The 59,335-nt window shown below is 53.6% G+C and overlaps 1 protein-coding gene across 4 annotated transcripts; it reads right to left on the bottom strand.

Annotated features, from left to right (window-relative positions):
• Positions 1 to 1,672: 1,672 nt before the first annotated feature.
• On the bottom strand, positions 1,673 to 48,135 carry DGKZ (diacylglycerol kinase zeta). 4 transcript variants are annotated; one of them, XM_053980464.1, is made up of 32 exons: positions 47,909 to 48,135; positions 26,776 to 26,884; positions 25,982 to 26,077; positions 25,105 to 25,182; positions 24,724 to 24,780; positions 22,537 to 22,605; positions 22,041 to 22,112; positions 21,616 to 21,732; positions 21,453 to 21,524; positions 21,114 to 21,209; positions 20,760 to 20,842; positions 20,512 to 20,572; positions 19,995 to 20,108; positions 19,463 to 19,603; positions 18,864 to 18,942; positions 18,524 to 18,579; positions 17,422 to 17,484; positions 17,102 to 17,175; positions 16,879 to 16,990; positions 16,365 to 16,564; positions 15,968 to 16,068; positions 15,764 to 15,843; positions 14,633 to 14,677; positions 14,298 to 14,367; positions 9,956 to 9,996; positions 9,181 to 9,371; positions 8,671 to 8,702; positions 7,878 to 7,918; positions 7,389 to 7,509; positions 6,822 to 6,858; positions 6,442 to 6,541; positions 1,673 to 4,085 (listed from the first exon to the last, which is right to left on the bottom strand). In XM_053980464.1, exons 1-32 carry the CDS (start codon positions 48,100 to 48,102, stop codon positions 3,969 to 3,971), a joined length of 2,919 nt encoding a protein of 972 aa, XP_053836439.1. In that variant the 5' UTR covers positions 48,103 to 48,135; the 3' UTR covers positions 1,673 to 3,968. The 4 variants fall into 4 exon arrangements, with proteins under 4 accessions (XP_053836439.1, XP_053836438.1, XP_053836440.1 ...); XM_053980463.1 differs by lacking the exon at positions 47,909 to 48,135 and adding an exon at positions 27,693 to 28,646; XM_053980465.1 differs by lacking the exon at positions 14,633 to 14,677.
• Positions 48,136 to 59,335: the final 11,200 nt, after the last annotated feature.

Genomic DNA, 59,335 nt, shown 5'->3' with positions numbered 1-59,335 from the left:
GATTGCAGAAAGAGGCCTCATACTGAGGAAAGGAGGAAAAAAGAGGGAGCATGACCAACCCAGGTGCATTTCCCTGCAATTGGTTAATTTGAGCTTTTTACCTCTAAAAATGTCACAAGCTAATTCACGGCATGTGAGCTCTGCGTTTTCCATCTCTGGTCAAAGCCTGATCCTTGGGGAACTGGTAGTGAATATTGCTGCAGTGTCAGTGCAGGGACACAGCCATGCATGGGAGATGAATGACCTTATCCTTGTTGAGGTGTGTGCCAGGTAATCATTAACAGAGCCAACTGCTGTCACCTCAGCTCAGCAATGCAGCTGGGCTTGCATTGCTTTCTCCAGCCTGCACACATGCACCTGGTGTCTACACCCCAGGTGTGCTTCTATCCCACAGAAGGGCAGACAGACCTCGGAACCTCCAGCACCTGATTGAAAAGGAGAAAGAGGGGATGGAGAGAAAAGAGAGGAGAGAAAGGCAGGACACTGCCCCAAAGGTACACTGCCCCTCTTCCAACACTCCTTATCAGAGTGATCACATAGCAGGACTGCTTTTCTTCCCCACTGTCTATTTGACACTGGGGCAGCTGGAAGACTCCAATTGCCATGGTTACTGACAGCCTCCCTGCTGAGATGTGGGCCAAGCGCCAGCATGCCAGGGTCTGGGCACTGAATCAGAGTGGCCCCCTCCTCCCAGTTGCACGTACAGCTGGTCCCTGGGGAGGCCAGGACAATTTGGTGTGCCTTACACCTGCTACAGATCCTCACTGTTAGCTCTGGGCAGGAGCTGAAGTTTGAAGACCATGAAAGGGAGGCACAGTGGGGGTGGAAGGGACAAAGCAGCCAGGGAAGGAGGCTGTTTCTCTGGGCAGAGAAGGGCTGGCAGGAGCACTAGGCAGGCTGCCAAACTGCTCCTAGAAATACGAGTCTGAATATAGCTCCTCATCACCAGCATGCCATCGGCCACTGCAATCACCTCCTTTTTCAAAGAAAACTCCAACAGGATAGAAGTGTGTTGGCCACAGTCATCCTTATGAGTCTGAGGCTGGAAGCAGAAGTGTCCCTAATCCTCTGCTTTTGTAATGAGAGAGTGGTCCTTCCACCAGGGTGGCAGAGATAATGCCTGCTCAGTGCTCAGCACTGGAGGCAGAAGCCCAAGACTCCCTGCTGGAGCTGGAAATTAAAAGGAAGAGCCCCTGGCAGGCTTATCTCCCACAGAGCAGCATGGCTGGGGACAGCTCACCACAAAAAAAGGCTAATAAATGTTTTGAAACTGGAGGCTGGATGCTGCTCTAGTATCCACTGTCAGCTGTGGCAGCTGCTGGGGCTGCTGCCTTTGCCCCAAGGAGGAATAGCAGGCTGCTGACTCATGCTTCCAAGGCCTTCTGGATCACTTGGGAAGGCAGTGCACTTTCTCCCTTTCCCACATTACACTGAGCATTATGATGCAGAATGGAGAAGGTCCCTCAGGACAAAGACCCTGTATCTAGCAACAGTCTCAGAAGGATGCTGTGCTAGGAAGTGAACAAGGACATTAGCCAGCAGGGAACTCCCAAAAATACCCCCAAGTTTGGACAGGAGCAGAGGCCTTGGGATCCAACCTTGTTTGTGCCATGCAGGGCATCCATTGTGCGGTGCCCACTGCAATCTTGCGGATGCAGCAGGAGACAGGAACTAAAACACAAATTTCTTTATTTCAATGGCAAGAAACAACAACATCCAAACAGTCAAAGTTGAAAAGCAATGGGAACACAGGCTTGTGCTAGGCCCTGGGCCGGCTGGAGCCAGCACCCTCACATAGTTACAAAAATACAATCCTACAACAGTGTCTAAGAAACACAGACCCAGGTATTGCACAGAACCCCTGCCCTCAGGGGGCAGGGTAACCAACACCTCCTCCTTCTTCACCAAAATATAAGCAGGCTCGGAATTGCACAGCAACTCAGCTCACAGGTGCACAGAGGGGCCAGGCGGGGGGAGGGACAGTGTGTCTCTCAACTACCTGTACAAAAACTATAAGGGAGAAAGGGGAAAGCTGAGGCTTTAAATGCCTCTGGGCCAAGTTGGGCATCCCATATGGGGCAGCAGTGGTATGGACCTCTGAGAAGATGACAGTGCCTTGTCTGTCAGTGGCCCGCCAGCAGTGCTGATGAGAACTCCAGGCACTTCCAGAGCTTCCTAGATGTCAATGCATTAGTACACTATCATTATTATTTGCCAATACTGACACTGGTCCCTGGGCACCCTGTACTGCCCTGCGCCTCTGTTCCCTAGTACAGCATCCCCCATCCTTCAAGGAAACCCTGCCCCTGGGCAAAAAGACTGAAGGGTATTCTTGTTCCCTACAGTATCCTCATACCCTTTTCTTGGTAGTAGGAAGGATTCAAACGGTGCCACCCAGCACTACCCAGTGGGCACAGCTGCATGTGAGTGCAGAGGGACTGCACAGACCACACAAGGCAGCAGTAGTATCCTCTCCTAGAGCCAAGAGGTGAACAGCAACCCCTTCACAACCACTGCCCACCCAAAAGTGCCAAGCAGGTCTGCTAGGCTCAGAGCCATCAGCTTTCCTCCTCTGTGGGCACCTCCTGGTCTCAGAGACTCAGTTCTGCAAAAACCTGGCTTGATGCTCTGCAGCAGGCCTGGCTTGATGTCTTGGCATCAAGTGCTCACAGCATCAACAGGGGAGATGGATTGTGGTGCCTCACGCCCCATGGCAGGCAGATGGTGAAATTCCATCGCACTGCAGGCATGACTCAGGGCTAGGAGCCCTGATGGTTCCTGGGAATCCAAATCCCTCTTTCTACTAAAGCTGGAGAGGGTGAGTTCATGGTCTGGCCCAAGTGGGTTGTGTCTCAGCTGGGTGAGCTTCCTGCAAAGCCCCATGCCCAGTCTGGGGAATAGCAGGAGTCAGCCTAAGAGGATGCATGTTGCCAGGTTGGGGGGCAGGAGGGGATCCCTGAGAGCAGCACTGACCCCAGCACTGCCTGTCCAGCCCCATGCAAAGTCTAGCATTGGAGGGGAAACTGAAGCAAGGAGGGCAGCTGAATCTAAGTCAGCATTTGGGAAATATAACAGGTGTCACTGCTGACACTGCACCAGTTGAGTGCAGCTCTCCACCATCCTGCAGTGGGCTCACAAAGAGACGCTCAGCAGAGTGGATGTGCAAACTGTTCCACCCAGCCCTGTGGAGAACAGCGTGGTGGGAGGGTTTGGTAGCCTTCCTCCATGGCATCCCAGCCCTGAGTCAGACTGCTGATTGAGCACTAAAGGCCTATCAGGAGAGCACCTGCTGCCCTACTTCCAGCTGCACCAGACCCAGATGCTCTGAGGAAAGGCTAGATGCACAAGTGACTTCCCTTCTGCTGCAGAAGGCTCTGGGTAGGGCAACACAGAGACCTGGTGCAGCCCCAGGAGGGAGAAGAAGGCAGGGCCAGTAAGTTGTGGTGCTTCCTTTGGAACAGTCTGTGACTCATAGCCTCTGTACTCTGTCCATGCAGCCTGTGCCTCCCACAGCTGTGCCAGACAGGAGGAGGAACAGGATACAAACTTAGCCAAGCACCTAAAAGAGGGGCACTGTCAGCAGAGAGAGGGGCTGAGCAATGATATCCCACAAGGATTATAGGTAGGAGCCTGTGGAGGGGGCACTGACATTGCTCCCATGAACAAGGGTGACTGGGGGCTTCATCCTGACCTGCTCCAGCATGGTTGGGGATAGAGCCCACCTAGGGCAGGGAACATGGTGAATGAGAGGTGGAGGGGTGGACACACAAAGAATCAGGCTTCAAGTCTGAAATATCCACTGTCCTCATAAACAGAGTTCCAGCCCAGCCTGGGGCAGAGCTCTTCTGTATCCATCTCCAGGGACCAGGCTGGCATCTGGGGAGGGTTGGGCCAGATACAGCTCTGCCAGTTGGCATTGTACTCTTCTCATCCTGCATGAGCTGGCTCAGGCTAAGGCACGCCAAGCACTACACAGCTGTCTCCTGGTCCTCCCGCTGGATCATCTGGTAGTGCTGTCGGTTCTCGAGGTAGGCAGCTAAGTCGGGGTCATTGGCTTTCTCAGCACGGTGCTTTGGGGTGTCTCCCTGCGCAGGGGAAGCAAGAAGTCAAGAGCGCCGAACGCTGTCCAAATGCTACTTTGGCACCCAAAGGTGCCCCCATTTCCCCATGTGGCTGGGTCCAGCAGAGCCTGCAGCCAAATCCCAAGTCAGGTGGAAGCCAAGTGCCCATTTGCTCACTATGGGATCAAACTGTGCTCCTGAGAAGCCTGACTACTGCACACCTGGGAGCTGTCCCCTGAACAGCCATCAGCTCCAGGCATGGGCTAGGACATGACTGACCCTGGGCAACACAAGTCACCCAAGAAGAGACAAAGGCTGGTCCCCCTGACCTGCTCTTCCCCTGTGCTGGGGAGGCAGGCGGGAAAGGGTGAGGAATGAGGGGTATGTCTGGGGAATGCCCAAGCATACCAACCCCCCTTCCCTCTCACAGCCTGGCTAGCACTCCAGCTCTCGGAGGAGGATCACATTTCACCAGCTTATTGCAGCCATCTGGATTGTGTCCACTAATGAACTCCCGCACTCCATAAAAAGCAAATCTGTTAACAGCTCCCAGCTCTGTCTCCTCTCCCCTTTCCCTCCCCCTGCTCCTTGCTCCACCTCTCCCAAGTGCTCAGGCTCTGCTGTGCCACTGAGAAAGGCCACAGAAACCTGGCTCTGCCGTTGCCATTGAAAACCAGCCCTGGAAGGGATACCCATTCTGCCCGGCTCATCCCCTGGTGCACAGCAGGGCACAGGCAGCTGCAGCAGTGTGCCGGGGCCTCCAGAGCAGCCCACAGCTATATTTCTCCATCAGGAACAATGGTCAGACATGCATATCCACTGGGCCTGGATGTGGCTGTGCACAAAAGCCCATCTGTGTGTGGCTGCAGAGAGGTATCATGCAGCAAGAAATCTCCTTGGGATGTGCACCCCATGACTGGGCACCTTCGTGGTCCTGCACAAAACGCCCAGCAGCCACACCATCAGAGGACGGGGACCACTCTGTGCTTTGGTGCTGGCTCTCCCTGATGGCCTCCTCCCCACATCCCCTGAATGCAATCACTCATTTAACAGAGGAGGAATTAAGCTTCTTTCCTGTTCCCTTGCAGAAGCCCCTCTACATCACTGACTGACTGCAGCCTGAAACCGGAGCTGCCAGGGCCTCCCTGCCCGGCTGGCTGAGGCACTCCAACTGATAAGGCTCAGCCTCCCTCACCACTGCAGGGAGCGGGATCAGTCTGATCCAAACCCATGCTACAGATCTGCCGCTGGGGTTTCTAAGGAGGTGGATCCTGCCTGTGCAGGCAGGCTGTGACCCGGAGCCCCTGAGAGGTCAATGCAGCAGCACAGCGGGGTCCCCAGGCAGCCACAAACCCGACATTCGACATGCTTTTGCACAGGCACGTGCAAACCCATTCCCTGGGGCAGCCGCATGCCTGAGCAAAGCTCCCTTTTGTGCTGGCAGGCTGGGGGCTGTCCCTCTCCTTCAGGCAAATGAGGAGGCTGGGGACAGAGAGGGGCCATGCCTCTGCCTCTGCCAGCTGAGTCTCCATTCAGGCCAGCCCCACTCTGGGCACTGTGCAAGGCCTAAGCCTTAGACAGGATCAAGGAAGAGAGATGGGGAGCCAGAGATTATCTGTACTGCATTCTCCTGGCAACTGCCTAATAGGAATGCACATTGTTTAAACTGAACCCCAAGCTCCACCATCACCAGCACCCCTCAACTGGACTCCTAACGGGTGTCCCAGACCCACAGATTGCATCTTCTTTACTTGTTCTACATCACCTCTGCTACAGCCCATCACTACAAGCCTCCACCAGAGATATCTGACCACATCCTCTCTGCCATATGCCAACCCTGGGAACCTCCTGTACCAAAATATAGCCCCAAGCCCTCCCCTTTTTCATCTCTTCTGCCAGGGCTGGCACAATTCCCTGACACTAAGGCACAGCTCAATTAACTCAGCATGTGAGAGGAAGTGCTGCCACTGCTTGCTCCTGCTCCCCCAGGCCAGCTTCACCCGACAAGAGGAGCTCCCAGATCCCCCATCATGACTGCCAGTGGGGGAGAGCGGGGGAGTCCTGCAGCTGGGAGGGAGCTTTCAGGGAGAATGTCCTTGCTCTGACCCCTGAGAGTGGGAAGGGGGAGACAGGGATGAGACATTCCAGCCCCTTGCTTCTAATTTAATAAAACAACAGGGAGAGAAGCACCAGGAGAAGAGGGATTTAACCCCTCTGTAGCTGGGCTCTACTGGGCAAGCATGGTTACTCCATGTCAGCTCCTCTCTGACTGGCAAACACCTCACCCAAGGCACCCCTGCTCTGTTCTCCTGCTGGTTCTGCTCCTTGCCAGCCCTCTGGTCACCCCAGAAAGTCCCACTGCCACCATTCCCACTGTCACCTGCAGGTCTGTCTTCATGAGCGAGGCCCCAGCCTCCACGATGTAGTGGCAGATAGTGCGCTGGCGTAAGGCTGCAGCCTGGTGCAAGCTGGTTTCACCGCTGAGGAGGAGAAAGCAGGAGATGTGAGATGTCCCCCTGAACAGGGACAATCAGCACATGCAGGTGGCAGCAAGGGACAGCAATTCAGCGGCAGTAGGAGCTGATTGTAAGTTGTGTGTTTGTCCAGGCAGAGGAGGGGGTGCTACTCAGGGGCAGTCTGTCCAAAATTGACTGGGAATCATGGCTGGCAATTAAAACAAAGGCAGCTGAAGTGCCCCTATAACTGGTCACTTCACAGAGGGTCTGGCCAATAGGTAATGCAAGTCAGGCAGTGACTTACTTCTCCTCCTCTGTGGCATCAAGGATTTCTGATGGAGCTGTGGAAAGAAAGAGTGCAGGTGAGTGAGACACGACTCTGGGGCAGAGACAGACCTGCCTACTCCCTGGTCACAGTCTGCATCATTCCATAGGGGCTGCTATTTTCATGCTGCCTGCAAAAATCCCAGCTCCAGAAAACTCAGGTCAGTAATGGCATCTGAGTCCAGATGATCCCAGGAAAGAAGAACTGGTTGTGGACTCACTACAGAGAAATATCTAAATAAAAATAAAGCTGTCTGTATTTCAGTGGGAACTGCCAAAAACAACAGGTCAGATGCCCTGAAGGCAGAAGCAAGACACTGAGAAATGTTTCCCAGAGACATACTGATCCCTGCCAGGATGCAGCAATAGCCATGAGGACACCCCAGTACTGGCAGACAGATGCCAGGAAAAGCCCATACACAAAGGATGACATAGCAAACCCAGAGGGAAGGGATTTAAGCTCAGGAGCACTCCCTCTGAGCAGAGGGTTAATTTTTTTTGGCTGCCAGGCTCCTTTGCTAAGAGTGGCACTCTGACTCCAGCTCACCATTCTCAATGATGTATTTGACGATGTCCTTGCTTCCTGATTTGACAGCATGGTGGAGGACGGTCTGGCCCGAGGAATCTCGCACCATCAGGTCTCTTCCAGCTCGGTGCAGCTCTTGGAACTACAGGATTGTCAGAATGCTCAGGATGAGTTGCATTTTCCAGCTTTAAGCCCCAGCATTATGTGCTTGGAGTGTCTGACAGGTTGTGTGGATACTTGGTGCTGGTGAGGAGCTTTGTCCAGCTCAGCCATGTTACCAAGTCCCTTCCCTTCCCCTCCCTTCCCTTCGTGTATCCCAGGAGATGAACCAGGGTTCCTTGCCAGAAGCCTGCCTGGGTTTCTAGCCACCACTCCTGAAGGAAGGCCCTTGACAGTGCTGCTCCAGAGCAATTGGGGAGCATGGCTGGCAGGGATTCCCTTAGCCCAGGGGCACACCAGCCCAGGAGCCAGCCTTGGCTGCTCATTGCAGCAGGCTGCTAGAGCACCTACCTTGCTGAAGTTGCCATTCTTGGCAGCTTCTATCAGGTCATCTGCAAAGAGAGACATGTCAGGGTCAGAAAAGTCAATCTGGAACACTGCTTATCTAATCCTGGAGACAAGAGCTGGGCACCAGAGGTGTGGAGCAGGAGCACAAGCTCCTCCAGGGATTAACCCCTTGGTCAGACTGCATTTACATGGCTTCTCCATCTTCAGTAATGCAAGGAACAAGCCAGGGAAAGGAAAGAGACACCATGTAGCTAGGGGTGCAGCCAGATCTCAGCCCTAGGGAGGTGCAGGGGGAATAGTCTCTGCCCTTGGGCAGGATAACTTGTGATGAAAATGGGGAGCAGGTCTCCTGAGCATCAGCCAGCAGCCAAGATGCCTCTCACCAATGACTCACTCACACCTCCAGGCTCCAATCAAGCTTCAGGAAACTCTTTCCATTTGTTCAGCTTGGTGAGGCCCCTGATCTAGAGCTCCCACCTCCCCAGGGAGAGGCAGAGACAGCCTCCCAACCCAGTCCACAACACTCAGCTCTGCAGGTGGGGGATTAACCCCTTGCCACATCATTTCCCGCATGTTGGAGCTGGGAAGGCGCCTGGCTGGGCCACTCCACAAATCATTGTCAGGTCTCTTGTGCTCACCTCTGGGTCACATGCCCGCAGGGCTCCATGTTTCAGAACACATGGAAGAACAGGGCTCCTCCCTGCTCACTAGGGAAAGGATAGGCAAAAAAACCCATGGCAGGAAAACATGAGTGCAACCTGAGAGGGGGTATGACCAGGGATAGGACTCCACTCACCTTTATGTGGGAGGCAGCGCTCAGGCTCAGCGCTGGAAGGGAAGAAGAGAAAGTGTAACTAACCCTGCCAGTCCTGGCCCTAATGGGCATGCCACCATTAGAGGGATGGAGAAACCTTCCTGTGGCACTCCTTCTTCCCTGATCTGGGCTCTTCCCCATCTCCACTCCCATTTCTACTGCTGTTCCTGGCACCATTGTTCATCCATACTCATCGCTGGCCTTAGTCTGGCTGAAAGACACCCTTGTTCTCTCCCCCATGGGCCAGGTGCTGGAGCTTGACCCCATGGCATCACCACCTGGTGATGCCCCATTACTTAGGGCAGCACTGGGAGAGGAACAGGGAAAACAGGGTGGCATCTCATCCCTTGGTCTTACTCAACACTGAATTCCTGCTTACTTCCAGGGAGCTCCCCTGTAATCTGGCCCAGGGATCAATGCTATGAAGCCAACCCTAGCTCTCCCATCACTGCCCATTCTTCCTGAGGCCCAGCACCCCCATTTCAGACTCACCTGGGGGCAGGAGAGGAGGGTGGAGAGGAGGAACAGGAAGGAAATGCAAAATGCTGTCCAGGGGATGTGGCAGATGAGTCCACGAGGTCAGGCATGGCAGGAGAAGTGCTTACAGTCTGAGTGACCACTAGCTCTGGGTCCAGCACATAGAGCTCATCCTGAGAGATCTCTGTCACATAGTTGAGGTGCTCCTGAAAGACACAAGTCAGGACATGCTTCCTCAGAAGCAAGACCTACTTCTGCAAAACTACATCCCCTCATATCCCAGTGGGTGGGTTTGTGGCCCACCCATTTGCACAGCAGAGCAACGGTGGCTTGAACAGTCCTGTGCCTTTGCATCGCCTTGGTCTTTTCAGGCTTCCTATCTCCTGCTGCCTTAGCAACCTTGTAAACCTTATCTCCACGTCCCCCTCCCCAGATCATTAGGGAAAGTATCTAATACTGGTGAAGATGATCCCAGCTGGCAGGTCCCCTGGCCAGTCTTCCTATGTTTGCTATTCCTTACCCACTGCACTGGAGAGCCCTGCAGGCAGCTTTCAACCCAAGGTTCTGTGCTACCACCCAGGCTTCTTCCCTTTTCTCTAGAAACCTGGAGGTGCTGAGCCTGGTCCTGGGCCAGGCTTGTCATGCCATCCCTTTGGGGGATGCCAAAGGCCAGGGCAGTGGTATGAGACCTGTGTGGCCTTAAGGCTATGCCTGCCTGTTGGTCTGCATGCAGGTGGGACACCCAAGCACCTTCCCAGGAGATGACGGTGCAGGATGAGGCTGCACTCACCTGTGCGCGGTCTATCCTGTAGAACCGATCGGCCGTGGTTGCTGTAAGACAGGAACAGAACGAGATGGGCTGATCCTTGGTGCAAGACAAGGAGATGGCCTCTTCCCAACATGAGTGACAGTGAGCTATCCAGCCACTTCATGGCTTGCACAGAGGGTACAGCAAAGCAAACAGCAGCCCCTGACCAGGAGCACACCACTTCCCTTCATGCATCTGCTGGTGTCTTCACCCTATAGTCAGCCCCTTAGGCCTACACACCACCATGTCCCCATGAAACATGCCTTTGCTTACTACCTCCTCCTCAATGACTCCTGGCAGGGAGCCACAGGTAAGGCAAGAACACAACTATCATGGCCTGTCTGGAGGCTTTCAGATGCTCCAGCATTATCCCAAGCAGATGAAGCTCAGGGCTATGCAGTGCACATCTCAGCATTCACTTATACCAGGTGAGGAACTACTGTGATTAACACGGTGCACCCTGTTGAACAGTGCTCAGAAATGGGGGCACTATAGGAGGCTGAGAGAAGAGAGGGCTAAGCCTCCTGCTGACTTGACTAAGGACCTTCATGAGGCCACTCAGAGCATGTCACTGCCAGGCACAACAGAGCATGCCACCGCCAGCTGTAGATCCAAATCCATGTCTCCTAGGATGGCAGGAGAGCTTCAAATCAGCCTCCAGCCTGTCTGAGTGCATCCCTCTTCCTTAGAGAAGAGATCACCACAGAGAGAGAGGAGCTCCAACAGAGCAAGTGGCTATACTGGAGCCAGACACACACAGCCACCACCCCCAGGGGAGCAGGGAGGGGTTACGGATTTAGGGCATCACCAAGGGAGACCAGGACAGGTAAGAGCACCGTGCCAGGACAGCTGGATTCCTATGCAGGGCAGCATTTCCCTAATATCCTGACAGGCTGCTGGTGCCAGTCCAGGAGAGGTTGCTACAGTGGGATCCTCGCAGACCCAAGGAAGTCTCTCTGCAAACAGAGTGGGGATGTGCTAGAGCAGGTGAGTGGAGTGAAGGAGCCATGTTTATCCTGGATATTTGCATCCAGGGAGCTACTGGTCAAGGCCTGTAATTCAGCTACCTGAATGAACCTGTGCTGTATTGAATGAGACTCTAGTCTCTTTCCTAACACATTTTCCTGAGCCCAGAACCTGCTGCTGGGAGACTGGCAGGAGAAGGGAAAGCGGCCCTGGTACAGCAATCCTGGTAGTGACACCTGGGAGCAGCAGCACCAGCAACACCATACACAGGGCTGGAACCTTGAAGGGAGAAGTTGCACCCTCTCTGCCTAGCACGAGGCTTCCCAGGCCCGCTTTGCAACCCATGGCTCTGCTCTGCTGTGGTCCACACGCTGCTTGCTGGGATATCAGAGAGATGAAATGCTACCAATGGGCATTTCACTCAGCCAGCTTCCAGGTACAGAGGGAGGTTCTTGGTCAGAGAAGGCAAAGGAAGAAGAGAAAGCTACTTTCAGGCAGCGGAGAAGCAGCAACTGGAGCCCAGCAGGGAGGCTGCTCTCCCATAACATTGCCATGCTCATGGTGAGCCCAAGCATGCTGGAGCAGGGGGGCCCCCTGCCTGCACAACACAGGAGAGCATCCCCAGCAGTCCCGCAGTGACAAACGCAGGCCACCAACTTGCCTTCAGCTCCAGGGGCAAGAGAACCACAGACACCCCTTGCTCCACTCCGGGTCAGACACACAGCCTGGGGGAAAGCACTGCTGTGCTCATCCCCAAAGACCCAAACATCCGTGAGTCCCAAGCCTCATGGTTCCCTGTTGCTTGTCACTGAATGTCTGTTCTCTCACCCCCCAAATTCATAGAATCACAGAATGATCGAAAAAAGTTGCTTAGGTTGGAAAAGACCCTTAAGGTCATTTGAGTCCAACCATTAAACCAACCCTGCCAAGTCCACCACTAAACCACATCCCTAAGTGCCACATCTACACATCTTTTAAGTATCTTTAGGGATGGGGACTCATCCACTTCCCTGGGCAGCCTGATCCAATGCTTGATCCCCCTTTCAGTGGGAAAAAAAGCCTCCCTGATGCAATTTGAGGTCATTCATTTCCCTTCATCCTCTTGCTTGTTACTTGGGAGAAGAGACACAATTTGACACAACCTTCTTCCAAGTAGTTGTAGAGAGTGATAAGGTCTCCCCTCAGCCTCCTTTTCTCCAGGCTAACCAACCCCAGCTTCCTCAGCTACACCTCCTAAGATTTGTGCTCCAGACCCTTCACCAGCTCCATTGCCCTTCTCTGCACATGCTCCAGTACCTCAATGTCTTTCTTGCAGTGAGGGGCCCAAAGCTGGATGCAGGATTCCTGGTGTGGCCTCACCAGGGCTGAGTACAGGGAGACAATCACTGCCCTGGTCCTGCTGGCTACACTTTTCTTGATCCAGGCCAGGAGGCCATTGGCCTTCTTGGCCACCTGGACACTGTCAGAGACTGAAATAGTTCATGACTCAAACAATGGCATAAAGTTTTACTCATTATAACTACATAAAAACTGTATGAAGAAGCTACAAGCAAAGAAGCCTCCCTGAAGATACCTGACCGGGACTTTGGACTGCAAGTCAAACTTCTGAAATTAAATAAAGGGAAACCCATTCTTCAATCACCTGATACAAGCAAGTAAACAAGGACAAGAATGTGAGCCAAACCCAGCAGTCATGCTAAGAATCATCTTTGGCTTGCTTTGGGGTGGGAGAGTCCGTAGCCCACAGACAAATTTGCTAGGAGCAGGTTTGCACAATTTCCCCCCCCCCAACTGAGGTGGAGGAAAAAAGTTTTGATGTGTTGTAACCTCTGCTTATGGGCTGTGAACCCATCCTCCCTTGCACAAACTGGCTATGGAACCCCCAACCCTGGGAAGGCCACATCCATAGGACATTCATGTGAGGGGCAGCTGAGGGGGTGCACTAATCCATCAAAGGCCTCCCGAGGTGCACCCGTAGTCATTCCTGAGGCCTCGCACCACAGGACTGCACGTAATGCCACAAATGTGGAAGAGACAATGGCAAACTCGCCCCCTACCCCAGGGAGGTGCTTGGATTTTCCTACCTGGCCTGAGCGTATATCAATCCATCAGATTCTATTCTTTTCGGGGGGACCTTCACCACCAAGAAGACCAGCTGAGGAGGATCAATGGAGTATCATTGGGATCTATGGAGTGGTGATACTTTCCTTATTCTGTCCCTGTTACTCTGTCTTTCCTTATTCTGTCCCTCCCACCTATTTTCTATTTGTTTCTCTCTCTCTCTCTCATATTTACTGTCAAATAAAACCCATACTATTGTCACTGACATATGGTCTCATTTGCACCTTAATTTGGGCAGGCGCGTTCCTAAGAACCTTAGTAATCGGATCCTGACAGACACACACACATTGAATCATGTTCAGCTGCTGTTGACAAGTACCTCCAGGTCCTTTTCTGCTGGGCAGCTTTCCAGCCCCTCTTCCTCCAGCCTGCAGCACTGCACGGGGTGGTTGTGACCCAAGGACAGGACATTTACTTTGTTCAACCTCATGCAATCAGCCTTGGCCCATGATCCAGCCTGTCCAGATCCCTCTGCAGAGCCTTCCTGCCCTCCAGCAGATCAACACTCCCACTCAACTTGTCTGCAAGTGACTGAGGTGTGCTTGATCTCATCCAGACTGAGAAGGACAATAAACAGGACCAGGCCCAGTACTGAGCCCTGGTGACCAGCTATCAGCTGGATGTAACTCCAGGCACCACCATTCTCTGGGCCCGGCCATCCAACTGGTTTTCTGTCCAGTGAACAGTGAACTCAGGTGAGCCATGAGCAGCCAGTTTCCTCAGAAGAATGCTGTGGGAAACAGTGTCAAACATTTTACTGAAGTGCTGGTGGACAACATCCACAGCTTTTCACTCATCCACTGAGCAGGTCACCTCAACACAGGAAGAGATCAGCTTGGTCTTCTTCCTTGCCTGTCCCCTCTGAAGAGTTTAGAGCCATCCATTGCAGCATCCCAGTTGTGTGACTTGTCCCACCATGTCTCTGTGATGGCAACTATGTCATAGTTTTCTTGCTCTGCCATATCTTTTGGCTCCTCCTGTTTGTAGCCCACACTGCATGCATTGGTCAATGCACTTCAGTTGGGCTACTGATTCCTTCACTTTTTTGGGCATAGGAGCTGTAATTCCTATGCCCTAATTCTCAGGTGCTTCTGTGGTTTCTAAGGCATTGACAACCCTTGGATCTTTGCAGCCATATGGATCTCCATCCCCTACCTTCACTGAGCTGGCAGACCAGAGGACCTTGCTAGCACATCATTAAACCCAGTCAACGCTCCTAGGGGAGGGTGATACTCACAGTCCAGAAAGCACCACTTGGGTGACAGCTTCTGGAATGACAGTGTCTTCGGCTTGGCTCCATCTCCCTCCTGCATAATAAAAGAGAGGATAAAGATGTAGCTTATGGCCTCTGCATCTCTCTTCAGAGCATTGCTCCTGCTTCGGGAGGTCCATGCAGACATAGAGGACCACAGCCACTTGGATGAAATTGAACACAGGCACAGCACACTGCAACAGGGAGCACCGTGGGACAGACTGGAGCTGACTGTAGAGCAGTGTCACAAGATGAGCCCATGAGACTGGCAGAGTGGACATGACAGATGGGCCCAGAGGACAGAGAGAGGCCATACACACCTGAAAGAGCAGGCGCTCTAAAGCAGAGGGCTGTGCAGGGAAATCCTGCAGAAAGGCAAGGTGTCTTGTTACAGCCTGTGTCTGGGCAGCCCCCCAGTCCCTCTCTCATCCCATTGGAGTTGCTTGATGTGCTGCCATATCTGGCTTTACACACTGTCTGGCCAAGGTACCTGGTCCTTGCCTGGCTTTAAGATCGGAGCACAGAGCTTGCCCAAGGAGTGAGAAGAGGTAAAGTATGAGGTGACCAGGAAACACCAGCCACACCGCATAGTTTTAAAGGTGCAGGAGATTGCAGGGGCATCCATCTACCACACTGACACAGCAGGAGAGCATTACCCTGTGAACCCAGGAGTTGCTAGCCTTGTGCCTGCCTGTGTGTCCTCACCAGTGCCTGGGCACAAAGTGGGCAGGGGACACACATACACAGCAGGCACAGCAAGAGGCAGATGCCAGTGTGGCAGCCCAGGCAAGCAGCTCTGCAACCCAGCTCTGAGGGACTCTACACATACACTGGATGGGATTCCCACAGGCACAAGAGCCAGCTAACAGCAGACTAAGAAAGGTCCCTTCAATCGTCTGTGCAACAATTAGATTGAGCAGTGCAGCACCAGGAGCCACACTATGGGCTTAGAAGGCATTGTTCACCAGGAGCAAGAGTAATACAGTCTGTGTACAGGTCACAGACACGTGCTAGTACATTGGCAAGGACACAAAATTAGTGCTTGCAAATGAAAAGACTGGGAGGGGTATAAACCTAATCCAGGCACCTGGAGAAGGCAGAGCTGTGACAGGAAACCCAGAGCCCGTGGATGGTTGAATGGTTATAGGGCCCCACAGGATGTGCGCTGGCTTTTTACACCACCCTGTAGTTTTTCAGCATCACTTTTTGGGCTTGGAGAACAGTCAGAAGAGTAATGCTGAAAAAGAAGCTGCCAGACAGCAGGAAGCAGCAACGCATCCAGTTTGGGACCCTGCCTCCAACACATGGTAAAGGCAAACCATGACCTCTTAGCATGACCCAAAGCAAGAGTGTGTGTGGTGGTGTGTGCAGGTCAAGGTGGCTTAGAAATCCTTTCCCTGAGTCCCTTCATCCTCAGTATTCAGCTATGATCACTTTTCATGCAGACTCACCTCCTGCAGTTTCTCAATCTGGGTCCGGCACAACTCCAGGTCACTGTCTCCTGGAACCACGATGATCCCCAGTGGCACAGCTGCAGGACAGGGCACAGGCTCAACTCAGGGAGCAGCCCATGCCGCATTCCCAACACCTCACACAGTTCAGCTACAGGCTTTGCCAGACTTGGGGACTGCAAGTCCCACCCCCTGGTCACTCACAGGCTTCCTTGAGCTTTTCCTTGTCATAGTTCAGTGCCTCATAGTCACGCATGCTGATTCGGCTCACCCGGATCCGCAGCCGCTCAGGCACTGGCTGCTGGCTGTTTGCAGGGGGCAAGAAAAAAGGAAGATATCAGAAAGTGACACCGTGCTTTCTCCTTATTCCCCTAATCCCTCCAAAACAGGCAAGAGTATTGTATAGACTGGGGTGGGGAGCTTGGCACCAGCAGCTTCTCCAGCATCAGGGTCTGGCCTTACTTCTGTGACCTGATCCCTTCCCAGACCTTATCCAAGAAAGGACTGAAATGCCTCTGTCAGTCACGGATCAGTCCCGTCCCTTTCCCTGCCAACCATCCTTCCTTGGAGAGGAGGTGGCAGATCAATCTGAGGAACCTACTCATTGAGCAGAGGCATGGAGTTGCGCCGCTTGGTCTTCTGCACCATGTTGGCTTGGTTGCGCAGAGAGATGTGGATGCAGGAAGCTGCCAGCTTGCAGGGCTCTCCATCTACCTGCATGGGGATGGCCTTCGATGTGGTGAGAACCACCTGCCGGCACTGACAGAGCCGCTCCCCATGGCCACCGACTTGCAAGGCAGCCTGTGAAAGGGTCCAGAGTGAGAGCAGAACATGGACTGAGATGTGGATGAGGGGAACATCCATTGTCATCTGAATGTTACAAGTGAACCAAGTTCTGAGGGTCTCGGGTTTGATTTCAGTGAGAAGGGACTCACAGAGACCAGGGCATGACAGCAGCACCTCACCTAAATCTTAGAGAGCAGACACTGTCATACAGGTCAGCACCACAACTCCTCCAGAGAGGACCTGTGGAGCTGTGGGCTGGCTGACACCTGGTCAATGGGACCATTCACTCGCCTGGTTGCTACCTACAACTGGCAACAGCACTGACTCACCAGCGACGTCATGGTGAAGCCAATAACTTCAATGCAGCCATCATCATGGCGCTGGGGCTCGAAGTCATGGTGCTCCCCAGGGTTGCCCCAGGGCATGGTGCCTGCACAGTACCTGTGAAAGGACAACAAGAAATGCCTGGACTGACACCCCAAACCCAGGCAGGGATCTACAGCACAGGTGTGAAAAGTCCAGCATATGAAGACAGGTCCTGGGGGTACTCACCTTGGGATGTTAAGGAAGACCAGGCACTGGGGCTTCAGGTCCTGAATCTTGGAGGTCAGGTCTGTCCCATCACACTAGAGACAACACAGGGGTATTCAGGCTGCTGTAAGGGGGAGCCTGGTCCATCCTACCCACTTAGGAAGAAATGGCCTCCCTCCTCTGCTCCCTACAGTGAATGTTCTCCAAGTCAGGGGAAACTGATGCTCCCAGGAAGCTCCCCATCCGCTCCCCAACCCTGAGATACTCAGTGTACCAAGGAACATTCCTCACACCTCCACAGCTCACCCCCTCCCTGGACCAGAGCACCCCAGCACACTCACAACCAGCCTGACGTGCTTCGCCAAGTCTTTGGAGCTCCCAGTGAGGAAGTCGGAGAAGGCCGTCTGCCAAGGTAAGAGACAGAGTTAGTGCCCAGGTGTTCACCAGAATGGGCAGCCAGGAAGTCTGCCACTGACCTGCAACTCAGCCTGCCATTGACCTGCCACAGACCTCAGCTGCTCAAACCTGATCCACCGTCAGAAGTCCTCTTCTCCTCCAAAACAACCTGATCCATTCCTCTTGCTATTTTGCCTACCAAAAACCTTGAAGCACCTTCAGTAACATGCTCTAGTATTCCCTTGCCAGCCCAGTCCTGAGAGCTGGCAAGATGAGTCTCCTCCAGTGAGAATCAAGTAACAAGAGACAAATTCAGTCTCAAGCTGTAATAAACTACCACAAAACAGCTGAAGTGACCCCATCTAGAGATTCCAGGAGGCACAGCATGTTAAACCCTTTGGGTTTAACTGTGCAGACAGCAAAAGAGACACAAGCAGGACAGATGTGAGATGGCACAGAGCAGCACTCAGGCTTTAGTACTGCTCAAATACCACTCACCAGACACATGGTTAGAACGTATATTGAGGATGGGAAGACAGAGGAACAAAGATGATACTGAGACACAAAGCCCTAGAGGTGAGACACAGGAGGCTGGTGTAATTAGCCAGGAAGCCGTAACTGGTCCAAGGTATATAATAAAAGACCAAAGTAGTGTGCAGACTATGGAAAAGCTTCCTTTTCCTCTGCAGGAGGGACAGTCTGTCTTCCCACAGCTCCAGGGAGGTTCTGCCTGGGTGACCACCCGTGAGCTTGAGATCAAGAACAATAGTGGCAGGAGATCAATACAGCAACTGTACTGCAGGCCACGGAGCAAGTTGTACTGCCAGCAGCACTCACAGCCAAAGGAGAGCTGTGACTCCCAGTGCTGCAGCATTTCTCCAGCAACTTTCCAGCTTAGGGCTGGGGGCTTAGCTTGGGTGCATGTGAAGGTCCATGTAGCTTAAATAGGTGAGTTTAGGGTGCAGACAGGAGGCAGGTCCATGACTGTGCTGCAGTTGATGTTAAGGGTACTATGACGGCAGGCTCAGAAATCCCCCACACACTCACCCCAGCATAGAACATTTTATTCCGAAACCGGCTGTTGAACTTCTCTGGGTTGGCCTCTAGGGAAAGGAGAAAAAAGTCCAGGTCACTGGCCTACACATGGAAATATTTCATTTGCCAGTTCTCCTCCGACACAGCTCTCCAGCCAGCCTCAGCTGGGTCTGCCCCCAGCTTTTTTCCTGTGCAGCACCCCTCTTCCCCCTCTGCAGCCTGGACTTGCTGCTCATGTTTCACCTCCAGCTCTGTCCTTGAAGCAATTTTCTTATTCACTTTCCTGAGGAACCCACAAACAAGAACAGGCCCATCCCACAGACCCCGACCAAGTCCTGCCACCGCCCTGTACCTCGGGATTCGTGGAACTCCAGCGTCACCCGTGCGTCAAAGCCAAGGCTGAAGTAGTTATTAAAGACATCCAAAGGGAGCTGAAATGGAAAGGAGGAATAAGAATGAGGCTGCCAGCATGTGCCCATGGCACAGATGAGGTCAGGTTACAGCAGAGCCACCACTGCGGTGCTCATGAGGCTGAGGGACCCTGCCTGTCTTTTCCCTAGGAAAATACAGAGGTCACCAGCCTGAGATGACGGATTAGTTCCTGGCTCCTAGGGGTAAGAGAAATGGTCCAAGAGGACACACTCTGCTCTCTGAGGTTTCTGCAATCAACCATGTTTCTGTTAAAGAAAACAGTCTCACAGAAGACTGGGCTTATACTTGTTGCAAGTTGTGGTTAAAAACCTTTGGTAGGCATTTAGTTATGAACTCTACATACACTCTTGCTATGAGTGCTGTGGCTCAGAGCCACGAACAGAATGGTGGAATTGGAGAAATGAGAGGGAAACACCAACCCAAGAATGTTAGCCCCAGGTGCTGGGACTGCCTAAGCCAGTGGCAGAAGAGAGAATGCAGACCTCTAGCACAGGGAACAGACATGGAGAGGTGTCTCACCTTGTCAGCAGCTGCCTCATCCTTTTCCTCAGGGCTTGTGTCAGGGTTTGGCTCCACATGGAGGTTCCAGCGATCGAGCTGCACTATGTTCCCGTCTTCTACGTGTGATAGGATCTTGGACAGAGGCTCATCTGTGTAACCCTGGTGAAGAGAAGGACTTCATGAGTCTCATGCCTGCCTCCCACAGAGATACCCCAGACAGCAGGCTTTGGTAAGGCATCTCAGAGTAAAAGATGTAGAAGAGATCAACTCTACTCAAATGCACAACAAAATGGGACTTGAAATTTAAAACAATACATCCTCCTTTAAAAAAATTTCCAAAATTTGAAAAGACAATTGCTTTTGTATAATTTAATGCAGAACTATTCAAATGTCAGAAGAACAGCAAGATCCCAATTGCACTTATTGTTGGTCTATATTTACAGGAAGCTGAAACACGAGCCCATGCAAATCTCCAACCATGTGTCTGAAACAAGGATTGAAGCACTCAGTCCTGCTTTGTCAGCAGTGGGTTCTTGTGCCCATCACTCACCCCACCCCAGTTCAGTGTTCTGGCCAAGTCATTCCCTGTCCCCAAAGGTAGGATAGCCACAGGAGGAGGTGGGTTGATGCGTAACTGGTCCAGAATGGAGAGTATCCAGCCCACCTGCTCAAGCAAGAGAGTGCAAAGAAACCATTAGTTATCTCAGGGACCAGCAGGTAGGCAGAGGTGACTTGGAGCACTAGCAATGGCAGAGGGGCAGAGATGGGGTATCCTTAGCCACAGCTGAGGCTATTCACAGTTTTTAATGCTCTAATCAGGTGCTGCAGGAGATACCAGTAACCCCAGTGAGGACACTGGTCCTCAAAAGGGCTACAAATCCAGACATGTTACAGACTAGCACTCCCTGGAACAGTGCATGAGGGGACCTGCAGCATCTATACTAACAGCTGTAGCATGGATGCAGAGTGCACAGTTTGCCCTGTTCTGGATTACAAGGAGGGCTGCTGTCTGCACTGGGAAGGTCTGGGCAAAGGGGCACTATCGGATGGAGGGGCTGGAGACTCACCGTGCCGTCTCCTCCGCACGCCAGGATCCGGAGATTGTGGACTTTGCGGTACAGCTCCAGCCTGCAGGGAACAGGGAAGTTGAGAAGGGGAGAGTTACTGAAGGTGTTACACAGCAGCTGCCTCACAGAGCCCTTGGCATTCACAAAGCCACGTCCATGTCTCCCTCTATGAGCTGGGGAGGAGCTCTCGGGAGGAATCCTGGGACACAGATGGGGGAGAGAAAGGTGCTGCTGCCATCAGTACTCACGCCTCCTTGGGTCCACCCTGGCTGAGGTCAAAAACTTGCCGTGGGTTGAGATACCACATGAAGGACTGGATGATCTTGGTTCCCTATGAGGAGAAGAAAGATTTCAGGTACTATCGAGTTCCCAGTGGACAGCAGAAGGAGGCATCTGGTCCTGCCTCAGGGACAGGCTAAGACAACACCATTCTGGAGGGAACACAGGCAAAGCCTGGCTGAGGTAGGAACTGCTGGGCAGCAAACTGGCATTGTGGTCTCTTGTGCAGCTGAAACATCACCAAAACTATGATCAGAGCTCAGCACTCGAATGGCAATACCCTCACAGAGATGTCTTCTTAGACACACCAGATAAGGCCATACCTGATTCCCACCACTCTTGGGGTTCACAAACACCAGCAAGGGCTTCATGAGAGGAGCTGGCATGGGCTTGATGACAAAGGGTTTCCACCTCCCTTCCTGAAAGAGATACCATAGATCCTTCAACAAAGCTAGGGAAATGCAAACTGCCATCTCCAGCTGAGCCCTAATGTCATGCAGGTCAGAAGCAGGAGGAAGAAAACACCCCAGCCACCCCAACTCAACCTCCTTAATGTCAGTACAGACCCAGAATAGCCCACTTTTATTCCCAGCCTTGCTCCTCACTATTCAGTCCCTCTGCCCTTCCAAGACAAGGTCATTCCCAGTCCCCTCATATCTTACCTCAGCCCCCTTTTTGCTGGACTTCCTCTTGAATGATGTCCTCTTCTTCTTCTTACTAGATTTCAGTGGATTCTAGAGAGAAAAGGAACAAACACGAAAACTCTGTGAGGAGCCACTGGGCAAGTGGGAACTGTGAAAGAGCCCCAAGAGTTAAGTGACTTACCTGGGGCCGCCGGACCCGCAGAATCCAGGTGGGAGGAATGACGACAGCAGCGTGAGCCCCTAGTGAGCAGGGCTCTTCAATGTGTTGCAGCATGAAACATGATACTTTGCTATGATACTGGCCAAGGAGAAGACAGAGAGAAAACTCAGCTGCTCAGTTTGCTGGGCACAGCCACCATCTCCTCCTCTCAGGTCCCCCATGCCAGTGCAGGGAGTGCTGGATAAAACCATGCAGGCATTTTGTAATGGGAAGGCAATGAAGAGAAAGTCTCTCAAAGAAGCTTGCATAGATCACAGCACAGCTTCTCCCAGCAGGGGGAGCTGTTAAGGGCAGGCTGCAGAGCAGCAGCTTGGGGAGTCCCAGCAGAAAGCAGAGGTCATTAGTGCAGAACCGACTGGTAAGGCATAAAGGGGGGCTCTGCTCACCGCTTGTTTGCACCAGGAACAGCTGATGGCTACAATCTCTTTACTGTGGAAGGCAAACTTCTGCTGAAAACCCTATGGAAGAAAGGATAAGAGGCTTAGGGAGTTCCCTGCAGTTTCTTACCATCTAACAGTAAGAGACATTAACAAAGAGCATGCCTGCAGGTGGAGCCCTCCAGATCCTGTCAGACAGTCCCAACCACAACAACAGCACCAGGGAGGCCACTGTGCTCTGTAGGGGTGTCCTTATTGCTCAAGGAAAGCATGTCAGGAAGACAATTTCTTTCAGGATTAGTTGGGCCCAGGGGAAGAACTACTCTATGTGAGAAGCACTTACAGTGCTTTTCTCAGTGCTTCACTGAGAAAAGCAGGGCACGTGTCTTGGTTTTGCTGCCAAACAGGAATGATGGGATGTCCCTAGTTCCCAGCCCTGTGCGTGTCTCTGGCTTGACCTTCGGTTTCCTTCAGGCTGAGAAAAATGCCCAAGATGCCCTCTCACCTTGCCACACTGCCGGCATTTCCCTTCCTGCCGCCTCCGGTGCACCCAGTGATGTCGGACAACAATGGGCTAAACGGAAAAGAAGAAAAGAAAATTGAAAGAAAAAAAAAAGGAAAAAAAAAAAAAAAAGAAGTGAAGGGCCCAGTGCATGCGGGAACACAGGAACAGGCAGAAGAAATGGACACAGGCCAGCCAACCTCTGCTCTTGCAGCAAAACCACTGCTCATAGGCACCAGCCCCCCACCCGCTGAGAGAAGGCAAAGCCAAAGAATCAGGGGGCAAGAGGCCAAATTAAGATGCTCCAAGAAAAGGGAATTAAAACCAGAAGAAATAGGAAGGAGGACAGGGAAACTGAAGACTGAGAATCACACAAAGCAGATCCAATGGAGAGTGGGCAAGCAGTAGCACATCTCTGTCCCTTAACATCTCTGCCCAGATGCCCCTAGTGCCAGGTGAAAAATGTGCTGGTGGAAGGCGTGAAATTCCCTGGAGAGACACAGTTTGTGCCCACAGGAAAAAGATGGAAGTGCTTGCAGCTAAGCAGTGAACCTTCTCACTTCACATTCCTCAAGAAGAGTGGCAGCCCCAAAGCCCTCCACACCCACTTCCCCCTGCTCTTTCCCCAGGCCAATCCTGAGCCTGCTTCAGTTCCAGCATGGGCAGCAAGGCTGCTCGCCAGCACCTCTGCTCTGCCTGCAGGCTCACAGTGGGTTCAGGGCTGGGACTTGCAGAAGTGATTGTGAGGGAGTCAGAAGTTTTGTAATGAAGTACAACTTGTCCTAAATCACATCCTATTCTTCCAGCCCTGGACTGGGAATGGCACTGCAGATAGAGTAGCAAAAAGAGAAATGGAGTGCGAGTTCACAGGCTGGCATGACAGGGCCCAACATCCTGCTCCTGACAGCTTTTGGGATCATGATGATGACAGGCAGAAACTGGCAGGAGGTTGGGGTCAGCTCCAGTGTTGCCTCCTCTGAGTGCAGCACACAGGAGGAGACAAAGAGTCTTGTTGGCTTTAGTGGGTATTAATCCAGTAGGAGCAGAAGGAGGGCTATGCCTTGAGCTCAGTTCTGGGTCCAAGCAGGCACATCTAGGGAAAGGGCTGACCCTGAAGGGGATCCCTGGCACCACAAAGACCAGAAGAGCACCTTTTGAGGGAAACAGGAAGGAAGAGGCCTTGGAGGAACTGAGAAGCATTAGAAAGACAGGACGAAGAAGCAGAATTTGTGAGAAAAAGAAAAAGCAAGAAAGGGGAGGGAGAAAAGATTTATAGAGGTTGGAGAGAAGAAAAATAGAGACAGACAATTGAGCAGAGGCAGCAAGCTATTAGCAGAGCCCAAAAGGTAAGTGAAGCACAAATAAGAGAGCTAGACTAAGAGCAATATGTGAAGGAGGCACAGAAAGAAAAACAGCAAGAAAGGAAGGTTTAAAGTAATGCTGAAAGCTTCCCTCTATGACGTCATGCTGGCATTTCAAAGCAGGCAGCCCTGTGTTTGAATATTCTTCCTCAGCTAGGTCTGCTGTGCCAGCACAAACAGAGTGTGCTGGGGGCAGCTCTGTTACCAAAATAGCCCATGACTGAGCCACCCACACCCACTCCAGAGCACTGCACAGGCTACACTGGCTCCACAGGCTGGAGGGTGAAGCACGAAGGCTGACAGCTGCTTCCATCAGTGCAGGTCAGCAGACAGGTTCCAGGCCACTGCTTACACCCAGTACATTACAACATGGGCTGAAGGGGTCTGATACCACTACTGTGGGCAACTTGCACTGCCACCTGTGGCACCTAGGTCAGGGCTGAGTGATAAAGCCAGAAATGAGCCTATACTGCTTCCTTCCAAATTGCAGGAGATTTGGGGACCTGCCACTGCCTCATCTATGTGCCTGAGGTCCCCAAAAAAGTTTCTCCCAAAAAACACTGTCTGTAGGTTTCTCCCATGCAGATTCAGAAAATGCAAACCACCGGATGCTCTGCACCTGCTGCCTGCAAACTCCTCACCCTTCACACCCAGTCTGTGCTGCTGCCTTGCAAAGCAACATCCCTTTTATGGCACCACTCCCTTGGAGCAGGAAGGAACATGATGTCTCCACTTGGATGGGCAATATGCTGGCAGCATCTGGTGTCTTTACCACCAAACTGGAAAGGGGAGATGCAAATGTGGGCAGCGTCCAAGGCACATCTCTCACCTCCCGTATGTTCCGGGATCCTGACTCCCTGAAGGAAGGCTTGCAGCGGAAATTTATCTGTAGGAAGAACACACGAGAGGAACGAGTAAAACCATTGTACCTAAAGGAAATCTACTGGAATTTACTGCACTACAGTAAGGTTCAGAACCTCTGGAGTTGTTTGGTACTTGCCACAAAACCCTCACATGTCTTGGTTACTGAACAAAATGGGGCCTGGGGTCCCAGTCATGTCACTAGATCCTCATTTTGGTACTGTCTCCTCAGAAGACCCCTCTCTGCAATTACACATCGCAGTTCCCCAATCTTCTTGTGTTTCACTGCCCAAGAAAAGGCTGCTACAGTTTTGCAAGCTGCAGGGAGAGCTTAACAGACTCTACTCACTTTCTCCAGCTGTTCGATGCAGGGTGTATGCACTACGATCTTGCAGGCTGCACACTTGCGCCTGGAGAGAGGTTTTTGCTGAAGGGTAAGAAAAGGGGAGAAAAAATATATATGTGAATGAAAATATGTAGTGTTCAGAGACTGGAAAGCTCAGCCTCCCATCATACCTCCTTCTTATGTACTGGGATACAGAACAAGCCCTGTTGTAAAGTAAGATACAACCTAGACTTCTTATCTAGTGAAGGGGTCTAACCATGTGCCTATAGCAGATGTTCTCAAGCCTGGGACTGAGCAGGGAGGTACTTTCCCTATTATCCTGTCCCGCAATCCTTGTCCTTTTCTGACACTGCCTGAGAGCACCATGGAAGCTGGTCTGGGAGGCACCTGCAGGGTGGCATCAGTGGCAGGCACCTTCAGGATGGCAGGGGCAGAGGGTGGCATCAGTGCTCCGTGTCCTGCACCACAAGCAGGACTGAGCCTGCAAACTGGGAGGGAGGACTGCAGGGGCAGGAGGCAACAGGCCTGGGTCTCCAGCTCACTTTTCTCCTCTATTAAAAAGTCTTGGATTCAGATTGTCCTTCCAAAGGTGTGGAATACCAACAGCCTCTCTCTGGAACCCTCCAGGCAAGTGGCAGCCCTACATCAGGTACCCATTGCAAACTGAGAACCAGCATTGGCAGAAACTGGGGGCTAGGCCCTCCAGTATGCAGAGGCAGGAGGGACACAGTCCCTGCCTCGGCAGCTCCCCACACCCCTGCATGTCCCCCAGCAGCAGCAGCAGCAGCAGTAGTGTGGTCTCTGCAGTCTCCCCACATGGTGACAGCACAGCCAGGTTTGTGGCCATTGCTGCTAAGGCAGGTGGCCCCAGGTGACTCACCAGAAGCTTTGCCATGCAGTTCTGGTCCCCAACATAGCAGAAGTCCCCAGAGACATTGGTCTCAAACCAGATGTGCTCCCCATAGACCGCAGCCTCCTGAAAGACACAAGACAACACAAGCTCTGAGAGAACCCCCAGAGAGGCACCTGAGCACCTAAAATGCTTTGTGCAAGAGACAAGATACTGGACAATGCTGCAGATGGGAGGTTGGAGCTAGGTGGAGGCCACGAGACAAGATGCACACAACAGCCAGGGACATCTGGAGAGAGGAAACCTCACAAAGCTGCTGCCATGGCCCACTCACCTGTTGTAAACAAGAGGGCCCCAGGAAACCAGCTCCAAGACCTACAAACCACTTGTAATGTCCTGCACAGGGGAGCTGTTTTCATCACCCCGAGAGGAGGCATCAGGGCAAACTCAGTGCAGGGGACACTCCTGAACCAGCTTCTGTTCATGCAGCTTAAAACCTGTGGGGCATTGCCTGTGAAGGAGCAGGGGCTTACTCCTGTTGCTTGGCCCCAGCCAACAGATCTTGGTTGTCAGAAGCAGAAAAGCTGGGAGTGGAGCAGTTATGCCATCCCTCCAGGAACCACCTGTGCCTCCACAGCCTCTCTCTTGCAGCATCAAGTAGTGCTGCCAGGAGCACAGATGCTGGCACCAGCTGGTGACAATGGGAGAGGCCATAAAATTGTCAAAGTCAGTCACCTGGGAAGCCTCAATCCAGGGAAGAGCCTGCTGCTTCTTGGCCAAGAGCCCATTCCATGCAATGCCCAGCAAAACACAGTACAACTTACGCTCCAATCCACAGTGCTGCGTATCTGCCTCTCCGAGTCGCTCCTCATAGCTAGTGCCGGGTTTGGCTGGGCTACCATGTGTTGGAGACTGGATTTGGCAATAGCTTTCCTGGAAGACAAAGGAGGGCTGGCTATTAAATATATGTGCAAAGCACAACCTGCTTCTAGGATGCAATATGAGGCTGGAGCAGAAAAGCCTCCTCAGGACCAAGGGGCTGGAAATGAGGTGAATTTCCATCCCAGCTGGCTGAGAAGTACCTGTTTCTGTGAGATAGTCCTGTGAGATGAAGAGGTACTGGCCGCATTGCTGACAGCTCAGCCAGACAGCCTGTACCCAACAAAAGGCACAGCCTGGGCCTGCTGGGTTAATGTCCTCAGGGATAAGAGCTCCATTGTAAAACACCCTAGGAGTCCACCCAGCTTCAAGCTTTGGTGGTGGGACTGCCTTTGCAGGGACAATCTAGAGCTCCTGTCCAACAGTCTCCCGGCATCTCTCAGGCACCTCAGAGCCTAGGCTGCTCCCAGGGACCAGTACAACTGGCCAGAATAAAAGCAGCTGTTTGCTTGAGGCTAGTGAGCTTCTCCCAGATGTGTAGGGTGGAGGAAAGGAGCAGGAAATCCAGCTAACAGGAGAAAAGTGCATCTCCAGCCAGTAAAACCAGGCCTATAACATTCCTCGGTCCCATCCTGGCAGGAGAGGACACCCACAAGCCCCAGGAACTGCACCAAGAGCATCAGTGGCAGTGCTGGCCAGAGCGGAAGATGCTTATGGTACGCCAGCAGCACTGCAAGACACCAATGGCAGCCAGGGCCAATGGCGCTGAGTCTCTTCCCTCCTTCCCCACCCAACCTGGGTCTGCACTGCCCCTCTCCCCTCCCCAAGGCATTGCCTGCTCGCACGCTGCCACCATACATACAGCAGCCGGGGGCTCCAGCCGTCCAGGGTGGTGTGGCAGGTGGGCTGCGGTCCCAAACCCTTGACGAGGGTGGCAGAGGGGCACCTGCTTCCAGCTATTCCTGCACAGTGCTGGGCCAGCAGCTGTGGGTGGCCGGAGGGGAGCAGCCCAGGTTGAGGGGCATCGCTGGAGCGCCGGCGCTGGCTGAGGCGGCGGTAGCGGCCTGGCAGGCCATAGGCAGCCCGGCCGTACAGGGCCTCGGTGGGCAGGCGGTGGGAGGAGGCTCGCCGCAGGCAGCGGGGGCCCCGCGACAGCAGCCCTGCCTGGAGCGGCCGCGGCTGGGGCAGCATGGCCAGCCACGTCTCCTCAGCACAATGCTCATGCTGGCCCTGCTCAGCTCCTGCTGCTGCGCCACCATCCTCTGGAGACTCAGATGTGGAGCTGTCAGTGCAGTGAGCCCTGTCCCCTTCCTCTCCCGTGGGAACGAGGCTGGCCCGGAGGACAGTGGGACCCAGCAGCTGGGCATCGATGGCTCGTGCCTGGCCTCTGCACTTCTTCTGCACGGCAAACCTGGGGCTGAGGCAGGGTGGCGTGGTGCTGGAACGGCGGCGCGTGCCGGGACGCCGGACCAGGCCCAGGCAGGAGAGGGATGCCGCTGGGGTGCCTGAGCCACGGCGGCACTGGGCCAGCGAGGTGGAGGGCAGCCCCACCTGGGAGCGACGCCTGGCCTTGCCCGTGGGCACAGCCACCACGCTGGTGCGCCGCAGCCCCTTCCGCCCAAAATGCCGCCTAAAAAAGGTTTCCATTGCATCCGGATGGTGGCTGTTAACACAGAGACCAGGAATTCAGTAGGCTCCCCTATGAGTCCCAGGCCATGCTGTGGCTGTCAGGGCAAGGGTACAGTGGGAAGCAAGGGATAGAAGGCTGAAGCAGGGAGTGGGAGACATGGCAATGCTACCTGAGGTGTGTGATAGTGTTGCTCCCCACAACTTTACTGCTCCATGAGTCTCACAGCTCAGCCCAGAGGGCTGCAATGGCAGGGCAGGTGTTACCACCTAAAGAGGACCCTCTGCATTCCCTGCACTCCACTAAGCAGAACCCCTGTGTACCCTGAGGTGCCGATCAGCCCTGGCACCTCCATTACCCCTACCACTCTCCTGATGCTGATCCACCTGGTTTCCACACAGGAACCACTCTGGCTAGGTAGCAGTCCCACCAAATTTGTAGCAAATTGAAATTAAGCCGTTGTGAGTGCTACAGAAGAAAATCAACAAGGCCAGTAAAACCAGGGCAGGAAAATTTCGTAGAAGAGGCCTAGGAGAGCTGGAAGCTGGGAGAGGCTGGAGCAGGGCAGAGGAGAGCTAGGAAGATCATCCCATCTGTCCTGAGCAAAACATCCCTCTCATGGGAGAAAGAGCTTTATGGAAAGCTCATGCTTTCCCTGCCCAGCTCTCAAAGCTTGACAGGCTGCCTGGACATTGCAGCAGTCTGTTGAAAGCCACAGGTGGAAGGTGCTGCAACACTTTCAGTGGCAGTGGTTCAGCATGCAAAGGCCTGAGTGGAAGGAGCTGAGTCTGGCTAGCTCCAGTGCTCCCCTCCTCCAGAGACAGTGCTTCATTTCCTACCCTCCAGCTGCCACCCCTCTTCAGCTGCTAGAGGATTTATTCAAGGCCAACTTTAAAAATCCCACCAAAATCCACAGTTTGGTAGAAGCAAACTTCTTCTCTTCAATTGCTCCCAAGGCAGGGGACTCGATCATGGCAGCCTGCAAGCACACACAAGCAACCACCACTACCACTCTCAAGGATTTCTATGCTGTGCAAGGCATCTCCTCTATCCACCACGAGAGCATGGGCATGCTGCTCACCATGCAGACTGACATCTCCTCCCCTTCTTTTACCTTCCTCTCTTCCCATGCTCTTTTACATTCTTATGGGTCAGTAATATGAGAGAAACTTCAGGAGATCACTCTGGCCCAAACTTCCAGTGACCCAAGGCCCACACAAACAGGTGAATTTATCAGAAGCTTCTTCCCTTTTTATTTGGGAAATGCATGTAAGATGGGACATAGGTTTTATCTTCTGGACAAAATGGAGGTTTTGATAGTGCTTGTAGCACAAGCAGCCCATTGGGCTGTACCTCTTTTTAACAGACAAGTACAAAGGTGAGTTTGTATTTTTGGAAAATACAAGCTTGGTTTGGTCTCCTCCACCTTTGCAGACAAGGAAGCAGCTCTTCAGTTTCTATAGGCTTATCACCATCCCTGTACTCAGTAATGTAGGGGAAGGAGGGAGGGAGGGAGGGAGGGAGGGAGGCAGGAGGAAGGAAGGAAGGAAGGCAGTGGCCTCCAGAGAGCAGCATCGGGGCAGCTAAAGCCTGGCTGAACTGAAAGCAAAGCCAAAGCATCACCTCCTCAGAAATACTCCTCAGAAGTATTTCTCAAGTCCTACCACTGCAAGCAATGCAGGCAGGTACTTGGTCACCAGAAGGTTTAATCCACCCAAGGCCCATGCAGCTTTGCAGAGGGCATCAGCATTTTGCTGATGACCCTGTTTCCAGCCTGTTCCCAACACTGCAGTGCTCCATTCATGTACCCTCTCCATATTATCTGCAGGATGATGCACAGTAAACAGCACAGAATCAGAGAATCTAAACTTCCCCTGTACAAGGGGAGGCCATTTCTTCTTGTTCTATCACTTATTACCTGGGAGAAGAGACTGACCCCACACCTTGCTACAACCTCCTCTCAGGTAGTTATAGAGCTCAGTAAGGTCTCCCATGAGCCTCCAGCTTCCTCAGCCGTTCCTCCTAAGACTTGTTCTATAGACCCTTCACCAGCTGTACTGTTCTTTGGATGTGCTCCAGCACCTCAGTGACAGGAGGAGGGCCCAAAACTGGACACAGCACTTGAGGTGTGGCCTCACCAGTGATGAGTACAGGGGAAACAGTCACTTTCCAGTCCTGCTGGCCACACTACTACTGACACATGCCAGGATGCTGTTGGCTTTCAAGGCCACTTGCCACACTCTGGGTCATGTTCAATGGCTGCCAGTGAGCATCACCAACAGGTATTAAAAACTGTCTGAACAAATAAAACATATTAAAAACCACAAGTGAGAACACAGGATGTGGCACACTGCAACAGACTCTTTTTGGCCAGCTTTAGCTCCTGGGGGAGACATACTGACCAGAGGCACCTCAAATTAGCTGAATGGCTGTTCCCTCCTACCCCAGATATTCCACCAGCACAAAGCTGCTCCACCGCTTACTGTGTTGCTGTTGTGGGCAGGAAGATCTCTTAACACAGCTTCCTTCCTTTTTGCACCAGTCTCGTGAGGAAATCTGCTAGAACAACCTTGGTTTGACATTTATGTTTGAGCCTAGCTGACTGCAGACCTTTTTATCCTCAGGGCTGTCTGTAAATGGCACATGAAATCAAGCTCTGACCACCAGTGGTGAAGGTTATTACAAGATTGCCATCTGACAGCCCATGACAGCAGCATGTGGCAGCTCAGATATGCTGGGTGTACATATCCCCACCTCTTGCATGTCACTTCCAACCTTAGCTCCAAATGGTGTACTGCAGGTGTGAGAGCTGCTGCTGGTGGAGCAGATGGATGAACTACTGGGGCTGCCCATGGTTGATATGCATTAGCAGAGCTGTGTGCAGAGCAGCTGGGGTACCATGCAATAGGCAGAGAGGAGCCCAAAAAGAGCTAAGCCTTGGAAGCCCCAGGCCTAACACCAGCACATTTCTGGCATCTCCATCGTTTGTCACTGAGAAAAGATGGAGAGGAACCAGCACCTGTGGCTGCTCTGTAGACCACATTACTTGGCTCAGTTAGGTAAGGAGGCTGGATCAAGGCAGCCTGGCATTTGCAGGGTGCAAAGTAAGGAAGTACTGCTGCATGTACTGGGATATCAACTCTACTTATGAGCAGATACACACTATCATTTCAATCTCATTCTGTGAATAAGGAAGGAGACAGCAGCTCTGGTCTGCTCATGATCTGCAATCAGAGCTCTTGAAAGGTGGGGTGTTTTTTTACTACCAGACTCCTCAAAGCATCCTACACACCCTGCCCAGCCTCAGTGCAGAGATGCTGCTGAAGCAGGAACATGTCCCATCAAGATCTAAACAACCTTGGAAAGCACAGCAGGGATCAAAGAGGAAAAACTTGCATCTTGTAACTACAGTGGACACAGAGCTTGTGAATCAGCTGTTATGGAGACATCTCTCCAGATATCCAGCAGCTATCCCTCATTTGGTGATGGCGGTTCCAAAACCAGACAGGCTGAACATGCAGTGTCCCCCATGACATAATCTTTGCCCACATCACAAAGAGAATCTGGATATTCAGCTCCACTATTCTGCTTTGCTTCACTAGCCTTGAGCAAACTCCCATATGTACCATACTTAATACACTCTCTGTGATAGGCAGGGGGATCCTGTGCCATACACCCTCTTGGCCCTTCCTCCGCATTATTATTCCCTTTGTCCCTCCAGCAGCCTGGTCTATTCCTGCACCAAAGGAAGCAAGAGGACCCTACTGCAGGATTTTGCTGGTACTAAATGCACAAGCCTTGAGCCACAGAGAAATCTGGACATAATAACACCATCAGCTCCTCCTGACCTTTCAGCAAACCTCCAATTAGTCAACTGGAAAGCATTTTTTCCAACCACGGGACTACCAGGGAAACAAGTCCGAGAGCTTCACCCTGTTCCATGACGAGCACCTGTCCTGATGGCAGCCGGCTGTATTCCTGCATTCTGGCTAGCTGTGGGTGCTGTGGAGCTGCTGTGGCACTAGAGCTGGCAGAGTGTGAGCAGGAGCCCACTTCAGTTTACAAGCTGTCTTCTCCTGGCAAAGACATTTGACTCGTACAGACCAGCCACAAGGAAAGTGTGTTATTAATAGCCACTCCTGTGTGACAGCAAGATCTCCTGGGCTTCTGACTCCCTGCCTCCTCCCTGCCAGGGCACTGGAGGGACTGAAGGACCTAGGAGCTCATCCAGAGAGCTGCTGCTCATTCCCACCCCGCTGGCACACCACTGGTTGCCTTCAGCCTCTGTTTCCATCACAAGCTTGCACAACCCACAATGCCCTTTCAGTGCTCTGATATTCAATCTTCCCATGTATGCTACTGTCCTTACATCACCCCTGCTGAGATCCTGTGCCTGCTCTCCTGTTCTGCTTCCCACACATCATCACCGACCTCTCCTCTCCCTGGAGCTCCCCAGCCAGGCTTCTCTGACCTTACAAAAGCAACCTGCACAGATGAGGTCTGCTGAGGAAGGTGCCCCCATGCCAGATGGGGAAGGGAAAATGCTAGTCAAGATGTGGTGCAGCCCTCAGGCTTTGGTTGCAGTGAGGTGTGCAGTGATCAGCAAGTTCCCATACTGTGCATTTTGTTTCTACTCAGAATTTCCATTCCAGCTGTCATCTCTCCTACCATCACACAAATAAAGCAGTCAGGAGCTCCCCCACACTGGGTCCAGTATGAACAAGGAGATGGGGCTCCCCCCAGCACCGGGGCAGGGAGGCTCCATCCAAACCACGAACCTTTCAAAGCACCATGAGGGGTGAGCTATGGGCTATGCTCATCTATTTTAGGATTCATACATTTGACCTACTGCAACAAGTGCCACCACCTATATGGGCCACTTCCAGGCTTCTGAGCTGCAGGAGCATGGTATTCCCAGAGCAAGGACAAGCACATCCTCAGTTGCACTGTCACCCTGCAGAGGAGGGGATTACTGCTGCAACCATAAGGTTGCTCCTCCAAGCTGCAGAAGCCAGTTTCTGATCCTAGCAGGGTACTCAGAGGGCGACACATCTCAGCTTATCTCTCAGTGACTCCTGGGCCTGATCAAGGGGAATTCAGACCTCTCTGCTAGTAAGAAAGCAAGGCAAATGCTTAGAAACCAGCTGGTGGTCAGATGCATGCAGCTGCAGAGGACCTCCTCCCAGCCCTGTGGTCCCTGAGGTCCCTGCACGTGCTGCATAGAGGCCCCTGTCAGGCATGGACATGAGAGGAAGACACCCCTGGAAATATCTAAGTATGTTTGCCAACATGCTCAGAAGACTGTCAGTGTCACTTGGCACTCTGGGTGGCCAACCTGGAGGTCCCAGGACAGCACTGCTTCAAAAGGAACAGGCAGCTATGTCAGTGTAGACTCCCTGTATCCATCTTGTACCGGGCTGAACAAGAGTACAACTCACAACCAGTCAGGAGCTGGGAACACCGCAGGGAGGAGATACAACTTCTAAGATGCTTTCTTCAAATGAGCAAGTCAGGGTGACAGATGCAACACCAAGGACCGGCAGCTGCCTTGGGGGACGATTGTAGAAAGGCAAAGAAATGAAACAACACAGTTTGACAGTTTGTCACAGTAGGCTTCTCCAAGTGGCAGAGCCAAGTGGAAGGACACTGCCTAGCCATGCCTCAAACAAAGCAAGGCAAAAGCCATCCCACCTTCATGCCTGGCCCTCCACAAGAAAATGCTCACATTTGGTTTTCTGGGAAGAACAGGGGCTGGGAGCAGAAGGGACTGAGACTTTTTATACAGTTCCTAGCATTTTCCCAACACCCTTCTTGTGGCAGCTCCATCCCACCTCACCCCAAGCTCTGCATGATGCCATGGTGCCGTCTCCTTTTTCACCACCTTCTAAAGGCAAACATGAGATCTGTTTTAAGGCACATCTGCCAGAGTAGCTCAGATCCTCCACAGAGACTTCATAAAGTGAAGAGTTTGCCAGCCCTAACATTCAGAATAGTGTTCCCATTACAACATTGTGATTTCCTTCCCAAAATCCATGGAAGACAGTGTTTTATCTTAATTTAAACCAAAACCATCTCCTTGGAGCCTCCTGGGCTGACTCTGGGCATTTATATCCCTTGACAATTTTCCACCATCATAATGTTATGAAGTTTATATGCCACTACAGTAAATAATCTGCCTCCTGGCAATCAAGAAACCTGACAGCACTGATGTAAACAATCTGTTGCTGTATTTGGCTGAGGAGCCGAACAGCAAGACTGACAGCCTTGAACCATGAATTAACCAGGGCTGAAACACAGAGTGAGCCACCACTGTCACCCATGGTCCTGGGGCTGAGGCTGAGCAGGGGTCGGGGGAGAGGCTGGCCTCTCTTCTATTTTGGTCCCATCAGCAGGACCAGCGATGCAGGCTGGGAAGGAGTTGGAGAGTTTCTTCTCTCTCTCTCTGAGCTTCCTTTCCAGAGTGACATGCATGAAGCCAAGCAGCGGGGGCCTCAGCCAGGGTGTCATGGTGATTTAAGTACTCAGACCGTGGTTTCTTTTGCAGATTCCTATTATCACACCCAGTGGCGGTCCCCTCATTCAATATACACAGCTCTGTTCCTCACAAGGAGGGACGCACTATTTAAAGGGTGGCCAGTCCCACAGCCCAGCTGTTGGATCCAAACTCCCAGAGCAGCCCCAGAGTTTTTCCCCAGCACACAGGGACAAAATCCTGGCACAGAAATTACTACTGGCCACAGTGCTGCCCCAGACAGGGTGATACACAGAGTCTGCCCAGGGTAGCCGCTCCAGGGAGGCGGCGATGAACCTTGTGTAACAACAAAGCTACAGCGCGGTAGATACAGAACATAGGCAGTGGTTCCCAGGGCTAGTAAGTCTCTGCACCTCCCAAAGCAAAATCAAGAAAACCTCAGGCACCCCACAACATGCACTGATCACTGCTCAGAACGATGGGACTCACATGCCTCCCTCCAGCCCATAGCAGGGATCAGGAAGGGCATCCCACTGTTTCTGGCATAAGCAGGGAATCACAGTAACACCAGCACCAGAGGATACGCCAGGACTTCACAAATCTGTCCTGCTTTCCTAAGCCATCCCAAAGCAAAGTGACTGAGGACTAAGGGTCCTGGCAAGGCGCAGGCTATTCCCCTGTCCTCTGCTACCTGCAGATTTCCTGCTGCCACCCCCATGCCACATGGACATGCAGGACGAAAGCAGCAGAATGGGTGACTGGAAATACACCACTGGCAGGGCAACCCCACAGAAACAGCAGCCAGGCACCACTGAGTGCCACGGAGGCTGTGTTTTGCAGACCCCTCCCTGGGGACTGCTGTGGATCGGCTTGCTCCAGGCTCTGGCAGCAAACAGTACTTGACAAAAGCAAACTTGAGGGTCTTGGCGATGACTCTGGGGTCTGCTCCCCCTGCCCTTCACAGTGGTCTGGAACCAAATGCCATACCTACAAACTAAGGGCTGTCTCTCCCCCCAGGTCCCCTCCCATCCCGCATCCAGCACAAACAAAAGCAGCAAGCGTGAGGGATAGGGATGAGCATGACAAGGAAAGGGGAGATAGTGGGAAAAAGCCCCCGTGACCTGATCCGGAGCGGTGCAGGGGTCCTGCAGGTGCCGAGTGGGTGGCAGTGGCCGCACTGCAGCAACAGGCCAGCCCTCCCCTACTAAGTCCTAGTTTGGAGAGAGTGCTTGGCTTCTCCCTCCGCTCCTCCCTACGCTGCTCTCGTTAAAATAGCCAACTGCACTTCCTCTCTGAGCAGCCCTGAGGCTGGCTCGCCCCCAGCCGCAGGCGCATGCACCACAGCGGGCCCGGAAAGAGAGGGGTCCCCACGGCGCCAGCTCCTCTCCAAACACTCAGTTGCAGCCCAGGGATGGCGCAGCTTCCCTGGCAGCGGCAGCAGGAGAACACGGGGAGAACGTGCCAAAGTGGCGATTCTCTCCTGCCTCCTTGGAACTTGGATAAAGGGGTTTGCATGGCTGATGAGAGTCAAGCCACCAGCCACGGAGAGCCTGTTTTCATGCACAGGAGGTAACTTGCTTCTGAGTTAGTGTTTAGTCCAGGCAGGCTCCACAGATGTCTCAGGAGCTCTGTGTCTTCCCTCATCGTGAAAACCCTCCATGGGACCTATGATAGCCAGGCTGGGGACTTCCCCGTCATGCTTCATTACTATCTGGGTTCCCCAGCTGCCTCTAGGGATCTGCTCCCAGCCAAACACAACCCATCTCCCTTTTGGGGCCACAAAACCTGTCTCCTCTTTGGTTTTTGCAGAGATGAAGGGAAGGTCACGCCAAAGGCCAGCTATGATGCCGTCACCATCTATTGTTATTTCAGTCATTTACCCGGGCGATGAGAGCCGTAGTGAGTCAGTGCGGATGGCTGCAGCTGAGATCTCATCCTCTCACACCCTGCCCCCTCCTGCCTGCCCCTTCCCCTTGCCTACATGTCATGGCTAAAATTAGACAGCTCTTCTCCTCTGTGTGTAGGAATGTGTCTGTGTTTGGACAGTGTCCAGTGCTCCTTGGGGCCTGAAGCAGGACTCCAATAACACAGTCATAACAAAATGTCACAGAGGCAGCAGCCAATGTGGCAAAGGCAGCCAGCTGCCTTGCCCGATGGGTGTCTTGAAAGCTGTTCACAGGAAACCATTCCCCAGAGGTAGCCAGGCCCAAAGGCTGAGCTACCACCATTGCTGTCATCTCCATCATGGCAGAAAAAGCAAGTGGCCTTTGAGAATCAGTGGGAGAGAGGGGTGGGGAGGACACATGAGTGAACCCATCCATTGCCAAAGCTGCTGAGGATTTCATTCACCCCTTTTCTCACAACACCAGAGAGGAAAGGGAGCTGGAGATACCCAGGGCAGGCAGGAGGCATTCACCTCGTTCAATCCTCTCCCCCCTCAAAACTGCCAGCTGATGAAGGTTGGAAGGTTCTGCCTCCTTCCCTACACAGGGTCTCTACACATCCTTCTGAATTCCCTTCCCACTGCTGGAAAAGAGCCATCTGCCACTAGCGGTCAAGCAGGTCCCAGCACCGTCACAGCCCCAGGGCAGCTATGATGCCAGATGCAGAAGGGCCTCTAGGAATGATGGCCCCAGTCCATCATTGTTAAGACTCACTTACTGGGACTGGCAGGATGTTTTATCAAAGAGAAAATTAAAAATGTGCTGCAACTAGTCAATCATTCAGAGCAAAGTAGCCTGATAAGAGATATGTGCAGTTCCTCACCAGGCCCACCTCCAGCCAAGGAAGCTTAGCACAGAATCACAGAATGATTTGGATTGGAAGAGACTTTAAAGGCCATCTCACTGCTACCCCACTATCATAGTCAGGAACGCCTTCCACTCAACCAGATAGCTCAGAGTCCCATCCAACCTGGCCTTGAACAATTCCAGAGAGAGTTCAAGCTTCCAGCTTGTCTCCAACTGCCCCATGCCCACCCTGCTCTTCTTGTCCCCCATGGTCTATGCATAGCAGAGACTCCTGCTGATACCACTTGCTGCTCCTCACAGTCATCACAATCCTATCTCCTTCCTGGGCTGGCAGGACCTGGACTGACAAATGAAAACAGCCTTTTTTCCCAATGGAAACACCATGGAAAGGTGAGCACAGTGGATTCCAGGTGGCCCCAAAATCCCTTCCAAGTCAATCTGACCACCAAGAGACCAGGGCACTAATTCTCCAAGTCCCTGGAGGCAGCAGGAGCAGGAAGCCTAAGAGCCCTCTCCTCAAGTTCAGTCACGCAAACCTTGTTGCCATTCTCCTCCTACTTCCGTGACTTAGTAAGCCCTCAGCCTGTTAACATGCAGACAGGTGAATGGGTTGTGATGGAGACCAGAGGCTCCCAATGCTGTTGTCACAGGTTTCAGTCCGCTGTGTTCAAGCAGAAACCACTGCTCCAGGCCAAGAGGCTCCCCAGGCCCACGCAGCCCTGAGCAAGACTTTCCATGTGAGGAGATCCTGGTCCCACGCACCTGAAACCACATCGCAAGTGGCAGCCCCTGCAGCTGTCTGCAAGGGGGAGAACTGCTCAGCATCCCTGAGAAACCCAGTCCCCAGTAATCTTTCTACACCACAAAGCCTAAGACAGGAAAGACACCTCCCAAGCCTTCATCATGACCCTGTGACTAAGCAAACATGCCACACAAGTGGCATTTGTTAACTGTGACCTTGTTACTGATATAATGTCTAACCTTTGGTTTCACTTTTTCACCTCATGGCAGCAAGAGACTAAGTCTTTTTCTCCCACATTTCACATCAAAATTGAAGTAACTGCTTTTAACAATGTTAAATCTATTATTTCTTGGCTTTGCTGAATGTCAGCTTGTCCCACTGCAACAAATGGGAGGGCAGGAGGAAAAGTTGGGTTTTTTTCTCCTCCACCCTTTTTGTTCTAAATGCCCTCAGCATATCTGGTCTTATGTGCTTCCTTTTCTTCTTTCATCTTAACATCCCCACATCTGCCAGAATCACTGATGGGCTTTTTTCTTCCATCATTCTTCAGAGAGGGGAAGAAGCAATGCCCATGCAGAGAGCAAACCAGTGTCCCCCTTCCTGGAATGGACTAGCACTTTAGCACAGACCAGTAACACAGGGCTGCCTTGCTCTGCTTCCCGAGTTTCTCAGCTCCTCCTCTCATGCCCACAGAGACACTGGGTGCTCCAGAGACTTGCGGTGTGGGAGGAGTGACCCAGACTCCAGGTGCAGAAGTTGGGTGGTTGCCATTATGAGGCTCTGTGTGGTACCAGGACACGCAAGCCTGTGCAGCCGGGAGTTGGCTGGCAGCTGCCTTGGCTGGAGGCTTGCCTCTGAGCATCAGCCAGCCCACGGCAGCAGCTGACCAGTTTAAGCCATCAAGCTCACCAGCCACTTCAGCCACAGCAGCATAAAAAAAGCTCTATGCGGATGCTTTGCCAATCCCTTTCTTGCAGAAGGGAGGAAAGCAAAACTAGGAGCGGTGAGTCAAGGCCAGGAACCCTGCAGAAGGGACATGTCACAACACCCAGCTGAAGTCAGCTGCAGGGAAAGGGCTGGAGTTGCACGGCAGAGCATCAGAGCTCTGAAGAGCGACCGTGCCCTCTGGTGTTCAATGCATGGCTCTTTGGACCTCTCCAAAACCCATTCACCTCCCCTCTGAAGAGCACTAACGGCCTCTTGCTCCCAACACATCCAACCACAGGACTCCCAAAATCTTGGTCTGGGACAAGATTTTTTGTCTACAACATCAGACAAACAAGAGTCTGAGTGGCAAACTCAGTAAGGCCAGGATGCCATGCAGAGAAACTGTCTAGCAGAAGCCAGGAAGAGCAGTAAGGGTCTTCCACTGCAGCACTCACACACGTGCAGCCAAATCCTGGCCAGGCTGATGTGCTGCTCTACAAAGACCAAGGCATAGGGAGCCCAGAAATGGAATCTGGGACTTGTCCCTACCTCCACATGTCCTCAGGAGCACTTGTGAGTGAGGTAATGGCTAGCCCCAACACCATGGCTAGCCTAGGAACTAGCTCCCACAGAGCAACTACATCCCAGCAATGGTGATTGTCTCCCAGGCTCTGTTTTTCCACCATTTCTGGCAGTCATAGCCTTACTGAACTTCAGACTGCTTCAGCTAAATTTTATTATTTATTATTATTTAATTTAGTCATTTAGCTAAACCACCCTCAGTGTTGTCACCTTAGGTCTTCCAAGCATTCAGCATGCACTGGGTCTAGGTGTTCATGCCCACACTGGCTGGGACATAGAGGAGGAAGAACTCAACTGACCTTCAATCCAAACTGCAGCAAAACAGAAGCTGCCATGTTAGTCAATCAAAGTCAAGTAGCAAGCTACCTCTAGAACAAAGTTAGTGACACAGGCATGAAGCAAGCAGCCTGGCTTTCGGTGGCCTTGGTTAGTACAGACACAAGAGGGTAAAGTGGGGTGAGATGTAGGTGGGAGGGAGGAGAGCTTTTGAAAAGAAACATTGCAGCAGCTGCTGGGACTGCACAGCCTGTGCAAGCCAATAAAAATACCACATACGTATACACCGCTGGCCGGTGCTTTATCCTCCTGGATCCCCATCGGCTGGGCTGGCTGCCCTGGAGACAAGGGAAGACACCTTTGTGGGGCAGGTGGAGTCTAGGGACACAAAGAGAGTGGTCAGCAAGCCATGAACATGCCTGGCTGCTCAGCACATAGCGCTATCCTCCCCCGCCCCAGTTTTGCTGCCCCAGTGCCATCTCTCCACCACATGCTCTCCCCTTGCCTTGGCACTTGCAGATCCCAGGGGCTCAATGGCACCTGTGCCACCACCCATGCTGTCAGCCATGGAGGTCAATGCAGGCAACATGCCCATGAAGCTGGAGTCAGCAACACTGTTTTTCCCTAAAGAGCCAGTCAGCAAACATGAAGCACCACACTCCTACATCTGGGATACTAACCCAGCCCACTTCAGACCCAGCCAACTGCCCACCTCCAGCCCAACCCAGCCAGCTGCAAGAGGGCACACAACTCAGGGACCAGTGCCAGGCTGGCACAGAAAGAGAGTCCCACTTCGCTTCATCCTTCCCTGCGCTGGCCTGGTTCCTGGCTGCCTTCTTTCACCTCAACTGCTGGGTCCAGGCATGGATTTGAATTTCAAATAAATCATGAAGGCACTCTCCATGCCTTGCACAGAGGAGCATAGTTTGGGCAGGGCAGAGCAGTTCACCTGTTCCTAACTCTCTGGCCCTTGTGCATGGGCACCAACCCTTAGGAGCCCTGACTACCACCAGTCAGGGGCTGGATAGCAAAGCTCTTGGTGACCCAGTGCAGATGGAAAGTGTCATTCTTGGGATCCCTCTGACACTCACCTCCACCACATCTGCTTCCTCACTCATCCAAACAACAAGAAAACTTGTGGGCGGGTAACGGTGTTTGAGCCCAGGTGGGGAATCCTCAGCAGTAGCCTCTGCTGGAAAATCTCCCGGCCCCATGCTGACCTGCAACCCTGCTGAACTGGGGAGCAGGATACCTCCTTCCATGCATCCTGGCAGCACTCACAGAACAGGAGCCCTGTAGCTTCATAATCCTGCCATCTGCCAGCCTCACATGGGTACAGAATCTCTGCAGAGAATCCCACCCCAACCCCTGCCACACTTCAACAGTGGCAGCTGTCATGTGCTAGCTGCCAGAGTGCCCTACGCGATGTCCTCTTCCGTGGTGACCTCGAGCTTGGGCAGTAAGAGGCTTAGCCCTGGATCTGCCAGAGCCAGGGTAGCAAGGCAGGACGATGTACAGATAAATCAGACCAAGTGGGAACTTTCACACAGAAGGGACAGCACGTGGCCATCTGCATTGCCCCCTGCTCCCTCTCTGAGATGGTTACAGGCCACAGCCAGAGGCTGGGAGCTCAGGAGGAGGCTCCAAGCCATCTTACGTACTTCTACCCCATGATTCTCTATCCTCATCTCGTTGCGGAGTCCTGCCCTAGAGTGCAGGTGGGGCCCTCCATAGCCAGTGGTGAGCAGGCAGCAAGGAGTCCCATTGCTCTCTGGCTCTGGATCCACACCTGGGCTGACAACAGCAAGCAAGGGACAGTCTGTTTGGCACACACGTTTCCTGTGGAAGCCAAGCTGCACCAAAACAAGGGGAAAACCTTCTGCAAGAAGGCTCTATGTTAGTTGCCCTGACTTCCTGGGCCAGCCAGCTGGGACACATGACTTTCTTCAAAGCCATAGCATGTGCTGGAGCCAGGGCTGCTCCAGACCTGCAAAGAGACAAGATGCTGCTGGGAAGCAGGGAAAGGAAGACAGGGTGAGTGGAGCTGAGAAAAGGGCAAACACTAAGCTCTTGCCTATTGGTGCTGGGTGGGATTTTCACACCCTGGCTGGGTGCCCCCACATGCAGCTGGGACTAGAGCCTGCCACAAGCTGGCATCCTGCAATAATGTCAGGGAGCCAGCAACAGCCCATGAGACACACCAAAGGAATCATCCACCAACACGGAACACATGGAGGACAGGGCAGCAGCCAAAGGATGGGACTACCTCCAGCCAGACCTCCTTCTGCTCCCAGAGTGGGGCTTTCCCACCAGTGCCATGTACCTGCCACTCTGCACACACAGCTTGGACAGCATCCTGCAGTCCCCCCAGAGACATGTCTCCAGTTCTTACAGCTGGGCAGGGCTTCTCTGAGATGAGGCATGCTTAGCTTATTTCCCCAGGCCTTGAACCACTGGGAAGGGCTGATAGCCGTCAGCTGGGCAAAGCTCAGCCAGGCCATTTCCAGCCACGGGAGCAATGGTCACAGGTAGAAACTGGAACTAACAGCCTAACCCAGACAGCACAACCTGCCCGGCAGCCAGGGCTGAGACAGGAGGCCCATTAACTCCTCCTGTCTGGGACAGCATGGAGTGGGAAGAGATCTTCTCAGCTCCTCATCCTGGCACAATGAGGAAGAACTTCCCCTGGGGGCAGAGTTCACAGTTAAGTACAGAATTGGCACCCTAAGGCATCAACCCCTAAACTGCAGGCAGGAGGAGAACAGCACTGGGTCTAACACCTACATCTGGTGTGGACAGGACTCCATTCCTGCTGGGCACTGGCCTGGCCAGCAAAGCCTCACTGCTTGCTTTGGCAGAGCTTCACCCTCCACCTGGCATCCCGATGGGTAGAAGAAGAAAGCCTCCCAACTCCCAAACACAGACTGCAGCTGCTGCTGGATCAGCAGGTTGCAACAGAAACACAGAGTAGATACTTTTGTATTACTGGAGAGCTGGCCTAGGGAAAGCTCTTGAACTCAGCATTGCAAAGACAGAGCCACTTATTATCCCCAGAGCTTGGTGCCAGCTCAAGAACCAGCAGGACAGGTTTCCCCTATTTCCACATCTAGCCTGTGTTGCCAAGCCAGATCTGCACCAGAGTCTCTACTTCCAAAAGTCTCCAGCAGAAGCCATTCACGTCCTACCAGTACCCCATCTCTTTCAAAAAAAGATTGTTTGTGGGCCCAAGGGTCAAGGAGTCAGCCTGCACTCTACTCTACTCTACTCTTGAACTCAGCATCTCAAAGTCAGCACTGGTTTAAAAGAACCAGCAAGCAAGCAAATGCATGGCTGAGAGAGAACTCAGGAGCTTCAACTCACAGTCACCTGGGAAAAAGAAAACAGAACTTCACTAAGAGCAGAGCTGCAAGTTAAATTTAGAGGATTTACCAAGTCTTTGGGGAGATTGTCTGCTCCCCAGGCACTGCAGGATGATGAGTGAAGGAAATCCTACACTGTGTCTCCCACCACCTGCCAGAGCTCAGGTTGCCCTTCATGAGAGCATCGCCCCCATCGCAGAGGGCTGGCCTCCTTACGAGCACCTCCTTAGTCCCCAAGAGAACTCTCACAATCTAACAGCTCTCAAACTCTCCCTGCTTGCACCAGTCACAGCTCTGCCTCTCCCCTCTCAACACTGTATCCTTGCAAAGACCTGTGTCCACTCCCAGCGCTTCTCTTCCTATTGTTTTTGTTAAAAGGAGGAAAGCATTCAATCATCCTCCCTCCTTTCAGTCCCTTGAGGAGATTACACTGTTTCCTGGAAAGGATGCTCCAACTCCTAAGAAGATTAGTGGAAGGTATCCCTGCCCATGGTGGGGGGATTGGAACTGGATGATCTTTAAAGTCCCTTCCAACCTAAACCGTTCTATGATGCTATAATTAAAGGTCCTGACACCTTCTCTGAGCAGGCCCTGTATCACTGTAGCAGCCCCTGCTATGATCTTGGGGAGCTGCCAGTGGGTGCTTGGGACTGGAGAGACAAGGCAACTGGCAGGTAGGGTCCACACCACGGAGGATCTCAGCCTCTGGAAGCAGTCAGACCCCCCCATGCTGATCCTTCCCTGACCTATCTCACAGCCCCACTGTGAGCTGGCAGCTGTCCCAGCCTGGCTTTGCTGTGAGGCTGCATTGGCTGCCAACAGGTACAGCTATTCAGCATGCCCAGTGCTTTATTTTTCCCCCATTGAGAAAAAAAGAGCAGAGATCCTAGAGCAAACTCAGCAGTGGAAACAACTCTCTCGGCACATCCCATCTGCCCTGCAAACAAGCCCAAGTGTCACTGCAGGGGACAGCTGGGGATTTCCACAGGTGACACTGTCCCAGGCCCAGCCAAAGCTACCCAGCCATCACCTCTGAGCAGGATGGGGAGCAGAGGCTGGAAGGTTTCAGAGCTAGAGGCATACAAAATCTGCATGTATGGAGAAGTATAGGAAGATGATTGCTCAACAGCCAGCTGGCAGCAAGGTGCTTTGTGAAAAAGCTTGTCCCAAGGGGAACACTGCTCTCAGCCTGCCAGCCTGCAGAGCACAAACTTCACGCTCCTCCCTACCATCTGGTCTTCCCCCAGGGCACCTGGGGCTTACCCCACTGCACAGCCTCTCTACTGCACCTGCACAGAGGAAAGTGGGTGCAAGGGCCAGCAGCTTCGAGGGCATCCCCCACACAGCAGGGATGGGGAAGGCTGGGCTGCTGTCCCAGTGGCACATCATTCTCAGCTTTCACATAGGTGTAAGCATCAAGCTGCAAGAAAGACAGTGACAAGTGACCAGAAAGATGTAGGCGGGTGCTTGGCTGAGTTTCTTGAGTGCCGTTTACCCACAGGCTGTGCCACCCACAAACCTTTCCTGGGGCAGTGGCAGGCACCCCTAGGCTCACCTTCAGGCTCCAGCACAAGACCTGCCAAAGGGTCACAGACAAAAACTTGGTCCTTGGTCTCATGCTCTGCTGGACTACCATCTGCCAGCTGCCCCACTGGTGGCTACGGCCCCTGCTTACGCTATCAGCCCCTGCTAATGCTATCACAATAGCCATTACACATACTTCCTTTGAAGTGGGATTTGTTACAGAAGCTCTGAAGCCCACAGGGAAGATCCATTTCACTGGCAACCCACTTCACTGGCACGGGGTGAACAAGAAAGAGGCATTGTCCCCAGCATTTACACTCCTTCCCCAATTCCTCCCTGGAAAGGGTAAACTGCAGTTCACTTATAGCACAAGAAACAGGGCACCTAGAAAGGCAATTTAATCCTAACCACCTCTTATCTGATCAGCCCCAATCTCTTTATCAGCCCAATTAAAAGAATTACCCATCCACAGCCCGGATGCATGTATTGTGCACTTGTCTCTGTCAGCTCTAGAGCCAATTACTCCACCCTCCTGTAAGGCAATTATAAAGTACAGAAATAAGCCTGCTTGCAAAACATGGGACTAACGTATCATGCCACCGGAGGCCAGAGCTTGGGGGCTCACCTTTCTGTTGCTTCAAATCCCAGCTCACCTGCCCTGGGGACAGGGCAGGCTCTCTTGCCACTTTGCAGACCCCTGCCTCCTTTGGCCATGCCTCGCAGTGTTGCTACAGGCAGAATCTAGCACAGGGTGTCCACCTCAGGAAACCTCTCTCCTTGAAGCCAGGACACTCCAGAGATCCACTCGTGCCAGTGAGCAAATTCCTCCCAATTACCTAAGCTTCCGCTAGACCTGTTTCCTAGCCACATATGGCTCTGGGTAAAGCTCAGAATAGAAGTGGGTACACATTTCCTCACTGATGGCTGTTGGAAAGCATTAGGTGGGTAGGGGCTGGCTGTACTTATTGACAAAAGGAAGTGTAGCATAGCCTTCTGTCGTAATTCCCTCAGAGGAGGTGAAGAAACTTCATGCCATCCTCTGCTCCAATACTCAGGTGGGCATGAATTCAGTGGCATACAGCCAATTATCCTGCATGGCTTCCCATCAAGTTTGCCTCCCACTGGTGTGTGTGGGAGCCCCTTCAGTCTCAGAGGTCCATGGGAATCTCTCCTCACTACCCTGCAGCTCTGGGTGCTGCATTCATCACTCTGAGCCAGGGGGAACTGGGTCCCTTCATCAGCAGCAGAAGGGCAAGAATGCACTAAACAACGCCATGGCCATTTCCAGCTGTCTTGGAGGGCCTACTGGCCTCCTCCAGCTCCTCCTGCCATCCCACTTTGCTTCTCCCCACGTGTCCACACTGCGAAAGGTTGTTCACATGTGGAGAACTTCTTGGCTCTGATCTACATTGCAGTAACAGCAGCTTGAAGCCCCAGGACTCAGAGAGAGATGCCACACAGTATTTGGAACAGGCAAGATACTGCCAGGAGCTCAAGGCAGCCATTGCTGACAGCTCTGAAACCAGAGCAGAGAACATAGCTCTGTGGTGCAGTGACCTTGCAAGCCATCCACTCCCAGGTCCGGCTTGGATGTGGAGGTTGAAATTGGAGCCTTTCCTCTCCATTCAACACGTGTGATACCACTCTGGTGGCACTGCATCCTGCTTCAACTGCTTCCATATACCAAAAATACCCGTGAGATGTAGAAAGTTTCTCATGGGGCCACCAAAATGGCTAGGGGTAAGAGTTATCAAGTACAAGGAAAGTATGAGATAGTGGGGGCGGTTTGGCCTGCAGACAAGTTTGCAGGGGAACATTATTACTATCTCCAGCAAACTGATGGGAAAGTACAGAGAAGATTGGGTCAGATGCTGCCCAGACATACACAGTGACAACCTGAGAGAGACCAGGCACAGGCTGCAACAACGGAAACTTAATTGCTATTAGAAGAAAAAAATACCGGTGTAGCTGAAGCACGGGAGTGGGTGTCCATGGAAGCTGTGTTCTCTACACCGTGGCAACATTCAAAACTCAGCATCAGTAGCCTGATCAAATTCGACCCTGCTTTGAGACAGCAGCATGGACCAGGCGATCTCCAGAGGTTCCTTCAGACCTCAGTTATTCAGTGTTTTCAAAGACGTCCAGATAGCAGAGGTACCAGGCTCTGGTACTTCGTGGTACTTCGCTTACATGGTCCAAAACCTCACGAGGCCAACAGAGAGGGTAAGGGAGGCACAAGGAGCCCAGCTGGCTCTGGGACGGACGCATGAGAAGCCAGGATCCCAGCCGGCAGTACGGGACGAGCACAGCCATCCCCCGGCGCGGCAGGACTGCCAGTGTCGCAGACGAAGCACGGGACGGGGGATGGAGACAGGCAGTTCTGGGCGGGTGGAAGCGAATCCCCAAGAGACGAGGCTCTGATTCCACGGGGACGACAGAGCCCGCAGCGAGGGCAATGCTCCCTAACTTCCCATCACTCGTGCCAAGAGCTTGAAAGGAGGGAAAAGCAAACTCACCCCGCTCCATCCTCACACCCTGTCCCGCATCCCCCTGCGGCTGCGCTCAGTCGGGGTCAACCCCTCGACCGGGCCTGGTGAGGCGGCTGCTGACGGCCCGGCGGCGGGAGGCTCTTTGGGAGTCGGTGCTCCGCCGCCTCCGTTCCGGATGCTCCAGCCGCCTACAGCCAGCCCTTCCTGGAGCCTAGCTCCCTCCGGCCCCGCTCCGCCGCCAGGTGCCGGGGCGGCGGGCGCAGGCACCACCCGGAGCTCGCCCGCCCGGCGGGACCCGCCGTCCCGCCGCCCGCCCCGCCCGGTGCTCACCTGCGCCCGAAGAGCTTGAGGCCAGTGAAGCGCTTGTTGCTGTGGCGGCGGCCCAGCGGAGGCGGCGGCGGCGGCGACCCCCACTCAGGCTCGGCGCTGCCTGACGCCCCGGAGGAGTCGGCTGTGGCGGCGGCGGTGTCGGAGGAGGCGGCGGAGGGCGAACCGCCGGACGGCGGGGGCCGAGCCGCCTGCATGGCCGAGCTCAGGGCTCGGCGCCGCCGCCACCGCGGTTCTGAGACAGAGGAGAGCACCGTGGGCGGGCGGGGGGCGCGGCCGGCTCGGGCTCCCGCCCCACCGGGGCCACGGGCAGGCGGGCAGGAAGTGCGGCCGCTCACCGGTGGCACCGGCAGCCGCGCCGCCAGCGCCGCCTGCCGAGCGCGGAGATCGGGGCTGGCGGCGGAGCCCGTCCCGTGGCCCCGCGCCCGGCGCCGCCACCTCAGGAAGCCGCGTGTCAGCCTCGCCGCCGCCCCGCGCTCGGAAGAGGTTCGGCGGCAGAAGCGGAGCCTCCCCCTGCCTCCGCCTCCGCCTCCCATTGTTCACCGCCGGACGGAGGGGACGGAGCCAACAGTCCTGCCGCCGCCGCCACCGCCCTCTCCGGGGACCGGGAGCCACCGCCGGCCTTGTCGCCGAGGCCAGCACCGAGGCTCTTACCCAGCCCGGCGAGCGCCTGCCCCGCTTCTCCCTGAACCCAGCGACATCGTTGGCTCAGCGGGCAGCAGCAGGGGCAGGGGCTGGTCTGCTCGCCATGGCTGCCAGTCCAAGCAAAGAGCATCTCTCCCAGCCCTCCTTTGCATGGAAAATGTGCCGGCCGCAATGGCAGCTTCCCCGCTTCCCAAGGGTGTAGAGCCAGCCTGAAAGCCGGGGCTGCGGGGGCCGCCAGGACAGGGCCCTGGCTGCCCGCTGCACGGCTCTCCTGCCGACCCTTAACACCCTGGGTCAGGTCCCACTGGCAGACTCAAACACCAGCTGTTTCCAGGAGGGCTGGTGGGGATGGGGACACATTTGCCAGTTTCCCTGAAACTGACAGCTCAGGCAACGCCGGGCTGGCCCGCTGTGCTCACAGGCCTGGCGTCAAAAGCACTGGCGCGGCCCTCTGACATCCTGGCTGGGAGGTTGTGCTGCGCAAGCCCAGGCACTAAGAGAAGAGGAGGGGATTGCGGGCAAGGCGCTGGGCAAGCACAGGAAGCCTTTCCCCCAACCCCCAAATCATGGGCTGTCAGCACTCGCCACAGCACTTTAACCCCCCAACAATAAGACGAAGGCAGCAGAGCCCAGCTCGGTGGGTACCTTATATCTACGTCCCCCGAAGGGCTCTGGGGAACGTCCCAGGAGCGATGCCGCCACATCTGCCGCAGCATGAGCTGATGTGCTCAGCCAGCCCGGGGTTCACTCTCGCTCTTCCTCCCCCAGCAGCCGCTTTCCGGAGTCATCCCGAGGGCAGGTCCCTGGCAGTGCTCCGCCGCCCAGCCGGGGCCCCGGCTTTGTTTGCACCCTCCACCTGGTTCCTCTCTTTGCACTTCCTGGAAGTGTGAGGGCGGCTGTCATTGCAGCCGGCTGCGCGGCCTTCTTCCCACGGTGCTGGCCACCTCCTCTGTCGGGTCGTCTCCAGTGAAGCCTCGTGTGCACCCTCAGCAAGCAGGAGCACGTCCTGGCACGCTGGGCTGCGCGCCGAGGAGCCGCACCTCCCTTGATGGGTGGTTCTTTGAATGCCCCCAGACTTATCCAGCCCCCTCTCGCGAAGCTGCCCCAGCACTGCCATGCACACCAAGGCCATGGCAATGGGGTTGTCCTCCTGCCACCCACCCTGGGCCATGCACATCCTTACCCTGCAGGGCACCACAGCACTCACAACTCCTGGGTGTATATGTCCTCCCTGTGTGGCAGGTCTGAAAACAACCTCCAGCATCTGCTCAATCTACACTGGAGCTCATTGAAAAAACGCTTTGGTAAACCAGGAATGGGCAGTGTGAAAAGTAGAAGCATGTAGGAGGCTCCCAGCCAGCCTCCAAAGAATGGAGAAACAGGCTAACATTCATCATCCATCCCCCAGTCTGGGGAGGCACAGCCTGAGCCTGCAGGCTCGGCCTGTCCCCACCTCCAAAAACCCCAGCTCTTCACGACCAGATGCTACTTGGTGTGCTCTGGCTCCAGGAAAGCTTCAGATCACCAAGTGGGTCTGTGGTCAGCCTCTATGGGCCAGAGAAAAGCAAGCAAGCAAAGCTGGTCCTGGCAGCCTGCACAGATGGCATTTCTAAAAGGGGCACATGGTCTTGCTTTAAACTCCATCATCAAAAGGAAAAAAAAAAACATTGACAGACCTTGATCTCACCAGGCAAGCTCTGAAACTGAACGCAACCCACTGTATTAATTACTGTGCAGAGAGAGGAAAAGGCAGGTCCTGGATGCCTAACTCCAGCTCACAGATCAGGGAGGGGAGAGTTTTGTTATTGCAGAAAGGTTTCATCATCCCTGCTGCTTTGCATGCCATGATGGGTTAGTTGCATTTTCTCCCTGCCTGCAGACATTTACCTTTCATGTTTCATGCTCTGTTTCGTGGTGTTGATGTCTAGTCTTACCCAGGAGCATCAAGAGAATTGGGGCTTGGTGGGGCTGTTGGAGAAGTAACACACCCTGCCCTGGGTCCTTCACCATCCCCTGTGTGCTGTGTCCATGTGTCCTTTCACAGTTCTGTCCTTTGGGCTTGGTGCAAAACTGTGGAGGAACCCCTGGAAATCCCATTCCTGGCTGTTCTTGGTCGGGAGACCCAGAGGAGACAGACTCTGCTGCACAAGCTTCTCTGTAGGCAGCACAGGAGAGGGATGGATGTTACTGTGAATTGGCACCCTTGTCTTCATGCAAGGTACCCTTCAGCACCCTGGTACTGAAAGGATAAAGCTGCCTACTTCAGCCAAACTCAGCAGGATACCTGCCTGTGGGATTCACTGTGAACAGGGATCAATAAGGGAGGAAGTGGTCAGGGGAAGAGATGGCTCTTGGTTCAGGGATTCCAACTCTCCCACCCAGCAGTGTTTGGATCCAGGCTGGCATTGTCCCTAATCCTGGTTAGTGCCCCTAACAACCTCCCTGCTGCCTACTTGGAGAGTCCCACCCCATGGTCCCCTGGCATGCCTACACCACATGCAAGGCTGAGGCTGTGGTTGTGGGGACAAACAGGGGAGGGAGGCTGTGTTCTGCTGTCTCAGAGAGCTGACCTGGCTTGCTTGATGTGGAAAAACCACAGCAGGAGGAAGGGCAGAAGCATCCCTTCTGGCAGCAGCAGGGTCTTGGGTCAGTTTAAACCAGGGAGTGTGTCTGGTTTAAGATGAGGCTTGGGGCTGAATTATGCCATCCCTCACTGGCATGCTGCAGGTATGCCTCTACATAGCCAGGCTGTACCCACAAACTCAGTGTTTCTCCAAAATTGCTTCTTTGGATGTTTCTCTCTCTTGTTACACACAGTCCTATATCCAGTTCACCACTGCCTTGCATGTAGGAACATCCAGAATGAGAGCCAGAATGAGAGTGAACACACACCAGCACTGTGCTCCAAGCACAGGGTGATGCCAACTCCAAACCCATCCGACCCCTGCACCATGCACTACAGCCTGTGTCTGACAGTGGGGCCCAGCAGAGCTTGTCCCTGGTGCTGGAAAGAGTCGTGGCTTGTCACCCCTGACCAAAGTCTGAGGAGCCACCTGCTCATTTCTAGCACCTCCCTTTGGCCGTGCCACCCATTTCCTCTCTCCTGCTGCACAGAGGGATGTGGAGACAGATGCCTCTGTCAGAGTGGAGCAGGCTTGGCTTGCTGGAAATGAATGAGAATTTGATTATGTTGCTCTGGAGAGCAGGGCTAACACGATTAAAAGGCCAGCAGGCAGGACTTGGAGGAAGGAGATTGCCTCTCTGTCTCCTTCTCCATGCTGACAGTGGAGGCTCTCCTTTCCTTCTTCCTCAGCCCCTGCGCTGCCCAGGCTGTCCTGAAACTTCACAAACATCCAGAGTCCAGATCTGAAGGCAAAAGGAATAGAAGACAACAGAGAGTTGCAACCATCTTCCCCTGGACCGCTCAGGGCTCCTACCTCCCTCTCTCCAGCAGCTCCTGCCAGCTCTCCCCTCTGGCCTGCCTTCTCTATGACCAAGGTCCCTTGCTATTTACATTACAAAGCAGCCCCCTCTGCTCCACTCTGCGGGTTATATTTAGCTCCCTGGCACAGAACAGCCTGTGAGTTGCATTAGCTGCGTCCTATCCACCAGCCGGGGACCGCACTGAACAGCCGAGGTGCCTCACATCTCCCTAGCGGGGACGGGAGCTGGCTGGGGGGGGGCACAGAGGGACACAGGGCCCCCTCTTCCCGCTGCCAGAGATGGCTGTGTGGAGCCCTCTGGTGTGTGGGCTGGTCTGGGCGCTACCTCTGAACGTGACCGAGAGCCGAAGCGTAGGAGTCTGACACCTGGCACGGAACGGAACCTGCAGAGAGCTTGTACAGGAGCTTTTGTGTGCTTGTGGTTTCCTTTCTGGGTAAACACCCCTCCGGGCTGGGTTGCTGGGAGCAGTGGCAGTGACAAAGGCTACTGCTGCAAGCATCACCCTGAAAGCAATGATGAAATTGAGAGGGAGCCCACAACTGCTCAGGAGAGGTTGCAGGGTGCTGCTGTGATCTGCCACCACCTGTCCCAGGCCTCTCTGGCTCCATGTCGGCTTTCCCTACAGCAAAGTTCTGCCGGCCTCTAGCTTGCCCTATTGCCACTGGAGCTACTCCACTCTGGGAGCTAGAGATGATCCTGCCTCACCACAAAACCTTGGTGGAGACACTCAAGGCAAGCAGGAGCTGACTTTGGACTCCCCTTGGCCAAAGTGACTGTCTAGGGATTGAGGCACACAACTCTGGTATTTGCTCTGGGTTTGCTGTGGTGACAGAGGGCATTGGGTCCTTCTGGCATTGCAGAGGCACCTCCCTACTGGGGAAATTGTCCCAGAATGTGCAAATCTGGTGCACAAGCCAGCATCATTAATAAGTTTGGCACGAAACTGCTACTCAAAGCCCTAAATATAACCTGAGTACTGAGCTCTCTTCCACCCGCCCAAGGCGCCTCCATACACTGTGGCAGCTATTTATGGAAGGAACTTTATTTCCATGGGATTAATATAATTTCTGCTCATTTCAAAAGCTTTATATAGCAGCTTATGCCACCTGCCCCTCGTGATGACTAATGGGTCTCAGCAGGAGGAGGTAGGTTGGCAGCAAGGGGACTGGGGCCTCCAACCTTCAGCTGACATTGAGGATAACTGTGATGCCCACAGCCCACAGAGAAGGTCCTCCAAACTCTGTACCGGGGTTCAGTAAGTGTCTCCAGAGCTAAACAGCACAGCAAGGGGATTTCTGTCAGTCCCCTAGGACTTTCCATGCTGCAGGAGGGGCGCATGATGGAAGGTTAGCCCGCCTCTGGGTAACAGCTCCATCACCACCTGACCTGCCTGAAGAAGCAGCCAGACCTGAAACTACATGGGCGTCACAGGACAGAACAAGCAGATTTCCACTCCCAGACACTTCCTCTCCTATTTCTCCTTCCCTTTGCTTGACCGTCCAAAACACAGGGTGGAGGAATTAGCCCATCCCAAGCACCATTTCTTCCTTTGCTGCTGGTCTGCAGGTTGCTGTGGCATTCCCTCCAACCTCTCAGAATCCTTCCTTCTGCAAAGCCTGCATTGGACAGGGCAAAGTCTCTTGCAAAGAGACCCCTTGTGAGGGTTATGTAGAACAGAGGGCCTGTGTAAGGCCAGCACAGGCTGGAGCATGTCAACTGAGCCACCTGCTTGGGGTGGCTGGGGCGGGATGGGCAGGGTGTATAAAATCCCTAGCAACCTTGGGTAATTCTGGAACAAATTCAGGCTGATAATTTAAGTTGCAATATGGCCCCTACCTGCCCTGGGGAAGCTGGAAAATTGCAGCTGGCTAATCTGTTCGCAAAATGCACTGTGCACAACTGGAGAAGACAGCTAAGAGGAGAAAATCCTGCTCTGCTTGGCACAGTAATTCCTCATCCTCTGTGCCATGAGGGCAGAGACCCTCCCAGCTCTGTCTGGTGCCTTAGTGAGCAGCTCTGGGTACAGAATGAGGACCAGGAGGGCTGTGCGTTGCCCCAGCTTGTGGCAAGGCTTAGGGACACTGGGTACCTGGGGAGGTCTCTGACACCCTGGCTTTTGCTTGCCACCCACCACACAAATAACAAGTGCTGGGGATGAGTCAGCTTCGAGGCCCCTCCTGCTCTGCAGGCACTAATAAGTTTTCCCATTAGTTCCCATTACTGCAGTATTAGAGAGCAATTTGCTCACAGCTTGCACTGAAGCCCTTGCAAGGGGGGAAAAAGGGCTGCTGTATATGTGGGAGTGCAGACGGTGGGGGGGGAGGGTGACCAACAGCTCCTGTCCAAAATCTTCCCCCCTGGCAGAGGTCTGCACCCCAGGATCCCCAAGGCCCAGACCAGTGGCAGGACAGATCATACAGCCTCTGTCTGCATGGCAGTGGGCATGGTACCAAGATCCTCCATGTCAGTTTTCTATCTGCTTGTAAACTATGTGGCACTTGCTGAGCGTGGCATGACATGTTGACATGGAGCTCAGAAGGACGCAGACATCTCTGTGCCAAGCTGGCTCTGGAGATTGGTAAGCAGGCAGCTCCTCCTCTCAGTCCCAGACTCTCACAGCACTCCAGGGTCAGTCCCACATGCTCCGGGCATGTGCAGGGTCAAAGGATTTCTCCTCACTTACACCTGAGAGCCATTCTGCAAAGATGGGGAGTAGTAAATCATAGAAGGGTTTAAACACCCTTCTAGCAAAAGAAAGGACAGGGTGGTACACCAGACCTTTGTTGTGAGAATAGAGCTGAAGTCTTGGAGATACTGACCCAGGCAGGATTTTGGGCATTATGTTTGGAGTTGGGAACAGGAGCTCACCTGGGTATCACCAGGCAGTGGCTCCCATAACCCCTGTGAGAACTATGAGAACCACTCTTCATCTCTGCCAGCTTTGCTTGGTGATAGCAGGGGTGGGTAAGCACAGGAGTTGCAACAGAAGAGTCGCACCAAAAGCCAGGACAGATCTCCTCTTGTTGCAAGGTACCCTCAGAAGGCCCAGACCACTGCCTAGGAGGCATCACAGCCCCAGGATGGGAAGGGGGAGTTGGGTAGAAGGAAAATAAAGGGATCTGCAAAGGTGATAATGAGACTGCCACTGCAGAGGGGGCTGTTGCACGCGATGGGAGGGACTGGACTAACTGGTTGCCTTGCCTCTGTGCTGAGATGGTTTCTGGTGGTCGGTAGAAAGAGCCAACCCTGACCCCATGGGAGGGAGATGCCTCAGGGACAGGCCACTCCAGTGCCCCAGCGCAGCCCTGACACTTGGGGCCCCAGGTGTTCCTACCTGTAGGAGACCTGCTTTCTGATGGCCAAGTGCAGGAACTGCTCCTCCACCTCGTCCACGGCCACTGCCCCTCTCATCTCCTCCCAAGCTGGATCCGTGCTGCGGGGGCCCAAGCGTTGTGTTCGCCCAGTGCTCTCTGTATCTGCTGCTCCCCGGAGGTTTGCTGTGGCTCCCCTGGCCACCTTACCATCATTCCTGGCAGGGGAAAAGTCTCTCCAGCTCCCGGGACCTTCAGCCATGCTTGAGTGAGGTGTCTTTCTAGGCAAGGAGTCCCACTCTGCCCCCAGAACTTCTTGGGCAACCTGGTCTTGTCCCACAGGGTCCCACAGTGCTGCTCTGCTTCGCCTCCCCAGGGCCGTGGGACAATCCCAGCGAGGCTTAACTCCCTGAGGGAGCACAAGCACGAGAAAAAACGGTCTCCAACTTTTTGCAGTGGTATTTATTAGCCTCTTGATAGCAGCCTGAATAGCTCAGATGCAGCAGCTCAGCCTCCTGCCGTCTCTATTGCCCTGCCACTCTGAAGCGGAGGAACATCTGACACATACCCGGAGATGTTGGTGCTGCTTTTTGGAGGTGCTGGCACTCTAAGAGCAGAGGGGAGGGAGTGGGGAACACAACGTTCACTGTAGAAGCACAGTCCAGGGACAGCGATGCTTGCAAGTGAGCGAAAAAGAGCTTGGATTGCCTTCTGCGAGGTCCCTCTGGAGCCAGGCACATCCGTCACTGTCCCCGGCAGCAGCAGCTGAGCAGGAACAGCATGGAAAGGTAGGCAGCGAGCAAAGTGCCTGTGCACAAAGCCTGGAGCAGCTCTCAAAAGACAAAGCAGAAAGTGAGCATGAGTGTGTGCTGTGTGCGTGGGGAGGGGGCTGCGGGGAGCTGCATCCAGCAGGCAGCCTGGTGTCACCTTAGAGACACTTGAAACTGGCACTTAACTCTTCAGAGTCTGGGAAGGCAGAGGAGGGTGGCAACTCAGCTGCCCCTCTCTGCCCTCAGTCCACCTGGCACCTGCCTGCCTGCAAGGGCTGCTCAGGGAGCTGGGTCTCGGCCACTTGTCTTAACGAGACCTGCTTTCAGGTGAAGTCAGATAGCCTGGAAAACTGCATGACAGCAGCAGCCCCAGCAGAGCAAAGTACCTGCTGTTGTGTCCAATCATCTACCATGAATGACATCTGTCCAGGGACAGGGTCCCCAGCTGTGGACAGTGGTACCCATCTGAGCAGAGATAGTGCTGTAGCATGGCCTCTGTCTTTCCTGTTAGCTCACTCAGCTCCTTGCCACTTAGGAAGCTACATTATTCCTGATTTTTCCTTATTCAAGTCAATTTTTCTCTAATCTTGCCATCCAGAGGTAGAAATGACCTTTTATTCTCTGCCCACATATATCAGAAAAGTTGCATCATTTATTTGTCCTAGGCTGCAGCTGGACTTTGTGACCCCAGTCCAAGCCTACCCTCATGCTGTGGATGTCAGCTGGGGTAAGAGAGCCCTACAAAGCTCCCATATGTGCCTGATTTGTTCTGTCCCAGATTCACATGTTGTGCCTTTACCTGCTAGGCCCTGGAAAATTCAAAGTTCGTGTCTATAAGAGCCATCCCCTGTGTCATGGCAAGGTCCTACAATCATGTATTGCACAAAGAGCACATTGCAGTCACCTGTAATCCCAGTGTTTTCCCATGAAAGTCTGGCATGATGGGAACAGGAACCCGTCCTCAACCTGCTCTGACTGTTCTATCTCCGTGGGAGTCATCAGGAGCATCTCATCCCTCATGCCAGCATTCTCCATCACATCCATATGGCCCTGTGGCATCTCTGCTGCAGGGTGCTGTGGAACAGCAAATTCCCATGCCACTTTTCACCCCAACCTGGGAAGCAGCAGGGGCTGAGGAAGTGCTGTGTCTTTTCCTGGTAACCACAGCCCACTGGCACCTCCAGTTCAAGTTACTGAACCTTTGTCTGGCCCTAAAAGTCACAATGACATCTCTCTCTGGCTGCACTCCTGGGGGATTTGTTTCTCTCAGGGGCACAACATCCCCCAAGCCCACTCCTCCATGGAATCGTGACTGGCAGGGAGCCCCAGCCCTCCTCGCTGTGTGACTCAGCCCCTCCAGCCCCCACAGGGGTTTTGTTCTCCTTGAAAGCTGGAATGCTGCTGGGTGAGCCCTCCCCCAGCAGCACTGTGCACGAGCACAGCTGGCCCTGGAGAAGCAGATTCATCCTCCCTTGCAGGGACACAGACCTGCTTGGGAGCTTGCCAGTACTCCCTGCATGGGTGCTTGGCCCTGCTCCATGTCCTCCTGCTGCCCACAGAGGCTGGGAGCAGCCTGTGGAAAGGGAGAAGCAGCGGGTGCCCAGTGGCACCTGTTCTTTCCACCACCCACAGTGAGATGCTTCTCTTTCTGCCCTGGGCTCTTCCTGGCCTAGGGAACCTCTGTTGTCATGGGAGCCACCTTCACCTGTGCCAGCTGGCTGTCAGGGTAGGACAAAGATGGGCTGCCCAGAGGAGCTACAGGGGATGCAGAATGCTGGTCCCCTCTTACTCCTGGGGACTTTTGGGAAATATCTGTCTTGTCCTTTATGGTTAAAGAAGTTTGTGGCCACCAGGCTGAGGAAGTAGATGACCAGTCAGAGATGGATACAAATAGGAAGCTGGGTGAGAGCAAGGTCCAGACTTTCAGGTAGGAAGGAAGGCAGAGCATTTCTCACTGGTGTTTGTGTCAATGCCATAGGAAAGGAGCTTCAGGGTGGGAAGCAGAGGCCCTTATTGCAGGCACAGGAGACCCCTGAACCAGGCACAGCAGAGCCCTGAACTAACAGCACCTTTGCTCAAGTCAGAGTAAAGGGCTGGACAGTGGGTGCCTCCTGCATTCCCAAGGGGTCTGATCTTGCTCCACAGAAACCCTCTCTGTGGGAAGGAGCTGCCAACAGAGGATTTCTACCTTTCTTACCCACATGCCAGATTGTATAGCTGTCACACAGGCAGGGCGAGCCAGATTTTGTTTGTCTGGAGGAGACATCTCAGGATATGCCTGCATGAGGTGATGCAGTGGATTGCACAGGCTTCTGCATCTCTCTCTGCCCACTTGACTCTGCTGGATGTTTCGTGTTTTTGTCATGAATGGGGTCACCTTTCACTTGAGGTAAGGAACATGGGACATGTTCCCTGAGGACATGGGAAGAGCAAGCAGATGCTGCCTGAGGATGATGGAGCTGGAAAGTAGGATTGGGTCAGTCCTGTCCTCCTGGCACCCTTCAGCTGAGCCAGGTCATCTGCTTACCTGGTGCTTACCTGTGTACCCAGGGGACATGCAGGAGCGTGCCTCTCCTGTGCCTTGAGTAGGGATTTCCTTCTGTGTGGCCATGTGGGACAGTGCAAAGCATGCATTTAGCATACAGACTCTATCCTTGTTTTTGCAGGCATAGGCAGGACATGAGCTTTCTAGGAAGCAGCATTTCTAGTGAGTAAAGCTCTGTGAAGGTACAGTTGCCTTCCCTAGGCACAAGGAAAACCTCCACCCTGCTCACCTCTAAGCCCCATTTCAGCCACTAGATTAGAAAATCAACACAGATTTGCCAGGACAGTGTCCATCCAGGTGCTATCACTGTTAACAAGCCCCCCAGGCACCTGGGGGATGTGAGGGGGTGCAACTTCCCCAGTTTTCCCCAGAAGATGTCCAAAAGCCCAGACTTCTTGCCTGGTAGCAGGACCAAAGCCTGTTTGTCCCGTGATAGATATGTGAGACAACTGCTAGCACAATTCCCCAAAGGGAACAGCAAGAGGGCTCATGCCAGGCTTGGAGAGCATGGATACTCTCCTGAGAGCCCTAACAGCACATGTCCTTCTGTAACAAACAAAACATACCCACCAGGCTGCTGCCATGCACTGCCAGTAACCCTTTTGGCAGCAGCAGCAGCAGCAGCAGCAAGCCACAAAACCTAAGTATTTTATCTTTTTTTCTTGTTTTTAATTGGCCTGGTAACAGAACAGTCAGGAATAATTTGTCTCTGAAA

The sequence above is a fragment of the Vidua macroura genome, chromosome 6 (genome assembly GCF_024509145.1).
Source record: "Vidua macroura isolate BioBank_ID:100142 chromosome 6, ASM2450914v1, whole genome shotgun sequence".
NCBI lineage: Eukaryota > Metazoa > Chordata > Aves > Passeriformes > Viduidae > Vidua > Vidua macroura.
The sequence above is the reverse complement of the archived record's forward strand: the minus strand, read 5'-3'. Positions and strand labels throughout refer to the sequence as shown.

Coding starts and splice junctions, on each gene's coding strand:
- DGKZ (XM_053980463.1), bottom strand. CDS start 28,477: ATGGAAACCTTTTTTAGGCGGCATTTTGGGCGGAAGGGGCTGCGGCGC. Junction 19,604..19,994: donor GAACACTGAACTGGGGTGGG/GTGAGTGATGGG, acceptor TCTCTTCACCAG/GGTTACACAGATGAGCCTCT. Junction 6,542..6,821: donor GATGCCACAGAGGAGGAGAA/GTAAGTCACTGC, acceptor TCTCCTCCTCAG/CGGTGAAACCAGCTTGCACC.